The sequence below is a fragment of the Chenopodium quinoa genome, unplaced genomic scaffold (assembly GCF_001683475.1).
Source record: "Chenopodium quinoa cultivar QQ74 unplaced genomic scaffold, ASM168347v1, whole genome shotgun sequence".
NCBI lineage: Eukaryota > Viridiplantae > Streptophyta > Magnoliopsida > Caryophyllales > Amaranthaceae > Chenopodium > Chenopodium quinoa.
In genome coordinates this window covers 1,321,956-1,383,665 of record NW_018743285.1, presented here as the reverse complement: position 1 = coordinate 1,383,665, position 61,710 = coordinate 1,321,956, and the positions used below count along the sequence as shown (strand labels likewise).

The following is a 61,710-nucleotide window of genomic DNA, read 5'->3' as shown; positions in this document are numbered from 1 at the left end:
TAATGGTAGTTGAATGTGTTTGAAAAAGAACCCTATATTTGCAATAGAACATATTTGTTTGACAACGAACATGGCATTATAAAGAACATGATAATACATTAAAGAACATGTTATTTTTCATGGTTATTTAGATGGTTGAATTTAACATATATTTTTTTAATGTACATACATTAAAGAACATATTTTTTAATGTACATACATTAAAGAACATGTTGTATAATACTATAATGTAAAGAACATATAGTTCAAACTCAAAGAACATAATGATCAAACTCAAAGAACATATTTTTTATTATTTATTTTTTTGAAGGAAAATTCAAAGAACATATTATGCTTGCGCTCTTTATAAATGTCTATAATAATTTTTTTTTTCCGTCCATATTCTTTAAAATATGTCTAATATTAATTTTGGGTATACCAACCACGCATTAAGAACCTAATATCATCATAAGGATCTAAGTAATGCATCTTCACAATTGTTATTTAACAACACTTGTTTGTTTAAAAAAAAATAATTTAACAACACTTGTTAACTTGTCCCCCCCGAATTTCACAAGTTGTGAATCTTGTGATGGTGTCTTTACTTTTTCTTTCCTTTTTCATATTTTTCTTATATTAATTTATTTTAGTTTGTAATTTTATTATTAGTGGATAATGATATGATCTTTACCAAATTCATCAATTTTTCAAATGTTTAGCGGAATTTAAGCGGTACACCCGGAAGGAACGAACATTAGCCACGCCATGTTTATGGTTTTACTATTCTCTAGTTGAGCTAAAAACACTATTTGACCAATTGTGCATTTGAGAATCGGAGATGATATTATTTTATAGACATTAATAATACCTTTCTCTTAAAATAAAATTCAGATGACAAATGACGTGTTTAACAAAATATAGTTGTAAAGGTCCAACACTTCCCTATTTAACAAAACATATTGTTAACAAGGTATTTTAAAAATAAAATAAAATTATATTGTGATAATAGGAACATGATATGATCTTGAGATATATATTATATCCTAAAATTTTACGGGGCACTACGTATATTTTTATATTTTTCTAGCAGCACGTCTTGTGTGTGTCCGGTTGTAAAAGAACAAAGTAAGTCCTATAACACTGACCGAGTAATCCCTATAACACTGATAAAGTAACTCTTGTAACACTGACCAAGTAATCACAGATCGAAAAACCCTTGTATTACTGATCGAATAACCCCTGTTATGGTTGGCCACACCGTGGGACTAACCACACATAATTAAGAATTTGTGTTTTTCTAGAGCAATATTTTTTTTTTTTTTGGGGAGATCATTCTCTTCCTTGAAAATCTAATCTGTTGAATGAGATTATCCGCTAAATTTGAAAAACTATAATGTTTGTTGAGCTTAGAGGATCAACTGATCAAGTTACACGAACATGTAGCAGGAGGGAAGAAATCTCGGAAAGTAGGTGAATCAATTACGCTGCTGTTTGAAAACTTAAAACTCTTTCCCTCCCCATAAATAGTTTTTTTATATGACTAATATGAGGTTATGACTATGAGCCTCTGAACACCGAAAACTTTATCCTATACTCCGTAACTAGGATCATGATGCACATCGTATTTTGAAGAGTGAACATATAGTTCGAAAATATGAACATTTATTTGTATAATAATTACGAACATTGAGAATGAGGGATATCTCAAGTGGTTAGAGCTTCCCTCCCGATTCTAGGAGATCCCTTGATCGATTCTCACCCGCACCCATTATGGCTCTCTAAAACACCAAAAAAAAAATTAATAATTACGAACATTTCAGTCAGTCCTTTTTTCTTAATTACTTCATCAATGAAAATGAACACATATTTTTATTCAAAATAAAATAAAATAATACATGTTCGTAATTTGGAGCTATATACAAGTAAATAGTAATCATTTGGGACAACGGACAATGGTGTGCATCGTAGGCGTATGATCCTATATACTATAGGATTGTGTTAGAAAATACATTAAAAATACAATGACGATCTGTAGCATAATTTACACGATCCTCTAAAATTATTCAGTTTATATTAGGTCTCGTTCTTTTAGATTACAATAATATAACTAAATAAACTAAACATAAATATTGTTGTTGTTATTGTTAATTTCATTTTCTGAACTATAATCTTGAAAAACAATCCAAAGAGCAGGACTAAACAAACATTTATATTCAAATTTTGCAAAACAATAAAAGTTATAAAAAAAATCCATTTTCTTTTAGTGTCGAATCATACTATGTAGTTATTAAAATCCCGATCGATTAAATCTTAGAATTTTATGATTCAGGTATGTCCATACAATTTGATTTACTGTTCTATCCGATTTTACACATTCCTCTTACCTAGCGAAAACCTTACAAGTTTAAAACATGCATACAAGGCTATTTATAAATATATTTTGTCAATTATTGGTTGTTTAGTGGGTAAACAACTATTTTCTATTAATAATTAGGTAATTTTAACTTGTAATAATAAAATATTTAATTAAATTTAAATATGACATCTTGATTATGCATGTCCGTAGAATCTTATGATTCTACATTTCGATTATGAAATCCTCTTTCGATTCAAAGTACAATCTCGATTTTGAGTGAGACACAAAAAGCAATGATATAGACCTAATTGAATCACTTATTTTTTTTTTTTTTTTGATATAATAAGATTCAGTTATTGATATAAAAATCATAAGACATATAATAAGAGATTTAGTTTTATAACATACATATATAACAATTCAACTAAATAAAATAAATATTTTTCTTTCTACAAAGCTACAATCATACTTGCATACCAAACATTTTTTATACCCTCTTTCGAATTCATATCATGTTTTACAATCGTGTTCAAAGAGGGGGTTTTCTCAATCTATGTAATTGTGAAGATAAATTTCATATCATTCATATGATGCAATTAAAAGATTAACCTCTTTTATTTTTATTTATTTTTAATTTGCATAAATCTTTACCCAAAAACAATATGTACAAATTCCACGACAAGGGAACTCATTGCACTAAATAATCATCTTTTTCTTTTTCGTTATACTGCAAAATGTTTTTTTTTTTTTTTTTTTTTTTTTTTTTTTTTTTTTTTTTTTTTTTTTTTTTGCAAAAGCAAGAAAAAAAAATCCATTGTAACCTTCAAACATTGAAAAAAATCCATTGACTACCATAATGTTTTCATGATTATTTAGTTCATAATTGATAATTTTGTTTCAAGTAATCAATTATATCATTTTATTTTTGGTACGAAATAATATTATCAATATTTTTTTTATTATATCAAATTTTAGTTTTCTATAAGTAATTTTTATTCTTATTTTATAGTTTCTCGAAAATCATTTATGTTATGTTGGATTAAAATTTTCAAAAATTATATTTGCATTATTATAGATATTAGAAGAATAATTGTGTCCATTTTAAATGTGAAAAAACAAACCGATTACATTATTTATCATTCAAATAAAATGGTAGTCATTTTCATACAACCGCTGTAAAAACATCCTCAAAACATTTACATAACCTTATTTCTTTCTTTTTTTTTTTTAGAATTTATAGTTTGATTTCTTACATTATTAAGTTATCAATATATTTCGTGCATTATTTACATGGTTACATGTACTCCAATGATTGTATATACATAAGTCACTTAAAGTGGAAGTTACAATAAAGATTGAATAACGCTAAGCATTTATTAAAGCCCTAGTGGGTGTCTTCTCACCAAAAACATGAAAAAAAACCAAGTCGTGTGTCTACCATACGTCTAACGCAATAGTGTATAAAATTTACCTAATGCAAAGGATAATAGGATGAAATAACTCCTAAATCCTCGCGCAAGCTAACTAGCTAAGTCATCAATAATGTAGAATACAAACAAAATATATACTTAGTCAATATCAAAATTTCCAAGAACCACCCAATTTTTATTAGTAGAAAAAATTGATCTATTTACGTTAATGTTCATTTTCTTATATATATGGTCCCATGCAATGAACCATATCTCACAAGTCAAAAACAACTAACTAGAGTTATACAAGAGAAAAAAGAGATCATAAAAACAATGGACTCTTCAAAAATTGTCCCACTTTTTCTAGTATTGTCATCCTTAGTAGTAGGAATCTCAAAGGGTCAAAGTAGTGTACCAGTTGTGCCTGGACTTTCATACACATTTTACTCTTCTAGTTGTCCGAGTTTGGAGTCCATTATTAGAAATCATCTTTCGCAAGTTTTTCAAAGTGATATAACCCAAGCCGCCGGCTTGCTCCGCCTTCATTTTCATGATTGTTTCGTTCAGGTAAATATTAATTTATAAAATTGTAAAAACTATGCGTATATCTTGTTGACTTTTCTACCTTTTTGTAGTCGTAATAGCCTGATATGAGGTTTAGGGCAAAGGTAACTTATTAATTATTATTGTAGCATATCTTAGTTACGATAATCTTGTAATTTCTAGTGGTTTCAAAGTGGATTTTATTATTATTGCTAATCATGACTTTTCATTAATTCTTAACAATGTAATTATTTTGTAAGGGATGTGATGGTTCCGTATTGTTGGATGGATCAGCTAGTGGTCCAAGTGAGAAGGATGCTCCTCCAAACTTGACGCTTAGGTCTCAAGCATTTAAGATTATAAATGATCTTCGTGTGCTTGTGCATCAACAGTGTGGACGAGTTGTGTCTTGTGCGGATATCACTGCCCTTGCAGCTCGTGATTCTGTTAATCTGGTATAATTACTTCTACATTCCCTATGGTTTATTGAATTAGGTGATAAATATTTCTATCCTTTCAAATTATAAGACAATAAATTTTGAAACCTACATCTGACCTTAATTTCAATAATCAACTTTACCTATATTGTTATTAAAAGACTTTTACATTATCTACTAAAATAACTAACATACTTCTGTTACCATAGTACTATTATTATCCTTACCAAGTACAAAAGTTTTACTTTTGTTACCTTGTATATTATTTTTAAAGCTGTCGTACCTTTGTAATTTAGATACCAAATGAATACAATTTCAGATGCTTTATTATAGTACACGCTTTAAATAAATAAGTTAATTTATAATTTAATTCAAGTTTTTCCTTTTGAAAAAAGGTTCTAAAGACGTCCATTGAAATAAACAAATAAAGAGGACGCTCCATTTTTAGAGTCTAAGACGTGCTTGGTGAGTATGTCATGTGTATATAGTCGGATACTGAACATATCACCTACTGAACTATATGCTATAATATTTGCTTGTCTTGCTAAGCACGTTACCATCTCGTTACTTAGGACTAGTTAGGAGGGTGCCCAAGAGTCAACATTTAGATGAATAAGATAATCGCTTGTTTTAAAGTCAACTAGCGCAAATGGTGTCTAGCGTAGAGATGTCAGTAGGGCGGGTCAAATTGGAGACCCGCCCTATCCCCGCCCCAACGAGATGGGGATGGGTCTTGGTTTGGCGGGTGATGGGGCGGGGATGGGGATAAAAACCATACCCGTCATGGGTGATGGGGCGGGGGTGGATTTTAGGTTGTACCCGCCCCACCCCACCCGCCCCACTTCGTACCCGCCCCATCCCCATCCACCCTACTTTGTACCCACCCCATCCCCACATCCATGTATTTTTAAAAACAAAATTATATACTTTTATATTATTTTATAAAAAAAATTATGTATAATAAAATAGTATATTATAATACTTTGTAATACACTTATATTATAAACAAAAAAATGTATAATATTAACAATAATTTTTTTCTTTTTGCAAATTTTATTAATTGTGAAGGATTGTGCATTTGGGAGGCGGGGATTAGGCGGGTCTTAGGTGGGGATTAGGTGGGGGTGGATATCCAAGTGGGGGTTGGGGCGGGGATGGTTTTGGAATTGTACCCGCCGGGGCGGGGATTGGGATGAATTTTAGACCCGCCGCGGGGATGGGGATGGGGATGGGTATGAAAATTTTAGATGGGGATGGGGATGGGAAGGCCAAAATCCGCCCCGCCCCGCCCCATTGACATCCCTAGTCTAGCGTGAAAACAATTGGCTTATCCAAAAGAGTAGAGGACTCACCATTAAAATATACTTTTTAAACTGTAGAACTACAATAACGGATAAATATGACATTATTTTAATTTCTAATCTTTGATTTGTACGATTTTAATCATACAAACCAATGAAATACGCAGTACAAGTATTAGATACGTCTTTATTTTATTTTAATTAATTTTATTAATTTTTTTTGCCGTCCTATTGTAGTTAACTTTATTACTTGTTTTTTTAAAAAAAAGTTAACTTTTTTGCTAGTATATTTTTTTTTGGTGCACAACTTTATTACTAGTATATGCATCCACATATCCTAATTTTGTCACATCAATTGCTAAATTTATAGGCAGGTGGACCATTCTATGGCATACCCTTAGGAAGAAGGGACGGACTAAACTTTGCTACAACAGATGCAACACTAGCCAATCTACCACCTCCCTCTTTTAACACTACACAACTCCTCAATTCCTTTGCTACCAAAAACCTAAATGCCACGGACCTCGTCGCCTTATCTGGTGGCCACACCATCGGTATCAGCCATTGCACCTCTTTTACAAGTAGACTCTACCCTACTCAAGACCCTACCATGGCCCAAACTTTCGCTAACAACCTTAAGCTCACGTGTCCTACTACTAACACTGATAACACTACAAACTTGGACATTCGTACTCCTAACATTTTCGACAACAAGTATTATGTTGATCTTATGAACCGCCAAGGCTTGTTCACTTCCGATCAAGATTTGTTTACTGATTCAAGGACGAAGGGAATAGTCACAAGTTTTGCGGTTAACCAAACCTTGTTCTTTCAAAAGTTCATAGACGCGATGGTTAAAATGAGCCAACTTAATGTATTGACGGGGTCACAAGGGGAAATTCGCTCGAATTGCTCCGCAAGAAATGCTAATAGTAGCGTGGATCTCAAGACTATGGTGGATGTGGATCAAGAACAAGGAAGATTGTCACAATATTGAGTAACATTTGTACTTCAAGTAGAGTATTATTTGGAGTTTAACTATTTATTTATATATGTATGTTTGGTAAACTTTTTACGTGTAAGGTGTGACGATGTCTAGATGTGTGCCTTTGGTGTGTTATCTATATACAATATGCATGAATAAATGAGATTTAATCTCAACGAATTCCATGCTCAAGTATTGTATTTTTAATATGTTTCTCGTATCATTGGGTAACTTGCTAAGTTTCTTTGCTCCCATTTTTAGTATTAATTTACTTGCATGCAATGTTCTGACTTTGTACACTTGTGTAATTATTCCATATACGCTACCTTAACTACGAAGAATATTTGTTGGTTTTAACTTAAGAGGAAAAAAAGTCATCACATGGATCCGCGTCTTACTTGTTACCTTGATGATTCAATATTGCCCCATTTTATCACTTCTCAATCCATTTTTTTTTTTCTTAATTATATGTCGATGTACCCGTAGTGAGTGTGAATCGTGTGATCATTGCTTTATCTAATGATAAATTAAACCATTATCAATTAATTCTGTACCCTAATGGTAAAGTTAAGAGAAAATAAAGTAATCACACAATTATATAAAAAGATTCGCTACACAATCTACAATTCTATAGTCATTTGTTGTTCTAATCATCAATGACAATCCTCCTTTTCACTACAAATAGTTAAGAAATTTGTGTTGGGCCATGATCGCTTCACCTGGCCTTATTATCATAGTATTCAACAAAATAATTTAAGTTCATCAGCAATAATAAGTCCAGTTCAGTATATATAAATTTAATTAGTAAAATCCATTAGGTTTAAAGAACAAATATAATAGAGAATCAATTAAAATAAGTTTAATTTGTAAAAATAATTTTTTTTTCAGAAAACGAATAATACCTGGTTATGTTATCTTTAACTATATAATATACAAGAGTGAATTATAATCCTACATATATATGCTGGACATGGTAATATATTCAACTTGTTCCCAATACATAATTGACTTTGATGGTCAATTTACATCAACGTTGACAATTGATTTCTTTTTAATTTAATTTTTTAAATCAATATACTAAATATGTATCACATGATCTTATTACCTGACGATTTGACTAAAATATAACCTTATATGTACACTAAACCGATTATAAGGAAAATTATATCAAATGAAGTCTTATTAGATTTTTAAAAATGTGAATTTTCCAAATAGTAATTTACATAATTTTTATAATTATGAAATAAAGATATATTTAGCAATACGTACAAATCTGCATATAAAGCAATAAGATTTGTTTTGAACTTATTTTTTCTGATATGATTTAATAAAGCAAATAATAAAGTAATGAAATAAGGTGAACTAAAAATAAAATAGCCTAAGCATATGTGAGGGTTCGGTTGCTGATTATACTCACTCTGTTACCTTTTTCACCTTTTTCTTGCACCTGCATACCTTTATATAATCTTTCTAACTGATAGAATATATAAACCAATCTCGGGTTTCAACCATAAACAAGTGGAATATTTCACGCATGGTTTGCGGAGGCTCCATGTATCCACATTTCAAGCTCAAAGGGCTCTCATGTAAGGGATCGTGATAGAGTTTAAAAACATATTTGTGGATCTCAACCATAAGTTTAAACTTTTGATTAAGTTGGTCATCTAACAGATTAACACTAACTTTGTCCATTATTGTTTTCTTACACTCGCTCACCACATCAACAAATTCTGTTTCCGTAATTGTCATATATTGTATGTATGTAAACAGTATATTTTTTCCTCGAAAAAGTAATTAAAACAATCGAGAGGGGATGGAGGAGGGAAATTGAAGAGAATAACCTAATATAAGTATATGCGACGATGCGTTACCTCTAGATCGGGAGGTGGAGGTTATTAAATATATGAAAAAATTACATTCCAAAATACCTATAATGGAAATACCCTTATCTTAGTGAATCCTTTCCAACTCCAAAGTTTCATAACAAGATCGTTTTTGAGTAAAACTAACACTAGAGGAGTTGTGTGTATGTCTTGCTTTAATCCTGCAAATCGGCTTCATTCTTTTGACAAAAGAAAGTTAGTTCAACTTGTCAAATTTTATCCCGATGAATTTTCAAGCTCTTAGTTATTATTTTTTGAACATTCACTTGAAAATTTCATTGTTGATGTTCGAAATGATGAGAGATTTTGGAATTTGAAAAGTCTAAGTGAACTTTCTACGAAACTTGTTGAGACGGGAAAGTTTGAAACTCATGATCGAGTCTACTTACTTTTGAAGTTAGTGTTGATTCTTCCTGTTACAACGACAAGTGTAGAAAGAGTATTTTCCGGAATGACGCAAGTGAAAGATAAATTGCATAATAGCATGGGAGATCAAATGTTGAACGATTGTTTGATTACTTATATAGAAAGAGATTTGTTTTACAATGTTACCATGGATGATATTGTAAATCGTTATCAAAATACGAAAACTCATCGAGAGCAATTGTAATAAAATTAGTAATTTTTTAGTTGTAATACGAATTTGCATTACTTTATGAAATGAACTTTTTTATGTATTTTTTTTGTTCATTATACAAGTTTTGACTATTTTTTTTATACTTTATGCGGTCGATGGACGATGATGGGACAACTTATTAATCAAATCCTGGATCCGCCACTGCTAGAGGGGTAAATTACAAAAATACAGAAGTTTGTTAGACTTCGTCATTATTGCTAAGACTACTGTTATCTTATAGATAAAATAGAAACTAACAGAAAGAGACTTAAACATACAAAAAATGTTAATTCTAAATTAAATATATGATGATTCTTATGATCATGTAGCCAAACCAATGACAAATAATGCTATGCACTAAATCGAGACCATAATTTTTTTATTTTTTTTTTTTGAAAGAGGGACAATGACTTTGTAATTATGTTACCTACGAAATACATAGAAGAATTGGCAATTTAGAATTTTTTTGTACTACCCCTGCTTCATATTATATACAATAGTTAAAATTTTAATATCTCACAAAAAATATCCAATTTTTACACTTACACATAATGTGAAATGAAAGTAATTGATGAAAATTTATAGAAGATGGCTTTCAATAAATAAATTATCTATTCCTTTTCTCTTAAAAAATTGATAACAAAATTATCAAGCGTGTGTCTGCCATACGTAAGACTTTTGACCAAATGCCAAGGCAGATAAAAAAAAAATGCCTCAAGCCTGTGTCATTCATGCATGTGGAATATATAATCAAGACAAAAAAATAATAATTTTAGTCAATTTTCCTATTTCAACTAACCAATTACAACTAATACACCAAACTATCAAGACTATTACTCTTTTGTTTTTTTTATTATTTGTCCCACCCAGAATCTTAAATTTGAAGATAAAGAAAATATTAATGTTAACTATATTGGATAAATATAAGTAAAAATATATAAATATTAACGTGTGAGCTTGTGTGAGCTTGTTAGATTCATCACTACTATTTTTATCTCTATTAAAAAAATTTGATGAAAAATATATATTGAAAATCGTGTACATAACATATGGAGCAAAGCAAAAGAAAGGATGAAATCTTATATATAAACTCGGGTGTAAGGTGTACCTAAGGTACATTCTACTCATTTGGTATTTTTCTTTTCTCATTTTAAAATCTTGAAATGAGGAAAAAATACCCTTGGGTGCACCTACCTCTATATGCACCTCGAGTAAGGAGTACAATCTAATGAGTAGCTTATTATTATAATATTATTATATTACCCATAATATATTTTCTCCCATTCTCTACCTCTTTTATTTCTTATATATTGGCTTCTGCAATGGACAATGTTTCCAAGTCTATCTAAAACAACTTTATAGATGGCAGCCTTAAAGTTTTTGCCTCTATTCCTAGTTGTATCATCTTTAATAATAGGAGTCTCTAAGGGTCAGAGTACAATACCAGTTGTGCCTGGTCTTTCATACACATTTTATTCATCTAGTTGTCCTGGTTTGGATTTCATTATTAGAGATCATCTTTGGAAGGTTTTTCAAAGTGATATAACCCAAGCTGCTGGTTTGCTCCGCCTTCACTTCCATGATTGCTTCGTTCAGGTATATATCTACGTATGTCTGAATTTAATTGTTGCGTAGCACTAGTTGATGATACAATCAACGTGACATTTAATTATGAGGAGTATGCCAATTCAGTGTAACTCGTAAGCTTGATGGTCAATTATAGAATTAAATTTTATTTTATGTTCTGATCGAGTAGAGGGGTCAATTATTATTACTACGTACTACTGTAGTATATGACAAGTAAATGTTAGAATAGCGTTATAAGCTTGATGGTCAAGCTAGCTTAGCTAACTGATAAGGTCTATTCTACAGTATATGGATGAATTTCATTATGCATATTTTTACTCACGATGTTATGCCTTTGTATTATAGGGATGTGATGGTTCAGTGTTGTTGGATGGATCAGCTAGTGGTCCAAGTGAGAAGGATGCACCTCCAAACTTGACGCTTAGGGCTCAGGCATTTAAAATTATAAACGATCTTCGTGCCCTTGTGCATCAACAATGTGGACGGGTTGTCTCTTGTGCTGATATCACCGCCCTTGCTGCTCGTGAATCCGTATTTCAGGTATTGTTATTATCTTCTATTAAATTATGAAACTATAACCTTAGCCATTCGATAATACGTACTCTCTCTGTCCCTATTGTTTTATTGCTCCATTTGACTTTTTACGGTTTTCAAGATGTGTCTTAAAACGTCTTCATATAATTCCATTTCCATACACACAAAAAAAGTATTATAAAACCTGATATTAATAAAATATACAATGAGATGAATGTAGCAAGATTCCACGTGATTATATTATCACTTATAGATTAATATGAATTTATAGTAAAAGTTTTTGAAATTTGACCCAATTGGAGAAAAAATATTGACAGAGGGAGTTGTTAGCTAATAAAGTAATTTTAAAATGGTAGGGTTCAATTAGCTGAGGGATCGGAGTATGCAATGTATGGCTGGTTTCCCAAGAGACAAGATATGATAATTTTTTCTATGAAATTACATAAATTATTTGAATGGATTTTGTATTTGTTAGGGGTTGTCCCCAAGACCGAATATGTTGATTTGAAAATTATTAATTTTGTGTGACACAAGATTTGAATAAATGTGTTTTAGTACTGGCGGCTAAACTAGAACTTGGAAAAAATACAAAGATCCAATAAACAAATAAGGACTTTATTATTTCAAATCTAACCTCTTTTTTCTTGATTTTATTTTTGAATGATTTGAAAAATAATTTACAAGAATATTTTATTAATATTTATTAATTTGCGAACACACCTACTTGACATAAATTATGAGAAAGAGGTTAAATAATGTTAACAGACAAATTAATCAACATAACCACGTAATACCTAACACAGTAACACTATTTCCTACTCTAATCGCCTCCTAAAATTACATAAAAAATCACCTTTTGAAAAATCGTGTCTTAAAACTATATTTGTATTTTGTATGATTAATTATCCATCGTATGTAGAATTATGATCTCACACTATCATATTTTGCTTTGTGATTTTTCAGTCAGGTGGACCATTCTACTGGATTCCCTTAGGAAGAAGGGATGGCCTAAAATTTGCTACACTAAACGAAACACTAGCCAATCTACCACCCCCCTCTTTCAACACTGACCAACTCCTCAACTCCCTATCCAACAAAAACTTGAACGCCACGGACCTCGTGGCCCTCTCCGGAGGCCACACCATCGGGCGCAGCCATTGCTCCTCCTTCACCGATAGACTCTACCCTCAAGACCCTACCATGGACCAAACCTTCGCTAAAAACCTTAAACTCACGTGTCCAACAAAGACGACTGATAACACTACGAATTTGGACATTCGTACTCCTAATGTCTTTGACAATAAGTATTATGTCGACCTAATGAATCGTCAAGGCTTGTTCACTTCCGATCAAGATTTATATGCTAATTCAAAAACGAGAGATATTGTTACAAGTTTTGCCATCAACCAAAACTTGTTCTTTCAAAAGTTTATAGATGCAATGGTTAAAATGGGACAACTTCATGTATTGACGGGATCACAAGGGGAAATTCGTGCTAATTGTTCAGCAAGAAATGCTAATAAGTATGATGAGGACATCAAATCTGTGGTGGAAGTTGATCAAGAACAAGGAAAATTGTCACAATTTTAAGGAACAAACATTGTACTAAAACTTCAAGTAGATATGTATGTTTGACTAGCCTCCTACACGTAAGTGTCGATGTTTTGATGTGTGTGTTTAGTATGTTATCTTATAATAAGGTGAGGTGTGATGTCAATGAACTTGTTTGGAGCGTTTTTCTTGACTTCTTGTATCATTGGGTACAAATTGAATGGTTTCTGCCTACGTTTTCTTTTGAAAAAAATACTCCTGTTTTTAAATGATCGCATCTAAATATTGGATTAGTAGAAAAGTTGCGATATGGACAGAAGTTGTTAATATGTAAAATTGTAAAAAGTTAATCTTGTTCCATATTTAGGTAGTAATCAAATTCTTAGAAAAAAAAAGGAGATTTTTCTGTGTGGCTGGCCATACCGTGTGGCTTGGATTACTCGAGTTACTCGGTCAGGGGTTACTAGTAACCCCTCAAGTAACCCCTAACCGAGTAACCACTTGAGTAACTCATGACCGAGTAACCCCTTAAGTAACCACTGACCGAGTAACCCCTTAAGTAACCCCACAAATAACCCCAGACCGAACCCCTCAAGTAACCCCTGATGATCAAGTAACCCCTCAAGTAACTTCTGACCAAGTAACTCGAGCAAGTCCGACCACAAGGTATGGCCAGTCACATTTAAAAATTTGTAAAAAAAAAAGGCAGTACTTTAGGTAGTGATTTCCAATATGACGCCAAAACTTCATTCTAGTTAATCTTGTTCAATATTTGACTAGCTATATTTCCTACACTTGTAAAGATAGGTTTCGGGTGAAAACAATGGGTCCTTTGTCCAGACCTTTCCTGTAGGCTGAACACTGGGCTCGCCCCAAGTGATGACTGGGACGAGGATTTCCTGCACAGCAAACACACGTAAACTGGCCTCGGGGGTTGTGCTGAGAAAGGCCCCTTCGATGCTGAAGTCAGTACAGTGTTTTCTAGAGAGAGAAAACTGTGCAAGAGAATTAATTGCTTGAGGCTTAATGTGAATGAATTGAGAGTAAGAGAAGTGAAGGCATTTATACATTATTCAAATAGATTAAATAGGCCTTGAAGCCAAGTGAGTTTGCCACATTGATTGGGCCTGCTTTGACTGACTTGACATGCTTAGAAAAGTTGAACCTGCTTTGAGCTTGTAATTGGATCATTTGTGGACAGGTCCAATTGAAATAAATTGGACCCAAACAGATAGTATACACAACTTGCATGACTGATGAAGATTATCCTATGATTTCTATCGGTTATTTTGGTTGTGCTAATATATACATGATCATTGGCCGGTACAAGCTGGAAATGGTAAAAAAGGCCCATTTTGGACCCATTTTGGCCAAAGTTTCGGCCAAAAAAATTGCGCCCAAATTAAACCTGCTTTTTTCTTAAAAACAAAAATTAATTAATTTATTTATTTATAAAAAAAACGTCCAAACTCGCTGTTTCAAGTCAAAAAATAGCTTTAAGGCAAGAGAAACGGGACCAAGTGCATGAAGAAGACACGATTGTTAGGATTACTAGACAGAAGCTGGAGATATTATTTGGCTGATAGAACAATGTCTACTACAAGTGGGGGGTGAATTGTAGACTTTAAAAAATTTTGCGGAATTAAACTAACTATTAAGAGAGAAGACACTCGAAATAGGCAATGAATTATTTTACTATGTAAAGATGAATTACAAACTTAAATATTCTGCCTAGACCCAGTTCCGTGAGGAATTCAAGTTTCCCAACTACGATCCCTCAATCGCAGTTTCACTATCTCTGTGATTCGACTTGAATCACTTGTACAATGTGAAGAACTCTCTCAAGCCTCACACTTACAACTCTCACAAACCCCAATCCCAATTACAAAGTAACTACAGGATTTTCCTAATGCACTTAAGAGACTCAAGGATGGAAAGAACTCAGCTTTTAAAATACTTAGAAACTTTAACGCTCAGAAAGCTTCAATTATTTTTCCACGCTTCAAAACAGCATTGTTGATTGCTTTTTATAGAGAGAATTGTTAAGTCTCAACCATGTTCCCACTTCCCCCTCAATCCCACGTTTATCATAACTAGGAAGTTAAGATTTACGTTGAGGGAGTGGAGAATCATGGTTTCACTGACTTCTCTCCCAAGTTCAACGTGACTCCTTAAAACAAGCAAACAAGTTTACTGGGTCAAAAACAGTTAAAAGAATATTTATTAATTGATAAATATTTATTTAAGAAATAATAATCAAAAAGATATTTAAAAAGATAAAACATTTAAATAATTATTTTATTTAAAATTAATAAACTTATCTTTTAAATTAAAGAATTATTTAACTTTTATTTATTTCTAAAACGTATCTTTTCAAACTGATTTTTACCCTTTCCTTATTTCAAGGATTTCAAAACTGTTTTAAATCTTTAGTAAATTCTTTTCTGAGTCAAACGTTAAGTTCCTTCAGGAACTCCAGGTTTTATTTATTTCTGGAACTTCAAGTTTCTTATGCGTTCCTTCCAACACTTTGATTCCCAAGTGCGTACAGAAAATATTCTAAGTATTGCAGCTTGTAAGTTTTTCTTGAAAGCTTGCTTATCACGTCAAGACTTCCAAACTCTTTTGTTCCTGCTCCGGAACATTTAGCTTATACCTGAATCTTCTATTTAACCAGGACTCAACACACATTATTAGTAAGAGTTTGTTTTGTTAAGTCAATCATCAAAATATTAAGGTAGTCAATTCAACATTGCCTTTTGTGAGATCACATGCATAATGAAAACAAAGGATTCTACTTTAAAATTGAAATAAAGTGGAGAATTACAAGTTAATAATACACATGCATAATGTAAAACCATAACAAATCAACAATTACAACAACTAATGAACAAAAATTATGCAATTTAAACCAAAAGTAATTTAAAAACTAACCTCAAAAACCAATGAGAATCCAAAATTCAATTCGTCAACTGAAGAAAATCAACAAAACAAAGGAATGATGAAGAGAAATATGAACAGAGGAGAGAGAAATTGCAGAGCAGTAACAGAGAAATAAATTGAAGAATAGTGTAGAAGAGTAGACGCGCTAAAATGAAAAAAAAAAAACGGAAACAAAAAATAACCGCTGGACTGGCATGTGTGAGACCAGTCCAGAAGAGAGAAGTGGATCGGTTTTACACTAAGTTAATGTAAGCCGGCCTTTTTCAAGAATTTGTGTTTTAATTAATGCATTCGTATGACTTAAATTTCATGTCAGAAATACATTTATGCCAAAATCTTGTATGGCAGTACATCTCACTAACGGAACATAATTAATCATTTTTAATGAGAATATATTATGTGAATCTAGATTCCTAATAAAATGAAAATAAGTTACACAAAGTAAATTATTAGACGTACATTTTGTAAACCTTTTGAAAATCTCGACTTTTGAAATTTGAATATACGCTTTTGAGCATTTTAGGTAAGTCATTGAAATTAAAAATTCCATATAATTTGTTAGACATATTTATCAATTTTTGGGTGGTTGAATTACGGTGAAACGAACTCATCTAATATTTTGTTATGGAGATACAATATATGGTTACTAAACGTGTTTAATACAATCTAATTTTCAAAAATTCATCTTTGCAAATAGGCAATATGAATTGAAGTCACTAAACGTGTTACACAAAATCCAATCATTGCATATATACAACAGTAGAAGAAGTACCTTACGTAGTTACGTAAGTTATACTTCGTATGAGTTTAATTATGACAAAATGAAGGGGGAAGATAAACCCTAGCTAAGCACGGAAGCACCAACACTATGCATGTGGATAAATATGATTCACAAATCAATCCTGAAATATCAATCAAGTTAATAAAAACAAAACTAACAAAATTTATTAACGTCTTATCTCTATTTTGCCTCCTATAAATAGGGCTGTGAAATGCATGGGCAATATCTTCAAGATAAAAATAATAATTAGAGTTTTAAAGTGAGAAAAATACAAGAGAAAATAATAATAATATGGTACTCTTTAAAAATTTCTCTTTTTTCGTAGTTGTTATATCTTTGGTGGTAGGAAAATCAAAGTGTCGTCATAGCTCAGTTCCAGTTGTGCCTGGTTTATCATACTCACATTATCAAAATAGTTGCCCTGATTTGGAATACATTATTAGGGATCATCTTTGGGAGGTTTTTAATCGTGATATAACGCAAGCAGCTGCTTTACTCCGTCTTCATTTCCATGATTGCTTTGTTCAGGTATTATTATGATATTACGAGTAATTATAAACTATGAATAGGTGAAAAAGTCAATGTATGTAAGTATATGGAACGAAGAGAGTATAATAAAAAATGTTAAGTCTAATTATACAGAGATATTATTAAAATGTTTTATTATCATTATTTTGAAACAACAATGTTAAACCACCTTCATTTCATATGCATTTCCTCATCACAAACCAATTAAGAAATTAGATTATCAAAACTTTAAAGAAAGAACACATTTGTTGCATATAATATAAATCATTCGATTTTGATAAATATTGCAAATATTATTCTATTGGTGGTTTAGTTTTCAATTATATTTACCGGAGTTTATTCAGAATATCATATTGATATGCTATAGTGTGCATATATACAAAGTATATAGTCAATAAACTTTATTTAATATCAAATTATATATAGATTCTAATAATGATTTCTCAACTTTTAATAATTTCTCCTGCCCAAAAATTCAAAATATTAATACAACTCCACATTTATTTGTTAGGGATGTGATAGTTCAGTACTTCTTGATGGTTCACCTAGTAGTCAAGGTGAAAAGGATGCACCTCCAAATTTGACGCTAAGGCTTGAGGCATTTAGAATTATAAATGATCTTCGTGCTCATGTGCATTACTATTGTGGCCGAGTGGTATCTTGTGCTGATATCCTTACCCTTGCAGCTCGTGAGTCTGTTTATCAGGTATTAATTTATAGTCCTTTTAAACTAACCATGTTAATTAACAAATTAGTTGATAAATATTTAAAAATTTAGGTTCTTTTTTTAATCGTTTTACTTTTACTTTCAATTGCCAATTCTTAATTAGATCACTTATTTTTATCAATTTTGTATTTATATATTGGTAAATAATACTAGTCCTATTTACGTATATCAATGCAAATTTTTGGTCTCAAATATCTTTAATTTCACACTCATAAAAATTATAAAAAATAAATAATAATAAAGTTATTGAGACGAATAAAATTAGATCTCATATTATTATGTTTGTTTTTATATATAAAGAAAAATTTAGAAGACTGCTTCTAATTTTTAATAGTCAAATGATTCTAAATGGGACTAACATTATGAAACGCAGGGAGTAAAAATACGTATTTAAAATATATATTGACACAAATCCTTTGACATTTTATAGTACAACATTTTGTGTGTGTATATATATTTGTTAAAAAAAAATCATATTCTAAGCTACTTAGGTATGTGAATAATAAAATAGTCAAAGTGGAATAACTAATTTTTGTAAAAAGTAATAAATAGATTAATTAATATTTTAATAGATAAAAAAAGCTACTTATACGAGGTTTTTTTTAGATAGAAAGCTAGTTATCCGAATTAATTTTATTTTTTTTTGGAGGAAAAAAACAATTAAGTTAATGAAATTTATACATAAAAATTGTGACCAAAGTTAATTTGTGAATAATACTAAGAGATGAAGGAAATATAATACTACTCCATATATAACTGTGATTTTTTTTTTAACAGATAAGATAAAAACTTTATAACGCCCTCCTTGTGAGGGGTACCCATACTACTTATGTGGCCTATGATAATATTGTAAATTCAATACTCCGTACAAAAAAAAATAAAAATAAAAAAAATAATGTTGTTTATTTATTTATTTTTGTCAACTACATTATATAATTTTAAAAGTCATAACAACTGTTGTATCCAATGACTCAAGAATAAACAATATTACGTACAACTCTATCGTTAATTTTAAAATGGTAGTCATATTAATACTACCTTAGTTTATTTTATTCTGTTAAATTTAATTTTTTAATTATTTATTTATGTATTTATTTTTGTTAAGTTGAATTCGCCTGAGGATTAACGTTTTTGCCTTTATTTTCCTTATTTTATCAAATCCCTTCACAATTTAAATTTATTACTTTGTAATCTAATTTTCTAGGCAGGTGGACCTTTCTACAATGTTCCCTTAGGAAGAAAGGATGGCCTAAGCTTTGCTTCAAGAAACGAAACACTAGCCAATCTACCACCACCCGTTTTCAACACTACACAACTTATCAACGCCTTCGCCGCCAAAAGCTTGAACACCACGTGTTTGGGTCCAATTTAGTCAAAATTGGGCCTGAGCACTAAATGATCCAATTAAAAGCCCAAGGTCAAGGTTCAACTCTCCAATTGCTCAAAAGTCAAAAGTCAGCCCACAAAGTAAGCCAATTGGGCTAAAGCCCAACCTCTCCAAATATGATGAGGTATAAAAGCCCTCATATTAACACATTCAAGGAGAGAGTCATATTCTTACATAAGACATCTCATAACATCATATACACTATCAGACACAACAACACATGCATCATCACATACATTATCTCATACACGGATTATTCCAACTCATATGCTCATTCTTGCATTGAGAAATACTCCACAAAAGCCTCAAGCTACAAACTCTCTTGCATAGTGTCTTCCTTTTTACACATTGTACTGACTTTAGCATCGGAGGGGCCTTCCTCGGAAACACCCCCGAGGCTAGTTTACGTGTGTTCACTGTGCAGGAAACCTTCGGCCCAACACAGCTTGGATCGAATCCAGTCTTCTCCATTTTAGTGGACCTTCGGCAAGGTCCCATTGTTTTCAACCGAAACAATTTGGCGCCGTCTGTGGGGAAGACTTTCAAAAATCTTTAAGCCAAATTCCTAACCAAGATCATCTTGCAATTATCTTAGCAGCCATGGCTAAGAACCGCAAGAGCAAAAGCCTCCGTCAAGGAGCGGGCGAAAAGCCTAAAACCCCTACACCATCGCCCTCGCCGGACCGGAACTCTCCCAAGGGTGCCGGCTCGGGGGGAGGATCACACAAGGAGGATTCCCTATCTCCTATAATGCATGACTCTCAATATAGGCCGGACCACTCTCGGTCTAGCAGGGGTCAGTCTGATCATAGGACATATTCAGTGTCCCAAAGCCAACCATCGGCTGCACGGCCTCATTACCACACTCGGCCGGGGACCCCTTTGACGGGGCCCAGTTCGGAGGAGGTGGCAAGAGCGCTGGCAGTACTCATGGAGGCAATGAGGGCACAGAATATGCCACCGCCTCGTGATCGAACTCCTCCGCATACCCGGCATCAGCGGAGGAAGTTAGACCATGACGGTGGGAAGCTTCCTTCCTTCCGGGAACTGGAAGAGTGGGAGGAGGATTCTTGGAAAAATGAAAAAACAGAGGAAGAAGAACTCTCAATTATTTAAAGGATCCTCATCCTCAAGACCAGCAGCGCATAAGAGCAGCAGCTCAGCTTCTCGGCCAGAATCTGCTCGCCGGGAACCTGAGACTGCTCGCAGAAGCGTCCTTGACCGACTCGGCGGCCAGGAACCGAGCGTGCGTAGTCGCCTCACGTTCCCTGCAGCCGAGGCCCAGACTTCCCAGCCAGGGACGAAAACCACTCCTACCTCTCTGAGAGGGCGGAGCGCGGTCCCTTCGGCCAGGAACAAGGGCAAGGCCATTATGCTTCCCGCTAGTTCACCATTCGAGCAATGGATACTAGAAGAGCGCGTACCCACGGTTAAAATACCGTCGCATATCACATATGACGGGACCACGGATCCGAAGGACCACGTGGCCTCGTATGAGGCTCATATGCATCTTTGCCCCAGATCCGAGGCAACTTGGTGCAAATATTTCCCAACCACTCTCAAGGGGGTCGCGCAAGCGTGGATCTCCAAGGGAGTAAGGCAAGGCTCCATAACAGGTTGGGATGATCTGTCCTCCAAGTTCAGGAGCAAGTTTTCCACGGCAAACCGCCGAGAAAAGACTACCGCAGAGCTCATGGGTCTGCAACAGGGGGAAACCGAAAGCCTCCGAGACTACCTGACCCGTTTCAGTAACGAGTCATCAAGCGTCTCTCAGCTGGACCAGGGGCTAGCTGTTTTTGCAATGCAGAATGGCCTTCAGCCAGGAAAATTCCTAGACTTCATGGTCATGCATACCCCGCAGACCTTGGAGGAAGCTCTTAGTGCTTCGGATAAGTTCATCCGAGCCGAAGAATGGAATAAAGCAAAAACCCAACCTCAATCCGGGGGAGGGAAACAGAGGCAAATACCCTTGTCTGAAGGCCAAGGCCATAAGGCAAAGGGAAAATCAAAGGCCTCGGAGCCATCTTCGGCCAGCGACCTAAAGAAGGACAGGTTTGCCTCATACACAGGCAGATACGAGTCCTACACTCCGCTCTCTCTTCCACGCGCCAAAATTTACAGTGTGACGAAGGAGGAGCAGAGTTACCGAAAGCCGAGACCACTCCCAGAGTGGTATCAGCGAAAAAATAAAAATCAGTGGTGTGAGTTCCACGAGTCTTCGGGCCACAACACTGAAGAGTGTATCCAGCTGAAGGACCAGATAGAAGACATGGTCCGGAAGGGATACTTGAAAAAATACATCGCGGATCACCGCGAGAAAAAAGAATCCGAAAGGTTAGCAAAGGACCCTCGGCAGGACCTTGATTTCCCCCGGAAAAACAGTAAAAAACCGGAGGGGAAATTCCCTCCGATCAATGTTATCTCGGGAGGAATATACTCTCGGAGGGAGCACAAGCGTCACCTTAGAGCTTTGACTCACCAGGTGAACAACGCTGACATTCAATCTCCCCAGTCGCCGGTGCCGAACATGACGTTCACAGCCGCCGACTGCCGGGGGATTACGTTCCCTCACGAGGATCCGTTGGTGATCATCGCCACGGTGGCCAACCACGACGTCAGTAAGGTCCTTGTTGACGGTGGCAGCGGAGCAAACATTCTGTTCCGAAAGGCCTACAACCAAATTAAGCTGAAGCCCAAGCACCTTACGCCGGTACCCTATCCGGTATCCGGGTTCAATGGGGCTTCAACTTATCCAGATGGGAAGGTGACACTTCCTGTCACCATCGGTTGCGATGAGGCAGCCCGGAACGTCATGATTGAGTTTTTGGTCATCGACGCTCCTTCAGTGTACAACGTGATTTTGGGGAGACCCATAATTCACGAGATCCAAGGGGTCGTCTCAACTTATCATCAGCTGATGATTTATGTCTCAGACGCCGGCTTCCCCGAAAGGATACAGGGCAACCAGAAGGACGCCCGAAGGTGCAACTACCTCAAGCCATCCAGTAGTCGCCCAGATAACGACAAGGATGAGGAGGAGAAAGAAAAAGAAAGAGAGCCAAGCACAAAAAAGCCGAAAGGCCTAAGTGCTTCGGCCCAAGGATCAGTGCCCAGAGAAAAAGGTCCCGAAAGGGAAAAGGTTGACTCTTCATCTGAGCCGAAAGACTCAGAGAGCCAGCCGAAGAACACAAAGACTGGGACACCTGCTGACATTGGCAGCAGACCAGATTCTGAAGAGTCCAGTCCATCAGCAATGGACATGGACCAACAGACTGAAACAGCAGAGTTGGCCGAAGGAGATGCTGAGAAATGTGTAACAATCGGGATGGACCTTGATCCTAACACCCGTTGTGAACTTATTCAGCTCCTGCGGGATAACAGAGATGTGTTTGCTTTCTCGGCAGCTGATATGCCCGGGATAAGTTCAGACCTCATCTCCCATAACTGAAGGGTCCATGCAAGGCCTCTCAAAATTGGGGATCTTGTCCTTCGGAATGCTGCTGCAGTTCAGAAAGGCCGAATCCATGGGAAGCTCTCAGCTACATGGGAGGGACCTTATGAAATTTATGATGAGCTTCAGCCAGGGACATACCGACTTCGGCAGTTGGATGGAACTGAGTTGAAGAATCACTGGAATGCTGATGTACTGAAAAAATACCATGTGTAAACCCTTCGGGGCAGAACAATCTTTGTAAGTACATTTTGAACTAATGACAGGCCTTGGAGCCGCCATTTATATAAAATTTACAACTGTTTATCCTTTCAAAATTTTCTTTGTTCTATCTACTCTTTGAGGGTTTTTTATTCAGCCTCGTCTGAAGCCTTCGCCTTCGGGTAACTGGGTTTCAGATTGCTGACAAAACCTGTCTTTTTAAAGAACACTGGTCTTTCAGCTGAAGTCAAACTTCAGAAAGACTTGTTCTCCAAAGACATGAGTCCATGGACAATTCTGGGATATTGCCTTAACTGAGCCTTGTATCCCAGAGAGCCATTATCCGAAACATTGCCTTAAGTTGGCCCTGTGTTTCGGGTATCCATTTTTCAAAGATAGCCAGAAAATCAAGGATAACAGCAACAGTTGAAAATTTTTAAATCAGCCTCGTCTGAAACCTTCGCCTTCGGGTAACTGGGTTTCAGATGGCTTACAAAACTCAGTCTTTTTAAAGAACACTGGTCTTTCAGCTGAAGTCAAACTTCAGTAAGACTTGTTCTCCAAAGACATGAGTCCATGGACAATTCTGGGATATTGCCTTAACTGAGCCTTGTATCCCAGAGAGCCATTATCCGAAACATTGCCTTAAGTTGGCCCTGTGTTTCGGGTATCCATTTTTCAAAGATAGACAGAAAATCAAGGATAACAGCCTTTTTAAATCAGCCTCGTCTGAAACCTTCGCCTTCGGGTAACTGGGTTTCAGATGGCTTACAAAACTCAGTCTTTTTAAAGAACACTGGTCTTTCAGCTGAAATCAAACATCAGTAAGACCTGTTCTCCAAAGACACGAGTCCATGGACAATCCTGGGATATTGCCTTAACTGAGCCTTGTATCCCAGAGAGCCATTATCCGAAACATTGCCTTAAGTTGGCCCTGTGTTTCGGATATACGTCTTCTTTAAGAACGCTGGTCTTTCAGCTGAAGTCAAATTTCAGTAAGACTTGTTCTAAAGAGGTTAGTCCCAGAAAGCTAATATCCCAAGCATTGCCTTCAGTTGGCCCTGTGTTTCGGATATCCAACTTTCAGACAATCTTCAGTAAGACTTGTATCCCAGAAGCATTGCCTTCAGTTGGCCCTGTGTTTCGGATATCCAACTTTCAGACAGTCAATCTTCAGTAAGACTTGTATCCCAGAAGCATTGCCTTAAGTTGGCCCTGTGTTTCGGATATCTATTTTGAAGAAGTTCAGAAATTGCTTATTCAACTAAAGTCATACTTCAATTTCTGTGGGGGCAAGAAGCACGCAGTGCAGCTATGTTCGGCAGAGTTGAAGAAAAGAAACAGTAAAGCATTCAAAAATAAAGCAACTGAAGAAAAAATTTTTGAGCTACAAGTTCAATAATTCAGTATCGGCAGCCGCCCACAAGCGGAAAATAACAGCTGCCGAAATACGTACATAAGCAAAAAAATAAAACTGCTGTACGACAAGGCAAGCTGAAGCAAAAAACAAGGCAAAAAACTCAGAAAGCGGCAAGTCTAAAGTTAAGCACATGATGAACCGCAAGATTCTGAAGACGACTGCCCGAGTTCCTATGCTTCAGCCGGGGGATCAGACTGATCAGCGTTGAGTCCCATGGTGGCCTCAGCCCCAGCAGCCGAAGAGGCGGGCTTTGCATTTTGCCGAGCCTCCCTTTCCCTCTGCTCAGCTTCCAACTCCAGTCTTTCAGCTTCCTCTTCGGCTTCCTCAGCCTTAAGAATTTCAGCTTCAGCTGGAGTTGCATACTTCATGTGAGGGTCTTCGGGATTCTGGACCCACTCAGCACATTTAGACCAGTCCAGCTTCGGCTCAGCATGAAGGCAGAGTCTTCGGCATACTCGGAATCCGTTTCTGAAACCCATCTCATATTCCTCTTGGGTGTAAACACGGACTTTGAGTAAAGCCTCAGCATCAGCCAGCTTCTTCTGGGTCTCCTCCAAGTCTTCCTTGGATTTCTTCAGCTGTTCAGCGACTTTGGAGGAGGAACCCTTCAGCTCATTCAGCTCTTGCTGAATTTGGAAAGCCTTTGTCTGAGCTTGGGCCACTTCAACTTTCTGGATCAGCAGTTGATCCTCAGCCTCTTGGAATTTAGCTCTTTGAGCTTCAGCAGCAGCAGCAGCCTCTGAGAGTTGGACGTCTTTGGCCAAGAGCAACTCTTCAGCAGCCATTCGGCTGGCTTCAAGAGCCTCTAGACGCTGCTGCACTTCAGCTTGTGCAGCAGTTCCTTCTTGAATTCGGCTCTCAATAGCAGCCTTGAATTTGGAGACGTCCACTCCCATATGCTCCTGGAGGAATTTTTCCCCTTCCATCAGTGGGGGAAAAACCTCCATCTCCATAGCATCGCAGAAGGTTTTCAGAGCTTCGGCAGCTTTTTTACCGTACTCCTCAACCTCCTGCTGCTTCTCTTCAGCTGCTGCTTGCTTCAGCTTAGCAAGCTTAACTTCCTCTTCAGCCACCTTCCTTTCGTGCACAGCAGCGTCTACCCTATCTTGTAGGGTATCAATCAGCTCTACAGTGAGAGTCTGATTGTGCACGAACTGAAAACAGGAAGACAAAAAAAAATAAGTAATAAGAAAAAAAAAATAGAGCTGAATTTCGGAGGGAATGAAGGAAAATTACCTGCATCATCAGCAGTTGGTTAGACCTGGCTGGGTCAGGAACTGATCTACTGGATTCGCCCATCCCAGCAGTGGCCTTCAGCGACCAGATCCTTGCCCTGTCTACTTCGGACATGCCAGCAAAACTGCCGAAGTAGGCTTCAGCTCCTTCTCGGTTTTGACCCCATATGAGGTCCCAGATGTGATCTGGGATTGGAATTCGGGGGGCCGAGAAACCCATTTCTCCAGAATGCAGAGTCTGGAAAGAAGGGAAGGACGACGATGGAGCTTGATTAGCTTTGGTTGTCTCAGCATCGTCCTTCTCAGAGGAGTCAAGTACTATGACCTCCTCTTCTTCAGGGGTGAGGACGAAAGCCTCAACCTCTCTTGCGATATCTGCCGTGAAGCCTTCAGCACTTGACATCACGGCATCTTTATTTTCGTGCTCAGCAGCACTCTCCTTGATTTCTTCTTGGACCCCTCCCTTAGGTTCGGGAGTTCTCTGATCCACCTCCATCTCAGGAGGTGGCGGAGGGGTCTTTTGAGGAGATTGGGGTGTTGGCTGGGGAACCCTCGGCGATCCATTGCCTTCCTCAGGTTCCCTTATTGCGACGCCGATGGTCATCGGCCTCTGCTGAAAATCATGAGGGCCGATGATGGCCATCCTTCGGCGCCTTTTCAGAAGAGGCTGCTCGTCCATATCTGAGTCTGAAGACTCTTGTATTTGATCTTCGGGACGAACAGGAGCTTTGCCTTCTCTGTGTCTGTTACTCTCTTCAGACTGTAACAGACAGGGGGAAGAAGAGTGTGAGTAAAAAAAAAAAAAAAAAAAAAAAAAAAAAAAAAAAAAAAAAAAAAAAAAAAAAAGAAGAAAAGAAAAAAGTTGTCTGAAAGCTCACCGAGGTCTTCAGCAAAGCCTCGTCTTCTTCAGCTGCTCTAGCTGCAGCTTCGGCTTCAGCAGCTCTGGAGGACCCTTCTCCTCCTTCACAAGCCTCAAGTACCCGTGCAACCTCTTCGGCTGTGCGGGCAGCTTCAGCTTCTTCGTTCAGCAGCTGAAACCAAGGGTCTCTCTTCTTCCACCAAGGCTTCTGCCTCTGATACAGAGCAACAGCCTCAATTTGGAAGTGGGAAGAGTCCAGATGAACTTCCCTATGCCTCGGCTCAGTGATAGACGGGGCCCGTTCAGTTACAACTCGCTCTCGGTTAACACCAAGACGAGCGTAGTTAATACCAACGTTGGTCTCGTCCCGCTCTGAAAAAAGGAAAGGGAAAAAGTTTAGCTCAGATATGTTGGCACAGCATAAAAAAGCAAAGCGAGAGAAGAAAAAGAGGTAGTTAAAAGCCTCGGCCCCAGCCGAAGAAGCTTACCATCCTTAAACTTTCGGCTGAGGCCAACAGCTGCTAGCATATTCTCTTGGAAAACGTAATGCGTATCGGGGAGCCAAGTCTCCGGGATATGCTGCATTCGACCACTCCCCCCCGGGTTCGGCAGCTTGCCGAAGATATGTTGCTGATCCAGGTTCGGATCCGCCCCGTTATCTGCGGGGGGACCTAGACTTCCCATTTCGGGATCAGGCTCAGCTAAGTACCGGGGAGCGCTGAAGACGCAAGGGTGGCCCGGATCTATGGGTGCCCTAACCCAAATCCATTGACCTCTCCAGTCCTTGTCTGAAGAGTCATTTGGCCACATGGTCAAGTATTGGGGCCGGGACTCAATCCGATACCACCCAGAACCATGGCTTCCGTGCCCACTCTGAATATTTGGCACTAGCCGATGGAGCTTTCTGAAGCAGTGCAGGTTCGGCACGTATCTGAAGAACTTGCAGACCCATAAGTATGTCATCACCCTTCGGATGCTGGTGGGGGTTAGCTGACATAGGGAAATGTTGTAATGGATCAGCAAGTCTCGGACGAAAACGTCCAAAGGGAACCTCAGCCCATACTGAAGCTGTCTCGTGTACACCCCCACATACCCCGGGGGTGGACGATGGATTCTATCGGATGCTGAGGGCATTCGGCACCAATATCCATCAGCTTCAAAAATGCCGTAGTGCAACTCAATTTGCTCGGCAAATCGATATTGATCGGCGTTCTCTACCCACCATGAGTAGGGGCGGTTCTTTATCATGGCCGAAGCGACTTCGGCATTCTCCCACTCTGAAAACCCAGGGAGGATATCCCAAAGGACAGCGGGAATTTCATCGTCCCGTCCAGAAGCACTCGGCTCATCCGTTCTTTGAGGAGGAGCCGAGGAAAGGGGAGTCGCCCTAATCCCATCAGCAGGGTCAGACTCCGGCCTTCGACCATTCCAGGTCCCAATCCTATTCCTAGGATCGGGAATCGGCCTTGCTCTTCTTGGAGCACGGGCTCTACCTCTAACTCCTCTTGCCATGGACTATTTCGAAGAGAAAAGTCGAAAGAAGAGGGGAAGGAGTTCGAATTCGAAGAAAAATAAACTGAAATCAAAGGAATTTACCTAATCTGAAGCGAAAGTTGCCGATTTACGAGTTCGTAGTGGCAAGTCTCAGCTTCTAAGCTCAATGCTCGGGGGAATTTGCGAAGTTTTGATACGGATTCTTGGATTCTCTCTCGAAGAATTCTGGGTTTGTGTTGGTGAATCAGTGAGGAGAATGACGCGCCTCTGTTTATATCTCCAGGTACGGGATACGAAGAGTCTGTGCTTTAATTTCTCTTAAGTACCCACTAAGTAACCATTAAACACATGTCTTGTGATTAAACCGCCCATTATCCGTCCAACTTCCGCAAATCATTAACCGTTGTTATCTCATTAATTACGGTTTAAATTCAAATTTTTGGATCAATTAAATCATTTACTTCCCTCCTTTTCTGAGTTAAATCAAACCCGACCCGTCATTCTTCCGAATCGGGTCTGGGGGGCAAGTTGTTTGGGTCCAATTTAGTCAAAATTGGGCCTGAGCACTAAATGATCCAATTAAAAGCCCAAGGTCAAGGTTCAACTCTCCAATTGCTCAAAAGTCAAAAGTCAGCCCACAAAGTAAGCCAATTGGGCTAAAGCCCAACCTCTCCAAATATGATGAGGTATAAAAGCCCTCATATTAACACATTCAAGGAGAGAGTCATATTCTTACATAAGACATCTCATAACATCATATACACTATCAGACACAACAACACATGCATCATCACATACATTATCTCATACACGGATTATTCCAACTCATATGCTCATTCTTGCATTGAGAAATACTCCACAAAAGCCTCAAGCTACAAACTCTCTTGCATAGTGTCTTCCTTTTTACACATTGTACTGACTTTAGCATCGGAGGGGCCTTCCTCGGAAACACCCCCGAGGCTAGTTTACGTGTGTTCACTGTGCAGGAAACCTTCGGCCCAACACAGCTTGGATCGAATCCAGTCTTCTCCATTTTAGTGGACCTTCGGCAAGGTCCCATTGTTTTCAACCGAAACACCACGGATCTCGTGGCCCTCTCGGGAGCCCACACGATCGGACTCGCCCATTGCAACTCCTTCACCAATAGACTCTACCCTACTCAAGACCCTACCATGGACCAAACATTTGCTAACAACCTTAAACTCGTTTGCCCTACAAATACCACTAATCGGACTACAAATTTGGACATTCGTACTCCTAATGAATTCGATAACAAGTATTATGTCAACCTTATGAACCGTCAAGGCTTATTCACCTCCGATCAAGATTTACATACCGATTCAAGGACAAGGGGCATTGTCACGAGTTTTGCTACGAACCAAGACTTGTTCCATGAAAAATTCATCGACGCAATGGTGAAAATGGGCCAAATTAGTGTATTGACCGGGACACAAGGCGAAATTCGTGCAAATTGTTCAGCAAGGAATACTCGTACTAATTTTGATCTCGAGTCTATGGTGGAAGAGGATCAAGAACAAAAACAATTGGCACAATATTAAGGATTATGTTCGTAAAACATCTTCTAAGTCGGGTTAGATTGTAACGATATTAGTATGTTTGGCCAGCTTGTTACTTCAAGTTTAAAGATCGATGTCTTGTCGTATGTGTTTTAGTACGTATGATGTTATGTAATGAATTAAATGGAATATTGTCTTAAGGATTTCCAGGCTCTAAATAAAGGATTGTATTCATGTTATACCTATCTATAAACTGTTAAATAGATTTGGTTCACACTAATTTAATTTATTGTATACCACTAATATTAAGGTCACTTTGTTTAAATATTGATATTTTAAAATATAGCCATTATACCAATAAAATGGTCACTATGTCAAAATAAAGTTTAATATGTTAAAAATAAAAGTCATTGTGTTATAATAAAGGTCATGTATAAGAGATAATTAATATGTTTTATAATGAGAGTTTAATACATGGGTCAGTATGAATATAAAGGTCACTATAGTAAAATTAAGGCCAGTACGTTAAAATTAGGGTCACTATGTTCAACGTAATGTCATTTGGCACGTGTAGATATCAATATATGTTCAACATTACGTTAGCTGGCACATCAAGTCCACAATAATATTATTGTGAACCAGGTTTACACAAGGATTTTCCATACCTATCTATATTCGCGCGCTTCATGAAGTTCTTTTTTACTTGTCTCGTTTGTCTTTTTGCACAGTCTCAATATAATGTGTACTTTGTATATTTGATCATCAGTATTTTCAACAACGCATTATTAAAATAATGTATCTGGTTAAAATTTTGAAACTACAAATTGATATTAATCTAACAAGATTTTACATGAATTACTATTTTATTTTATTTTATTATTTTTTTATTTTTTTATGTTATAATTATTGAAGATTTTTCACAGACAAAATTTCTCTCTTTTGATGAAAGATCTCAAATAGGATAAACAAAAATGAATAAAGAAAGTAGTATACTAGGATCATTACTTGTGTATTAGTCTTGTTCTTTAGCTTAATATGAATCATCAAGGCTCACTACTATTAACCAAATTACTATAACTATTTGTCCATGAAACTAACTATAACATGCATATTTTTAAAAATCACCTATCTTATCGGCAACTTAGGCATTATATTTACTTTAATGATTAAAATTTTACTAATACTAGTATTCTACCTTCATTTAGTAATGAACCATAATTCATCTTTTAAAGGCATAGGTTGAATAATAATAGGTCAGGTGTATTTGTATTTTTTCAAGTTAAATAAACCATTGAATTTGGATATAAATTCGTGTATCATTCAATCAATCAAATCCTTAATTCCATAAGTGGGGTCAGCTAAATGAACCAAATTTGATTATTCCGTGTAGTCATCCACTAAAATCTTCCTCCTCCATCCCTTACGATCCAGGCCAATGCTTCATCCGATCCTTATGCAGATCCATATATTTCATATCCTTCCTAACTCCTTTCAACCAAGTCATTTTCGGTCTCCCTCTCCCTCGTTTAACCCCTCCATGGTCCCACTCTTCCACTCTTCGAACCGGTGCACCCTCAGGTCTCCGTCTTACATGTCCAAACCAACACAGATGATTTTCCCTTAGTTTGTCTGCAATGCTTGCTTGTCACACCTACTTTCTTATGTCATTGTGTTTTATTATTCATAGGTTGTACTCCGTATGAAATTAAAATTAATAAGAATTGCGGAAAAACAAATTTTGCTAAATCAAAAAATTGTTTTCTTTGGACAAACATAAAAGGCCGAAAATTGAACCAGATTTAAATAGTTAAGTTCGAACCATTTTGGACTGATCTATTGGGCCACCCAATTGGATAGTTCCTTTTGTTTGACGACGCAACTAGTTTTGGATTATGATGTGTTCTACTTATTTGATTTTCACATAATTGTATTTATCTGAACTTACTGAAAGTTAACTAAAACTATTAGACAATATTAGAATTTATATATTCGTATTAGATTGAAATAAAGTAATTGATATTAGCTCTGCTCAAAACTTATTATTTCCAAAACAAATGAAGACGCGATAAGCATAACATGTCCTTATTCTAGTCTTGGAGATGTGGACAACCTTTGGCATATTGATGACTTTTCTATAAAGCTCAAGTTGGCATGAAGCTGCAATATTTGTTATAAAAACTTAAAATAGCTAAGGTATAATTAGTGTCGTTAAATTTTTCTCAAAAAAAAAAAAAAAAAAAAAAAAAATTAGTGTCGTTAAATTATGCCCCAATGAGTATTAAAAACAAGATACTGTATGTGTTTGAGTAATTAAATATAGATTTGTTTAGTCAAGGTCTTCAGTTGACAACGAAAACTAGTTCACACATTAGATCTATTACAATAAGCACTAAGTAATAATTTCATAAGTTTAAATTAAGGATTAGAGTTAAAGATATAGCAATGTAAAATTTTTTTTTTAGTAGGTGATTATGTGATTTACTTGTTCCCGCTTAGATATTAGAAACCTTACTGGTGATAAAATTGACATGCATGTGGTCACCTAAAACATTGTTTAATTAGCTCACCAAATTTGATTTAAATTATTCAGACTATTGATCTGATCTAATCTTATATGATTTTCCGAGTTGATTAAGTTTTGACATTATTAGTTACATTCAATCCGTGCTAAGTTCACGTGAACTTTCTAGATATGAAATTTTCATAAGTAAAAAAATCATAAAACATGTAAACACGAAAATATGGGGTAGTTTGTCTTGATTTGATCTAATGATCTTTTAAATAAAACGTGTTAGAATATATGTATCAATATAATCTAACAATATGTTATCTGAATAGAACATATATTCTAATATAATGATATCCATACTCAAAAGACCTTAAGAGATAATATACATAACTTAATATCAAACCTCGTCCACATTATTAGTGCGCTCTATACATCGCCCTAAAATTAAAATAAAAAAAGTTACAAACACTAATGTTAGTTATCATCTAAGATAAGCTTGATCTATTTAAATTATGTGTAAGAAATGTGGGTATAGTTAAAATGCATGTGCTTTCACCTGGCCATACGTGGTCATTGACCAAACTGAGGAAGATAAAATTAACATCGGAACTCCTCTATATTCTAACGTATACTGACAAGATCAAAGATTATTCAATCTCAACTAATCATTAAAATAACCCATCAAATGATCCACGCTTTCACACCAAACTGGCAATACCTTATTGTTTTTTTCCTAGAAATTGTCAAACACAATGCTCCAACATTCATAACAACCAAAGTTTTTCGTTGAAAAACATATCACAAAAACAATGGGCTCTTCTAAATTTATTTCACTTTCTTTAGTTTTGTTTTCTTTGGTTGTAGGAATATGTAAGGGTCAAAGCACAATACCAGTTGTGCCTGGACTTTCATACTCGTTTTATTCATCTAGTTGCCCGGATTTGGAGTTCATTGTTAGAAGTCATCTTTGGGAAGTTTTTAACAATGATATTACACAAGCCGCGGGTTTGCTCCGTCTTCACTTCCATGATTGTTTTGTTCAGGTATTATATATCGTCAACTATTGTTTTCTTTTACTTACCCGTTTGGCTAAATGTAAAAGCGAAATGCCAAGACTTTTTGCGAGCAATAGGTAGATAATAGATATTCACATGAGTGATAGAGCAGGTTTGAATTTAGATTTATGCCCACTTATGTTGGTTTGTATGTTGAATATAATTTCTAATAGCTTTAGTCATAGTTGGTATTAAAATTGTATTTATTAGATTGTATCATCTTTAAACCAACAAAGAATTTTATTCATACCAACAAAACTTTAATCTAATTTTTCATTATTGGTACCAATAAGTAAGTATTTTGGTATTATAGTGCTGATATCATCTAAGCACAATTTAATACCATCGAGTACTATTAGAGTTATCATTAATTCAAACTATTAAATGCTGAGGATTTCTAGTTGAATATGTACCTACTAGGCCATTACTATGAGTATTGTGTAGATTGTGAAGTATTATATATTTATATGTGCCTCAAATCCTCCAATTCATGCCCCCTTTTACCTTATACGAAGTACGGAGTATCTTATTACTTAACTTTCTATCTTGGAATTTTGTTTTGCCATAACTCTCACGTGTTTAGATTCTCCTCGATCTTCTCTGGCCTAAGTAGCAAAATTGATAATTCTAAGGAAGCCTAATTCATCATGAAGAATAAGTATTAGCGTATAGCACCTATGTGCTTAGAAAGTGTATAGGATGACACTGGTTTTCTAGTGGTATAATTCAAACTACAAAACGTACGTACCACTTTGATTAAATGGAGTGAGCCCCAGTTTCTCTTCATGAGAAACACTTTTATTTCTCATAATGACATTTTGGAAAATAATGTGATGTTTTTCACTGGTGGGGACCGTCTGTCAATTTTGGGTGGACCTCTCATATCTTGACACATACTCTATGTGAAACAAACTTGTTAATCAATAGGAGAAACAAGGAATTACCCGATTAAATGTACCAATGTGATTTCAGTGGTACATTTTCGGAGTATTAAATGTACCACTAGCACAGTTAAGTGGAATATTCAAGTTTTCTAATACCTGGTAAATTACGTTTCTGCCCTCCTATACACTTCGTTTGTCAATAGGTGCTATGCGCTGATATGCACTCCATCATGAATATTCATATTGCCATCAAAAATTTATGTTTTAGGGATGTGATGGATCGGTGTTGCTGGTTGGATCGGCCAGTGGTCCAGATGAGCAAGATGCACCTCCAAACTTGACGTTGCGAGCTGAGGCATTTAAAATCATAGAAGATCTTCGTGCTCTTGTGCATAATGCTTGTGGCCCAATTGTCTCTTGTTCTGATATTGTAGCCCTTGCTGCTCGTGAATCTGTATTTTTGGTACGTTTATCTCTTTTTATGTTAATAGAATAATTACAAGTAATTTGAGTTACATATATTATCTCTACATAGAATTTGCTATAAATAAAAAAACTAAAGTGCATCAAAACCCCTTCACATATTCTACAATAAAAAGTTAAATATGGCTCGAGTATTGTCTAATTAATAACTTATGAGTTAATAATACAAGTTACTTGGTATCGTCCTTATTATCTTCATGCTTTCTCCTAGTCAATTTTTTTATGTACCCATTTGTCATAACTGGTCATGTAAATTTTTGCAGCCAGCTGGACCATACTACGAAATTCCCTTAGGAAGAAGGGACAGTCTAAACTTTGCAACAACACCTGAAACACTAGCAAACCTACCACCACCTACATTCAACACTACAAGCCTCCTCAACGCCTTCACAGACAAAAACTTGACTACAACCGATCTTGTCGCCCTCTCGGGTGGCCACACCATTGGTCGCGGTCACTGCACCTCCTTTGCCAACAGACTTTACCCTACTCAAGACCCTACCATGGACCAAACCTTCGCTAATAACCTTAAGCTCACATGTCCAACAAACACTACCGTTAACACCACGAATTTGGACATTCGTACTCCTAACTTGTTTGACAACAAGTACTTTGTCGACCTCATGAACCGCCAAGGCTTGTTCACGTCCGATCTAGATTTGTACACTGACTCTAGGACAAGGAGCATTGTGAAAAATTTTGCTGTCAACCAAACCCTATTTTTCGAAAAATTCGTGGAAGGGATGATAAAAATGGGGCAACTCGAAGTATTGACGGGTTCACAAGGGGAGATTCGCACGAATTGCTCCGTTAGAAATGGTGATAATATAGGCTTGGCGTCTGTGGTTAAGGAGCAACAAGAACAAGGAATGTTGTCGCAATATTGAGGAATTATACATTGATTGAAGTGAAATAAATGAAGTTTGTGCCAATTACATTATGCATTGTACGTGTGATGATATTTTGTACGTAACTTTTGTATGATTGAGGAGGTATTTTATCATCTTTCATGTATTCTAGTGTTACTACTTTTGTTTTCATTGGAAGAATGAAAGGTGTATTTGTATGTTTGAAAAAAAGCCCCACTTGGTTGCATTAATTAGCTGCTGCAAAACGATGTAAACACTCTACAAGGATAAAGAGCTTCTGCTCCTATTGCCACATGGTTTTGGGAAAATGAAACCTTCATTGAAGTTTGGACTTGTGAAGTAGAAAGATTGTGGGTGTGGCCTAGACCCATATTTGACAAATTTTCAATTTAAGGTCTTAATCTGCCAGTTTGTTTTTATAAAAGGACATTTCTCACAATAGATCTCCATAAATAATCTATTTTGACAAATTTCCCTAAAATTGATAAATTTGAAATCACGCTTTAAAATGAATAATATAACAAGATTTGATCACTTGATTTTTATTTTTATACATTAATGTATAAATAAAGTCAAAAGTCAGGCAAACCACACTTCTTTCGTTCCAAATTAGATGATATAGTTTAAGTTTATTCACTATTCACATAACTTGCTTTGACTTCGTTTTTTGAAATTGTGTTGAGAAAAAGCATATTCACGCGAGTTCTTGTTAAATTTATCTCAACATCTATTTTTAAAATATCACATTTTATAATTTTTGCTAATAATAATCAAGAACATTTGCATTAGAAAATATGTATTTTTGACAAACATGTCTAAATGAAATGTGTCATTTAAAAATATACATTGACAAATGTACCTAAATAAAATTTGGATCAAAGGCTGGTTCCCATTGTATTGTGTCACGTAGCGGTAATATGAGATGAAGGAAGTATTTAACATGACCAGACTTTAGAAAATTCAAACATAATACTAACTGTAGTTTATGGGAAGAGAACAAAGCCACCATCGGAAGAGGTCACTACGACACTCACTAAATCACCAACTCAAGACAATCAACCAAATATCCAAACCAATCAACCCAAAATATCACACAACAAGAATATGAAATATGAACAGCAATAATTCACTCACAAAGCATCAATAATAAGCGGAATAAAATGCAAACAACACACACGAATTATACGTGGAAAACCCCTTCAATGTGAAGGATAAAAACCACGGGACCTCTTGAGGAGTCCACCCTTAATATTCTCTTATTGATAATAAAATTGAGGGTAAAATGAACCCAATATAGTTCACAACAATTCATAACCTGTTAGATATTTAGAGTGTTGATGGTTGCGCGCTCGCGCACCATGAAGAGCGCCCACGTAAGTTAAGCGCGGCCGCGCAGAGAGCGCGCCTAAACCGCGTACATCTCTGGAATTTGGCAAAATGGAAGGAAGAGAAGGCGTGGCCGCGCGATAGTTGGCGCGCCCGCGCGTCCTGAGTGGCGCGCCCGCGCGTCCTGAGTGGCGCGCCCGCGCCACTGGTCGCGCTTAAACCGCGCCCCCTTCTGCCTTCATGTGGAAATTTCGCATTTTTGATGAGGAGCGCCCGCTACTTAAATAGGAGCACCCGCTCCACCTAGTGGAGCGCCCGCGCCTCCCTTTTTTGCGGTTTTTCCTAACGGTTGAGTCTTCTATTATTAGACTTGGGTTTTTCGAACAAGAAGAGATATAGAACATTATTCTCTGAAATTTCTCTCGAAGAATTCTCCATAATTTCTCTCAATTTTCTTGCAAACTATTGTGAGAAATACTCTTGATTTTTAGTCTTCTTTGTGAATCATTCATCTTTATTTCGATTCTTTGTGCTAAGAACGAAAGGGCTGTCAATTGTATCTCAAAGAGAATTTCCGGAATAACCCAAGCACCGTGTGGGGGAAATTAATCTCTTTAGGAAAGTGTTCACACGTCTTTGACAGTGTATCAAGTTCGTAGTCTCAAGAGACATCGCAATTCTCATGTTCATGCGTGGTTGTTTCGGCTTGGAGTTAAGGCAAGTTTGATAATCTTCACATTAGTGTAATCTTAGTGATTTTCTGTAATTACTTAGATATATTAATACTTGATTCTAATACTTGTGAAGTATTTGTTTAATTACATTACTTTGTTTTGTAATCATACATTTTAGGTTTTGTTTCCCACACGAATTTAAGTGTTTTCTAGTTTAATTTCACTGTAAAACCTAACAATCTAAAGAGATTAAGCTTTAGAATTTATCAAGTATGTCTAGTGTGAAGGAATTAACAACTAATTTTGTTAAACTCAAGAAGTTTGACGGTGTTGAATTTAGGAGGTGGAAGAAGAAAATGTATTTTCTTCTTACATCTCTTAATGTTGCCTATGTTATAAGTACTCCAAGGCCGGGTGAACATGAGATGAAACCTTGGAGAAGGTTCGGGAGAGATCGAAATGGGACAATGATGATTTCATTTGTCGTGGTCATATCTTGAATGGTATGGAGGATGACTTGTTTGATGTCTATCAAAACATCGAGTCGGCCAAGGAGCTTTGGGAGTCTTTGGAGAGCAAGTACATGGCGGAGGACGCTTCAAGTAAGAAATTTTTAGTTAGCAATTTCAATAACTTTAAATTTGTTGATGGTCGGTCCACAATGGACCAATTTCATGAATTGCAACGTATTTATGGTAGCTTGGAAAAACATGAAATATCCATGAATGAGTTGTTTGTTGTTTCTAGCATTATTGACAAATTACCCTCTAGTTGGAAAAGTGTTAAGCATGACTTGAAACACAAGAAAGAGGACATGACATTGTCCGGTTTGGCCACCCATCTTCAAATTGAAGAAGGGATACGTGCCATGGAAGGAGCTAAGGATGGAAATCCTAGCACATCTATCGTTAATATGGTAGATGAAAGAAGAGCTAGTGCATCTACTAGTAGAAAGAGGAAGAATAATAATTCTTCCAAAGGAAAGTCCAAAAAGCAAGCAAACAATAACAAGTTTGCTTGTTGGGAATGCGGTAAGGTTGGTCACCGCAAGAAGGACTGCTTTTCTTTTAAGAAAAGGATGGAGAAAGCCAAGGAGGGCCGTGCTAATGAAAGCAAGGACCCACCCACCAAAGGTAATCCAATTCATGAGGTTGAATTTAATTCCGGTTTGGATTTAAATGCAACGGATCCTAACATTTTTATGGTGCAGGATGATGACTCATGGTGGATTGATTCGGGGGCTTCAAGGCATGTGTGCTAGAGTAAACACTGGATCAAAACCTTTCAAAAGGTTTTTGATGGAGAAGACCTCTACATGGGGAACAACTCTACCGTCAAGGTTCTTGGAAGAGGACAAGTTGAGCTTGTGTTTAGTTCGGGGACTGCAATAATTCTTAGGAATGTTTTGTATGCTCCGGAAATTAGTAGGAATCTTGTATCCAGGCCTACTCTGAATAGTCTTGGCTATAAGCTTGTATTTGAAGCTAATAGATGCATTATTACTTGGGGTGTAACATTTATAGGTCGTTTCTATTTGGAAAATGGTTTTTTTTAAACTCTCTTTGAGAGATAAGTATGTATTGGATGATATTTGTTTGAATGTTGATGTCAATGATAATCATGTTGATTTGAGTTTGTTTGACTTATGGCATTCTAGATTAGGACATGTGAATTACAATAAAATGCTTTTCATGTCCAAACAAGAATTGATACCTTCTTGTGATATTTCTCCTAATAAATGTTCAACTTGCATGTTGAACAAGATCACTAGAACTACTTTTAAGAGAGTTGAGAGAAGTTCTATCATTTTAGAACTAATCCATAGCGACTTGTGTGATTTTCATAGTACTCCTTCTTTGGGGAACAAAAGATACATGATTACATTTATAGATGATTATTCTAGGTTTTGTTATGTGTATCTTTTGCATTCCAAAGATGAAGCTTTAACAAAGTTTGATGTTTATAAAAGAGAAGTAGAACTGTAAGTAGAATCATTTATTAAGAGAATTAGAACTGATAAGGGAGGGGAATATTATGATCCTGTTTATTTCCAATCTTTGGGTATAATTCATGAGACTACGACGGGTTATGCACCACAATCAAATGGTGTAGCTGAAAGGAAAAACAGAACTCTTGAGAAATGGTTAATTCCATGTTATCTTACTCTGGTTTGAGTGAAGGGTTCTGGGGTGAAGCAATGTTGACAGCATGTCACATTCTTAACCGGGTTCCCACTAAGGGAAAACAATCTACTCCTTATGAACTTTGGTACAAAAGAAAACCAAACTTGAAGTATCTCGAGGTTTGGGGTTGTAGGGAAATCGTAAGAGTGCCTGGCAACAAGAAAAGAAAGCTCGATGAAAGGGGCTTGGATTGCATATTTATAGGTTATGCTGAGCATAGCAAAACCTATAGGTTATATGTAATAGAACAAAATGACTATATATCGATTCATTCGGTTATTGAGTCAAGAGATGCAATATTTGATAAAAATCGATTTTCATCAACGAGTGGACCGAAAGATCTACAAATCAGTGCCAATGATAGGAAGATAGTAGATTTGAATGATCAACTTGAAACTCATGAAAGTACATTCGATAATAAGAATGGTAAAACTCCTCAAGTGAGGAGAAGTACTAGAGAAAGGAAAATTAGGAATCCTCTAGATGACTTCATAATTTATTTGGTTGAAGGATTTAGGGATGCCCTTAGTTCCATTACTCCATATTGTTTCAATGTGGATAGTGACCCAAAGACTTATAGCGAGGCAATATCTAGTCAAGATAGTGCATTTTAGAAAGAAGCTATAAATGATGAGATGGATTCCATCATGGGAAATAATACTTGGGTCATAGAGGATTTACCTCCTGGTTGCAAACCTCTTGGTTGCAAGTGGATTTTCACTAGGAAAGGAGACCGAATGGCTCCATAGTGAAATTTAAAGCCAGATTGGTTATCCAAGGCTTTAGGCAAAAGCATGGTGTTGATTATTTCGACACCTATGCACCGGTTGCAAGAATTACCTCTATTAGGTTATTGATCGCAATGGCTTCGGTATATAATCTAGTGATTCATCAAATAGATGTCAAAACGACATTCCTTTATGGAGATCTAGAGGAAGAAGTGTACATGAAACAACCCGAAGGGTTTTGTTTTGGAAGGACAATAAGATAAGGTGTGCAAATTGGTTAAGTCATTGTATGGACTTAAACAAGCACCAAAGCAGTGGCATCGAAAATTTGATGACACAATTCTATCCTTTGGATTCAAAGTGAATCAAGCTGATAAGTGTATATATAGAAAATTTGATGACAAAGGTCATGGTGTCATCATTTGTCTATATGTTGATGATATGCTTATCTTTGGTACAAGTCTACAACAAGTAGAATTGACCAAGGAATTCTTATCCTCATCTTTTCAGATGAAGGATTTGGGGGAGGCGGATGTCATTTTGGGCATCAAGATTGTTAGGGACAATGGAAGACTTATCTTAAGTCAATCTCATTATATTGATAAGATGATCAAACGGTTTAATATGTTTGATAAGTGTCCCGTGAACATCCCCATGGAACCTAATGTTAAATTGGTTAAGAATTCGGGAAAACGGTTTCCCAATTGGAATATTCAAGGATAATTGGATCCTTGATGTATGCCATGACTAGTACCAGGTCGGATATTGCATTGGCTGTGGGGAAACTAAGTAGATTTACTAGTAACCCGGGAGCACAACATTGGTTTGCAATAAGAAGGGTCTTGAGGTACATTAAGGGTACGTTAGACTATGGTCTAACTTATAGTGGATTTCCTTCGGTTTTGGAAGGATTTTCGGATGCTAGTTGGATCACTTACAAAGAGGATAATTCTTCTGTAACTGGTTGGGTATTCATGTTTGGGGGAGGTGCCATTTCATGGTCTTCCAAGAAACAAACTTGCATTGCGGATTCCACTATGGCAGCAGAGTTTATAGCTCTTGCTTCATCTAGTGAGGAAGTTGAGTGGTTGAGGAATTTCATGATAGAGTTGCCTTTATTGCCAAAGCCCCGGTGGCAATCCATTGTGATTCCAATTCGGCGTTGATAAAGGCTTATAGTCAAGTGTACAATGGTAAGTCTCGGCATATTTCACTAAGGCATAGCCTAGTGAAAGAGCTTATCAATGATGGGGTCATAAGTCTTGACTATGTTCCAACGAAGTTAAATTTGGCAGATTGCTTTACAAAGGCTATGGAAAAGCATTCCATCATATTTGCTATGAATGGAATGGGTTTATGTCCAAAAACACGAATTTGTGAAACTCAATCTAACGCTTGAAGAAACATCAAGTCTTAGATTCAATGTGGTTGAATTGCATTTTTGTTGTTTGATAGCAATATTTGATGACCCATATTGCTATGTCACTTGTGATGTGTTAGGTAGCGTCTAGTTAAAGTTCTCAAAGATTTAGATTTGAGAAGCTCTAAATGAAAGTGTCTTGTCACAAGGGCACATTTACGTATATGAGAACCTACCTATATGAGTTCGAAGTTTAGCCGCTTCAAGAAGTCTAGATGGACATATAGACTTTGATGAACTTATGAAAGATACGGGCATATGGTTGTATATAGGTGTCAAGTGATGATTAATTCGATTTGTCTTGTGTGTACTTCACCTTCGAATGGTTGGATATATCCGTGTGATTCAATCCATATGGAAATCATGGGATATGATCATCGTTAAGTGTGTTGTACTAGGTGTCAATTCAATCCGAAGGGACATTGACATTGATGCATGAGATGTGGCTAAATTGATAGAATTGGAGAATGTTTTAAAGGAACACTCTAAATGGGGGAGGATTGTTAGATATTTAGAGTGTTGATGGTTGCGCGCTCGCGCACCATGAAGAGCGCCCGCACAAGTTAAGCGCGGCCGCGCAGAGAGCGCGCCTAAACCGCGTACCTCTCTGGAATTTGGCAAAATGGAAGGAAGAGATGGCACGGCCGCGCGACAGTTAGCGCCCGCGCCACTGGTCGCGCCTTAACCGTGCCCCTTTTGGCCTTCCGGTGGAAATTTCTCATTTCTGATGAGGAGCGCCCGCGCCTCCCTGTTTTGCGGTTTTTCCTGACGGTTGAGTCTTCTATTATTATTAGACTTGGGTTTTTTCGAACAAAAAGAGATATAGAACATTATTCTCTGAAATTTCTCTCGAAGAATTCTCCATTATTTCTCTCAATTTTTTTGTAAACTATTGTGAGAAATACTCTTGATTTTTAGCCTTCTTTGTGAATCATTCATCTTTATTTCGATTCTTTGTGTTAAGAACGAAAGGGCTGTCAATTGTATCTCAAAGAGAATTTCCGGAATAACCCAAGCACCGTGTGGGGGAAATTAATCTCTTTAGGAAAGTGTTCACACGCCTTTGACGGTGTATCAAGGTCGTAGTCTCAAGGGACATCGCAATTCTCATGTTCATGCGTGGTTGTTTCGGCTTGGAGTTAAGGCAAGTTTGATAATCTTCACATTAGTGTAATCTTAATGATTTTCTGTAATTACTTAGATATATTAATACTTGATTGTAATACTTGTGAAGTATTTGTTTAATTACATTACTTTGTTTTGTAATCATACATTTTAGGTTTTGTTTCCCACACGAATTTAAGTGTTTTCTAGTTTGATTTCACTGTAGAGGAGTGGACCACATTGATCATATGCTTACACTTCTCTAATTAAAGCTCAATTATATGTTTAATCGAGGGACCACATAATTTTCAAAAATAAAAATTTATAACATATCTAATGCAAGTGGATTAATTTAATAATTGTGATGCGTATTCTAATAAAGGAGTGAACCGGAACGAATCATACGACAATATACAAAAGCTACCTTTTCTTTTGGCTACGAAAGAATTTTAGTTGGATTAATAGTACCTTGTTAATCATATCCCTCGGATTTTCGGACAAACTTTTGATTATTTGCTACTTGCTACCTAACTTTATCTTAATACATGATGAATGTTGATTATTTGCTACTTGCTAGCTATAAATAAAGGGGCATAATTCAACTTGGGGAATAAAAGAAAAACACATTTCAAAAAGCATGTGCCCACCATACGCACCATTGCACCGTCGTCGTCTCTGACCTTGATCTAGAAAAATAATAGTAGTAGGGGATGCTTTTAACAAGCCGCCGGTGACCTATGCTCCCTTTTGGTATTATTATCTCCGATTCGATTTACTTGTCCTAAAATCGTTTACTTGCAATATTATACAGATGAATTAATATTTAATGTTTAAATCTAAGAATTGATCGATTTATAAAGTATTTAAGTATGGAATAAGTAAGTTATGTTCGGGGATATTTGCGAAATTTATTAAAAGAATAAATTTACTGATCTGAGAAGTTTGTGCTGTATCAGTCATCACTTGCAATATTTGCATCATGTAAAAGATCTATATGATGTTAACCGTGTTAACTAGCTTTTAACCAAAGTTAAGCTTGGAATATACTTTTTAATATGAGGACTTTGTGTAAATTTTTAATATTAATATTAAAAATTACAAACCCCAACACCCCCCCCCCCCCAACCCTCCTCACTTATGATTTTCTTATGTATTAGTTTACTTCCCAATGGTAAGAATAACTTTTTTTAGGATAGAAAAAATGCAGATACATTCTATTCAATCATGACATACAATTTTACTTTTTTCACCTAATCCCTCACTAACCATTACATCCCTCACTAACCATTACATTTGTATTAAAATACTACTCTGATTAATAAAATATAAGTCCATCATCATTTTAATTTCATACAGAAAAAAAAAGGACTATCCACTTTAATTTTGATTATATATTGGCCTCAGAAGTTGGCAATATATTCTACCAAGTGATTAAAAATTAATAACTATTATAAACATTATTCAGAGAAATAATGGCTTCTCACTTAACCTCATTCGCCATAGTTGTATTTTCATCCTTGGTAGTAGGAAGTTTAAGTATTGTACCAGTTGCACCTGGACTGTCACTCTCATTTTACTCTTCCAATTGCCCGAAACTCGAATCCATTGTTAGAGATCATCTAAGCAAGTTTTCAAGAAGGATATCACTCAAGCGGCTGGTTTGCTTCGCCTTCATTTCCATGACTGCTTTGTTCAGGTACCATCTTACAACATTTTATTACATATATTTTATTTGTGCATGTCGAATATTTTGTATTATTGTAGTTTTAATTATTGGTATCATGTATAATAGTGTTTTTCAATCGGGTATTCAAACTAGGTTCGAGCTTGGATCGGATCAGTTTAGATGAACTAAGACAAACTTATAGAAAAGATAAAAAAATTGAACATATCATTAGATACTAGGGTTTTTGTTCCACACTTCAAAAGGAAAAGGAAATAAACATTCAAATTTTATGCATTTGTTTCAAATTAGTGTATCTAACTATATATGTACCTTTCTAATGGTTGATTTTTTTTTTATGGAACATAAATTAGGGATGCGATGGATCTGTATTGTTGGATGGGTCAGCAAGTGGTCCAAGTGAACAAAACGCACAACCAAATTTGTCACTGAGGAAAGAAGCATTTAATATTATAAATGACCTTCGTGCCCTTGTCCAAAAAGCATGTGGCCAGGTTGTTTCTTGCGCTGATCTCAGTGCCCTTGTAGCTCGTGATTCCGTTGTTTTGGTATAATCCTTATCCTATAAGATTTGTTTACATTCTTTATGTACCAATTTCAATTAATAAATGCCTTAACAAATGTTTCATTTGGTTTTGTAGTCAGGTGGACCAAACTATAATATCCCACTTGGAAGAAGGGATAGCCTAAACTTTGCCACACAAAATGTCTAGCCAATTTACCTAGTCCTTCTAGCAACACCACAACCATTCTCAACTCCCTCTCCACCAAAAGGTTTGATGCCACTGATGTCGTAGCCCTCTCCGGGGCACACACCATTGGTCGCAGCCATTGCTCCTCTTTCTCCAATAGACTCTACCCAAAACAAGATGGGACCATGGACCCATCTTTTGCAAAGAACCTTAAAGTCACTTGTCCAACTTCAAACGCGGATAATACCACAAATTTAGACATTCGTACTCCTAATGTATTTGACAATAAATACTACATCGACCTTGTTAATAGACAAGGTTTATTTACTTCCGATCAAGATTTGTTCATGGATACAAGAACGAAAGGCATTGTCAATAGTTTTGCAAACAATCAAAGTTTGTTTTACGAAAAGTTTGTAAACGCGATGTTAAAAATGGGACAACTTGGTGTGTTGACGGGTAAACAAGGGGAGATTCGTGCAAATTGCTCCGCGAGGAATGCTAAAAGTGTGGACTTGTGGTCTGTGGTGGAAGAGGGAGAACAAGGAAGATTATCACAATATTAAGATATTTTTCTACTAAGTTTTAAAATGGAATTGTAATAAATTGTGCTATTTAGTTTTGTGTTTAGTCTCGGTTATAAGGCATCATGTCATCTTTGTGATGTTTGTTTGATACTCCAAAATTATCAATATGGTGTGTTTAGCTTAGCAATTTACATTTGGAGTTACTATTGTGTTTGAGAATTGATTTGTGGGGAATTTTATGATTAATGTAAACTATGGTCCCTATGGACCGGAATGTATTGCTAGAAAAGTATAAATATAAAAAAATTATGCTAGTGTTTTGGGCCTAAAACAATCACCTAAATGATTAATTGTTTCATTTAATTAGTTATGGATTGTGAGTAGTCTCTTATAGGTCTTGGGGTCGTGTACCCCTTGTCATCTCGTGGTCTGGCATGAAAATTCCTTCTCCCCTTTATTTATTTGTCATTTTCTTGGTGCTTTCATACTTTTCTAGGATTTATGGTTATCTCTTTGTTGATAATTGATTATGTTGGAATAAGACTCCAGAATTAATCGAGGATGGGCTTATAAGCTAATGAATTGAATGTGTCAAGGGCATATCTCTCAAACTATTTTGAATTAGAGTGTATCCGTGCTAACGCACATTACATACGTAGCATGTATATTTAGAAAGAAAAACAATAGGAGATGTGAAAGTTAAAAAAATAAAATAAAAATAAAAATTGGAGAACTAGAAGTTTTTTTTTTTTTTTTTTTTTTTTTGAGATAATATGGAAAATTGGGTCTGCCCTACGGCCTAACACAGATGCTCTTGGGTCACAAGCTTGCGTTGCCAAGCTCAGCGGAGAACTAGAAGTTATTTAGTTGGAGGTTATAGCAAAAAATGAATAAATAAAATAAAATGCATGAGATTTAAGAATTGGGCTTTTGAAGGGTTTAAATGACTCTGCAATTATATAAAAGATTTTGAGATAATTCAAGTTGGAGGTGAATCTTGTTTAATTTCAAGAGTTTTCCAATAATAGTTCATAAGCTTAATTTCGATAAGAAACAAGAAAGTTATAGTTGTTTTATTAGGAGTTGTATGTGCTAACCTGAATAGGCCGAATAGCACGTCCATGCTGCTAGAGTTCATGATGATCAGTAGCTATTGGATCAATTAATCTACGCTGTCACGTCCGTGCTAACCTGATACTCTAACCCGATAAGTCGATGGTATAAATACCCATTTGAGGTTATGTTATTATTTATCCACAAATTGAGAGAAACACATAGAGATAGAGCTCTTGTTTTTGTAACTCTTATTTTTTAGCGTAAAAATTAGTGAGATATTACTCTTATAAACACGAATTGATGAAATCAATACAACTGAAAGGTTATGTGTGATCATTTAGCTTAGGCCTTTACGCCGTTAAGCCATTAGAAGACTCCATGTACTACGAATATTTTTCAGCTCTTGCTTTCTCTAATATAGTGAAGAAATACCTTTTGATTAATTTCCCACTTGTGGAGTAGGGGTCTAATCGACCAAACCTTAAAAATCCTTGTGTACTGCACTTTTACTACTATTTTTTTTTATATATAATTAAGTTCTCAACGTTTACTTACTCATTGACTATTCTTCCACACAAATCAAATACAATACCGTCTATTTTTAATTTGTAATGTGTTATTTACTAGTTCAATAAATTTGGGATTCTAATATTAGAAGTTGTTTAGTTGGACTTTTTAAAATGGGTTAAAATGGATTTAGATTCCGTTCTAGTCATTTTAATGATTGGTTAGATTTTTTAATTATGTAACTATAGCCCATCTAACATATAAAGTAATTTATATACCATGAATTAAACAAAGCATTTAATTAAATTAATTAAACTTACATATAGATTAATCAATTAAAATAATATATAAATAAAATTTAAAGCAACTTAACATGTAAATTTATCAAACTAACCAAAAACAAACACAAAATTAAACTAAGACACAAACAAACTTAACATCAATCAAATTTTACATACATGCATATACACGAATAAGGGAGAGTGAGGCACTGGTTAGAGCTCCCCTCCCAATTTTAATAAGAGATTCAGAATTGATTCTCATCACCCGCCTTTATGGCTCTCTAAACACACACACACACAAAAAAAAAAAAAAAAAAAAAAAAAAAAAAAAAAAAAAAAAACCAATAAGGGCAATAAACTATACATGAGCATAGCTGAAAAGATTAAAGCCACTTACCTCTGAAATTGAACTCCTTTTTAAGAAAATACAAAGTAAATCTACAATTCCTATAATTAAATTAAGAATTAATGTTAGTGAAGTTACGGTGTGGGAAAAAATTTGGGAAATTCTACATGGTGGCCTCATGAATTTAACTTTTCTACGTGGAAGACGAACTTTTTTCCAACTCTCTTCAGTGGCACCAAGGTTTAGAAAAAATGACCATAGTGACCTTTTTCAGGTTTATGGCTAACTTTTTTAGTTAAAATGGTTAACCTTTGATTTTTTTTATTAAAAAATTATTTAAATTATATTCTAAAATAATTAAATTTAAAAAAAAAAACAAAAAAAACCCAAAAATTCCCAGCCACCCCGCAAACCCTAACCTTGCCGGAATCAAGCCACCCCCGACCACCGAAAACACCTTCCAGCCCAACCCTTGACCACCGAAACCACAAAAACTAGTCGGCTGGTCTTCCACAACCCCACCTGACCTAGCCCCGACCCCCAAAACCGCCACCCCGATCCCCAAAACAACTACGAAGTCTAACGAAACCACTGCCACCCCCACCGCGAAGCCCTAAATTCGACGAAAATTGGTCGGGCACACCCTTTGACCACCAAAACTCGTCCGCCGGCCTTTTAAAAGGTCAACTAACCTAGCTAGCCCCGACCCCTGTAACCGTCTACCCAGCCACCCAATCCCAAAAACCACCAACAAGTCCGACGAGTGCGCGCGGTGACTTTAGGTGGTTTTGGTGGTCAAGGTTGGCTAGGTTGGTGGTTTTGGAGGTCGGGGATGGGTTAAAGGTGGTGTACAGATCCATCCGTTCGATTTCGATGGGTAAGAGGGGTGGTTGGCCGGTTTTCGGCGAGGCTAAGGGTGGGGTTAGGGTTTGACTGTGGGGATAGGTGGCTGGGAATTTTTTTGTTTTTTTTTTTAAAAAATTTTACTATTTTAAAATATAATTTAAATAATTTTTTAATAAAAAAAAAAATCAAAGGTTAACCATTTTAACTAAAAAGGTTAGCCATAAACCTAAAAAAGGTCAATATGGTTAATTTTTCTAAACCTTGGTGCCACTGAAGAGAGTTGGAAAAACTTCGTCTTCCACGTAGAAAAGTTAAATTCATGAGGCTACCATGTAGAATTTCCCATAATTTAATTTGAAGAGTAATTGAAAGCCTATTATTCATTTGTCACTTACCTAGAAACAAGGTGGGGGAGAGATTCACCTTGTGGTGGCACTGGTGTTGGTTGTCGATAGGCCGATGAAAAGCACTACAGAAGCTTCGTTCAGTGACTTTCAAATTTACAAAATAAAATGACAAAATTTATGTAACTAACCTACGCTCTTCACGCCACCCTGTTGAGCCGTCAATCTTTGAAGGTGGCTGTTGGAGTTGCGATGTCTGAGACTTCAAGCGTCGCAATTCTCCTTCCCTCAACTCTTTCTCTTTTTTCCGTATGTTTTTTTTTTGTGTTTAGAAAGCCACAAGGGCGGGTGATGAGAATCGATCCCAAGATCTCTTGAAATCAGGATGGGAGCTCTAACTACTTGAGCTATCCCTCATCACTCTCTCCTGTGCGTATGTTTTGATAGGAAAAAGAGGGAATGTCGTATTCTTGTGTTTTTTTTTAATTTTTTTTTATTACAATATATTTTTAATCAAACTGTGTGGAATCCAATAGCTACAAGCCATCGGTAATTGTTTTTCTTAAAAGAATTTAAATATTTTTACAGTGTTATGAAATATTTTTGGATGTCTATATACTCCTATACTCTCTGGAACATTCTACATTATTATGCTCAAAGCAAACCCTAATAACATTGTATCTGTATATATATCCCCTATTCTTTGGAATAAACACATATAGATTAATTCTCTCTCATTTATCTTATGTTTCCCCTTATTTCATAACACGTTATCACCACCAGCTCTAACCGAATGAGAAGACAAAATCAGCCATAATTGAATAAGGAGACGAACAAAGAAGTCAACTAGTAACTTCATGAGTATTTCTAAACATACTCCTCCCCTCCATCGAATTATCCTTATCATACATTCCTTCAAGTATCCCTATAATTTTTTCCCCTTATTTTTATTGATATCGTCATATTGTTATTGTCCTACTTGAGGTAAATTAATTATAAGGTGTTAGATTTATTTTATTTGATCAATTAACATGTTCAGTGATATTTTGGTATTGTAGTGAAGTATGAAGTCTAATGAATATGGGATATGGGCTATTCGATTTATTTCGGCTAATTTGTCTTATTTGAATATTTATACTTTTGGGGAATGAAATCAGTTTGGTGGTTTCATTATCAATCTCCGTTTCAGTATGAAGATAATCATAGTATATTTATTTTGAACTAAATATTCAATAATGTTAATTATAATTGTAAACGCTGACCTAGCCCTTTTTGGAATTTTTAAATTCTTGGTCATGATGATCAAATATATACATATTGCTTTTAATTGTCTATAATTTACCGTCATAATTGAGTGTTCAATTGTATGTATTACGTGAGATTTTTTAGCCGTATATTTCTTTTTTTGGATTAAGCTAAATTCCTACAATATACATAAGAAGTTAATCTAATCCTTCTTGAATTAAGAACTAGAGCTTTATTGTTAGATATGTATAACAGGATTTAATATGATGACGCAGATACATTAATATAATCATAAAGCTGAGTTTTTTTTTTCCCCGTGTCATTGATTTCGTGCCTACAAAGTTCATATCGAATTAAAGATATGTGCCTTGTTCCCTTTTATGTTGACTGGGTGTAGGAAAGTTCCTTCCCAAATTTTGTTGTTGTTAATAATTTTGAAAGTGCCTTTTATTATGCATGTATATTATGAAGTGTTGCCTAGCAATGTGGGTGACTTGATTTAATACTAACTAGTAAATTAGCTTAACTCACCTTGGTAAGTGTATTGGGGAAAGAAAACTCCATGAGAGTTTATATATCTATGACAAACTTAGCAAGTTACGGGTACGTTACTTTCTGCTTATGTCTTTTGTGTTCATTGTTAAATCAGGTTTGATTATAAATTTATTATTTATCATATCGTTTTGATTACGGAAGGTTTGTTTGGTTTTGAATGTTTCAATGTGTCAAATATTTTCCTTGATCTAGTGGCCTAAGCAACAGTTTGGTTGAGTATGGAGAATGTGCTAAGTTTAGGTTGTGAGTATTCCTATTAGCTTGAGTCTAAAAGGAAGAATCAGTATTTGTATTAATTCTTGTTAACTTAACATTTTTATTGAACTTATAATGTGTACATTTGCTAAATAAGTATATCATTAGTTTTCATTGACATATGACATGTTAATCTTGTGTGCTCATGTGGCTTCTTTTGTTTCCTAAGCTTTGTTTTCGCCAGAGTAGTTGAGTATATCAATTAAGGTATGATTTGATTACAACTTAAACTAATTAAGTCATGTCTTGTTATTACCTTTTAATTCTGAAATGTGTAGATTGATGATTAATTTATTTGAATTAAGTTACTTTAATTTATTTAAAGTGAAGGTTTCATATTTGTAAATATTTGTTTAGTAAGGGATAATTGTTTAGTAGACATAGTAATACATGAAGATGAATTATAGGAATGATGTGTAAATTGAACATAGAACTCTCGGACATATGGACCTAAAATTTCTTAAATTTATAATGGGTTAGAAACTTTCTAGAACAATCTAGAAATGTCTAATAGTTTCTAAAGTGTGTTGACTAGATTATTCTCCTCTTACAAAACTAATGTGTTTCTATATATATATGTCATGTGAGAAATATATACAAACATTTTGAATGGATATTTTTAATACCAAACACTGGGTAAGAAGTGGTGATTTATAGCTAATTAGACTTACTAGGTTATTCTCGAAAATGAATGAGACATCTCATGATTATTGAAGAAATAACAAGTATATTTGTTTGATGTTTTCTTAATTATATATAATTTATGAAAAGTTCATAAAAACATCTATTTGAGCAAGAAATAGTGTAATAAGTTGAAGAAATTAAACTTGCTATTTTGAGCAATGTACTTGAAAAATGTATTTATCATGCCCATATTTCACAAAATTGTCAACATAACGATTAATATAGTTGGGCTAGAGGAACAAGTAAGAGATTAGTATAAGAATAATTTTACTTTGCTTGATACATATTGCCAAAAGTATTTATGACTTAAAAGGTGCAAGGAATTTTAAAGGTTGTTGGATTAATTCCATAACCCCATATGCAAGGATTAGGAGGAGATAGTAATTATATCATTATTTTATGTAATTCTTGCACTTGAATAATAAGATACATTGATGGTCAGTTTGGTACATATATTAGTTTTAGTATCAGTGATTTATTTAATAAAGGTGACCACAAAATTATTTAATATTTAGAATAACACTATCTAGATCGAAGATGGATATAAATAGATGTCATTAGCTATATACCAACTGTGAATGCTCTAATTAAAATTGATGTCCCAAAAGGACAACATTAGTTGCTAATGAACCTAAAGCACGCCTGAAGCGTGGTAGCCGTAGCCGAGCCCAATAGATTCCAAAGATAAGAATCTTCAAACAGGAAAAGAGCAATTATTGACAATAGCAAATTTGAGGAAGTGATACATTTTGATAGATCTTTATAAGAGATTATATTTAGTAAAATGGATATGTACCATGATTATATAGAGTACTCTAGAAGAGTATAGAATGTCCAACAAGCTTAGCATGTATCAATATTATAGTCAAAGCTCCTGCAGAGTATAAAATCTTGGATCAAGTATTAGTTGATTGTCTTGCCAATTATATAAAGAAACACATGTTGGTGTTCTAATATCACATCATATTCATGGCCATGTATAAATTATGTCTCATAAAGTGATCACCAGTGTTGGAAAACTAACCATAATTTAAATTTAGGTAAACAATTGGATGTGATAATTAAATTAGGCCATCCGGGTTTAATAATTACCCATTATGGAAACTTGAAGTTTCATTTGATAATGTGCTACCGCTCTCTCAATGTTACATATATGAAATGAGTTAAATGGCAAGACATAACATTGAGATTGAGCTGTTATTGAATAGTGATTTACAATAATTTGTATTGATGAAAATGTCAAGAGTTGATAGGTTTTGATTTTTTTTTTTTCACGAAAAAGTAATGGGTGACCAGAAGTTCACCAGATTAACAAATATGTTATTGTCAACTATTAGGTGACCAGAATCTCACCAAATACACTATTTAAATCTTTAAAGATCTCGAAGATCACTACCTAGTAGAATTCCAAGCAAGTGATTTATGCTTGTATAATTTGATTGAGGCTATTATATGTCAGCACATAAGAAATTGGAAAAGAAGAAAAAACGTACAACTGCACAAGACATGTCTCCCCATTGACATTGATTTCTAGAAGAGAACATATTATGGAAAGTGTAACAATAAATACACACGCAATGTAAAGTTAATGAAGAAATGATTTTTCATTGAAATTGTTCTCTAGAAGAGATAAAACTTGTTTAATACAAATCTTCTAAGAGAATTATTTTGATTGTGATCCTCCCAATGAAAAGAATTTTAATGCAAGTTTGTATACTAAGTTGGTATAGAATTAGACGCCCCTATAAATGAGATATTTTACCAAATTAGGGGGAAAGATTTAGCAAAAGTTGGAAAAATCGAAAAATATATAATTGATCCCTATAAAGGTTGTTTGAAAAGTTATATGCCAACTTTTGTCTATATATTATCAAAATATGTTGCACATTTATGATTTGATTTGTATTTAGTTATGACTTGTTGCATAGCGTTGAAGATACATTTTGGTCATATTATGTGTATACATTGAGATAAATCCTTGCCAATTATACTTGAATCACTACACCTGAAGTGTAGGTTGTATGATCGGTTCCAAAATAAAGATATGTCTAATAGATATGATATATGACAAGATAGTGCATTTACCACTAATAGTGTAATAGTATATAAATACCATAGTGTATGAAATACCCTAAAAGTGGTATAGATATCTGAATTATTACAATACATGGCCTATGATGTAAGAAAGTTATGATGGTACCAATTAGAAATGTGTTCAGATATCATAGTAAAATAGCATGCGAAATATACGTTAAAGGAATTTTATGATACCGGTACACAATGGAACCGATGAATAATATGCATATGCATAATAGAGTGGACTAGTGAATAAGAAATCTGAAATATATATATATATATATGTCCATTTTGATGTCGACATAATGATAATGATCATAAGTTTATCATAGACCAGAAGTCCAATGAAATATGGATTTTTAAATCCACACTGTACATTGTCTTGCATTATTTAGAGTCTTATGTATGTTCATATTCATGTGTGAGTCATAGGTTAATGGATTATTCATTGCATATGTCGGAAGTTGTTAGATGCATTACTCATTGTAATTTTTGTTTAATATATTATCATGTTTTCTATATCTCAAATTGCATGCATTAGTTTCTATATAATATTAGTAGTATATGTAAATGTTCATTATATATATAGTAAAACATATTTACAACTTTGATGGAAAATTAAAAAGACATATTTATATTCCAATGGGCTAATAATTATGATGAAATTATATGACGTTGATCTAATATTATTTATGGATCATGTAAGAAAAGTTCCCAAAGAACTTATTTGCAACAAATTTATAGCCCTACAAATTTTATATTTTGAATATTGTAATTATTATCAAATTTTTAGTCCATGTGACTACATCATTGACATCTCAACCTAAAGATTGAGCATATGAAAGTTAGTGAGAAAGCATTAATATTTGTATTTGCAAGAGAACTATCATGTCAATTACGAATATTCTAAAGAATATCAATGCGATACTTATGCGTGAGACTGTTTTATTATGGTCTAGAAGAACCATGATCAATGTATATAATTACATATGTTACATTAATTCATACGAGATTGAATAGCAACATTAATAATATCATGTGTTATATTTTTATTTTTTATTTTGTTTTTAGTTCCTTTCCGTCTTCATTACCTAGCTTTTCATTTCTTTTTCTTTATCAATCAAGAATATATATTATTTTTCTAAAAAAATTTCTTAATTAATCAAGATTCAAGAGTATAAAATTTCTGTATATTATGTTTTGAAAACACAAATCTATAAATAAAACCTATATACGTATAACATATTGGCTAAATATTTGAATTTTCATCCAACTTGAAAGAAATAAAATTTAATCCATATTCTAGTATGTGCTTCTATTCATTTTTTCATTTGGTAAATTACTATCAGAGGATAATTAATTTTCTTTCTTCTATTTTCAATTACAGTTGCACCCAATATACTCCGTTTTTGCCTATTTGGTATAAATGTATAATACTACCTTCGTTTCTGAAAGTTCGACTCACTTACTATTCATGTGGTCAAAATAAAACAACTTTGACTACATTCTACAATTAATACAATGGAAATATGTTAGCATGTGAGATCTTATTATACTCTCCTTATTATAAATTTTACAAATATCATGTTTTTATAATTTTCACTTATACATAGCCAAAAATATTCATGATCAAAGAAGTTCATGGGAGACCGCGCAAATGCAAAGTGAGTCGAATTTTCAGGAATGGAGGGAGTAGTAAAATTGCAAAGGTTATAAATTTTCAATAAGTTAATAATATATCAATATATCTAATTCATCAATGTATATGCATAGAGTTGTCAATGTCTACAAGATTTTATGAATTTCGTATATTAATGAATTATATAATACAAAATATTATTTTTATTTACTCCGTATTTATAGTTGGATATATTAATTTTCTTTCTATGTGGTTAAATTAAATTAGATGGTTTGTTCAAAATACTTGTAATAAAAATAATTTCCTCTTTATTCATTAAAAATAGTTATATTTTTATGGGAAGTAGGGCTCCAATACATAAGTTTGCCGTGGACCTTCGAAATCTCAGAAACGGCCCTGTGTAGTTCATCCAAAATAGGTTACAATTTTAAGAGATGACTAAAAATAATTTAGTATAAAGAGATTGTGTAAGACTAAAAATAATGTATAAAGAAATTTTATGCTTGTATACCATATAGGATTCTTAAGTATTGACGCATAGCTGCTATTTAGATGGCAAGTAAATAGCAGCTATAAAACAAAAGAGTGGTGAATTTTTTTTTTTTAGTGGTACAAATATTGTACCACCGTTACCTATGATGGTTATAAATAGTACTACTAAACAATTTATGTACTAATAGTATAAAATACATGTATAATAGTACATTAAAAATACCATTATAGTAATAAAAAATCACAAAAATTAAGTAAATTTACCAGTTAACCCTCTTATATTCATCCCAAATAAATAACAGCTATGCGTCTAGTTGCACTCGCTGTAGTCTTATGCATAAGCTCATCATTTAGTTCAAGGCTCGTCACATTTATGCCAGCAAACTAAAAGTATATGCTATAATATTGATTGGCATCACCAAAGTGTTTTGAAAATGGTGAAGGGCTAATTAATTAGCTATGTGCACATGCGCCTTAATACCTTGTATCCGACACATGTACTCTACTTAGGGGTGGGACTTTTCAAACCGAACCGTGAAACTGCCCGTTACCGAACCGAACCATCACGGATCGATCCGTTTATAAATCGAAAACCGAACTGAACCGTTCAATATCAAATCGAAACCGAATTGAACCGCTCAATGTCAACCCGTTACGGACCGTAAACCGATAACAAACCAAACTGCGCAAATCCGAACCGAACCGAAACCGAACCGAATGGTTTATAAACCCGTTAATGACCCGAACCGTTTATAAACTGAAACCGTTTAAACCGAAAAAAAAACCGTTTAAACCGAACCATTTGTAACCCGCTAACTGTTTAAACCGACCCGTTTATGAACCGAAACCGTTTAAACCGCACGTATAAACCGAACCGTTATAATCCGCTAACCGTCTAAACTGAACTGCCATAACCCGTTAAACCGTTATAATCGAACTGTTTTCGAATCGCAACCTGTTTAAACTGATCCGATTACAAATTGCTTAACTCAAATTGAATTATTTACAACCTAAATGGCTAAATAGTAAATACAATTAATGTTAATAAATGTAGATCTAATCAAACGGCTTAGGTTTATACAAAGGTTTATATCACCTAGATCTAGGCCAACGGCATTATTAATATCGTTTTAGATTACTTATTTATTTTAATTACAAGATATATCATTTGGATCATTTTCATTCCAGTAATAATGCTAGTCCACCCAAATTATCTTCATTGTTCCTTGATATTCATGATCATCCAATAACACTCAAAGCCTCAAAGGTAACATAAGATTGGAGATGTATGAGATTGCGTTACACAAGTGGCATAAGCATTAGAATATTACAATACTAGTCAATAAGGCGTACAATCATTCACATTATCACTTTATAAAACTTTCTTATACAAGTATTTTGTAAAGGGGAGGACTAAAATGTTTATAAAACACATTTTTTTAGCTTTTCTTATATTAAACCAGATATTAAGTAAAAGAATTTTAATAAATACGGAGACATCCCAAATCTGTAGCCACAATTATTTCATAACATTACCACAAATCCAGCAGATAAATAGCATTGAAATTAGAGTAATATCAACAACCAATTAAAAAAAGTCACCATTTTCATTGATTAAAATTCACAATACATATACCAATACATAATGAAACTACTATCACTAGTACCCAGATTAGATTTCAGATTTATCAACTGAAACATCATCAAGTTTAGGGTTGCAAAAAATGATACATTATAAGATGAAGGGAGGAGTGAGAATGTGAGTGATTTGGGAGCAGAATCTTGAAGCAGAATCTTGAAGCAGCAGCACAACACCCAAGAGCAGAGGAAATAGCAGCAACAAGCAGGAACCAGCACACGGAATAACATATCAGCAACTTATCAGAAGCAAGGAATAATATAAGCAGAAGGGACTCAGCAGGAACTTATTTTTGTTTTTCAAAATTGCTCTCAGATTTACGTTTATCGTATCATCACTGAGCAATGGCTGTTTTAACTTAAAACTTGAAAAATGCTGCCAGCAAGTACATATACATTGAAGTCTCAACATAAATGACAAGGGCAACGATGATTCAAGAAAAATTAAAACAACAAGCATAAGAAACAGCAGCAACAAAACTTATCATAAATTCATAACACAAAAGGCAGCAACACAGCACCTCAAGCTAGCAGGAGGCAGGAACCAGCTCATGCAGGCAACAATATAGGCAATAACAACTCAGCAGAGACAACAACCAAAAGGCAAAAGCACTACCAGTAGGCAGCAGCTCATAACAAGTTCAAGCAACTTCAAAATTATAGCTTTTGTTTTTTTTAAAATTGCTCTCAGATTTACATCACTGAGCAATGGTTGTTTTAACAAAAACTTAAGAAATGCTGCCAGCAAGTACCAAAATAAATTTAACTATTTAAGTCTCAACATAAATGACAAGGGCAACGATTTTAAAAGTCTTGAAAAATGCTGCCGGCAAGTCTGAAAATAAATGACAAGGGCAACGATTTTAAAAGTCTTGAAAAATGCTGCCAGCAAGTCTGAAAATAAATGACAAGGGAAACGATTTTTCAAGATAAAATAAACCACAATGAGACACAAATACCAGTTATGCAGATGAAGCACTTTCGGCTTCAATCTCTTTACCAATAAGGAGGACGTCTTCCTCAACATCCGCTTGATAACCACGACACCAATTTTGGGTGGTAACCAATGCCTCAACATTCTTTGGCAAAAGTTTACCCCTATATCCTCAAAAAGAAAAAAGCATACATAAGAAAAGCTTAAACTTTTTCAAAAGTTTCCAATGAAATTATGAACCTATAAATAAACATGAGATGTTTATTTTACTAGCCCTAAACTAGCATTTATTTTATGCACATAACTGCAGAAAGTGACACAATTTGGTCTTTTGATAGGTAAAAAAGCCAATAACCACATAATCTGAACAACCCATCATCATTATTTTTAAATCGAGCATAATAAACAACAAAACAACACAAATCTACCATTTTCCCTTAAAAAACAAAAATACAATCAACAACAGATTTTAGGCATATTTCGACTATATTCAAGAAAAAACAACAACAATAATCAAATACAAAAACAGAAAAACTGTATTAAAAAAAAGCGAAAAGGAAAAAGTAATTACCTTTGACGGCTTGAAGGAGATTTGAAGATGGAGAACTGCCTGAACAGGAGATCAAAAGAAAAAATCAAGAATGTAGATTATCAGAACTTGAAATAAAAAAAAAACCGAAACGAAAACGAAAAAAAATCGAAAAAATTAACAAAAAAATTACCTTGAGGTTTGACGCTTGAAGGAGAGGAAGATTTGAAAAAAAAAACGAGAATGGAAAAGTTAGAAATCAGAACTTTGGATCCAAAACAAAAATGAAACGAAAACAAAAACCTTAAATAATAAAAGTAAAAAACCGAAACGAAAACGAAAAAAAATCAAAACGAAAACAACACAAATTAACAAATAATTACCTTGAGGTTTGACGGCTTGAAGGAGAGGAAGATTTGGAAAAAAAACGAGAATGGAAAAGTCAGAAATCAGAACTTAGATCCAAAACAAAAATGAAACGAAAACAAAAACCCTAAATAAACAAACCGAAACAAAAACGAAAAAAATCAAAACGAAAACAACAAAAATTAACAAAAAATTACCTTGAGTTTTGAACTTTTGACGGCTTGAAGCCTTCAAATTGAAGGAGAGGAAGATTTGAAAAAACAAAAAAAAGAGAATGTAAAGCGAGAAATCAGAAATGTAGATCCAAAACACAAATGAAACGAAAACAAAAACCCTAATTAGGATTTTTAAAAGTTGAGAAGTTGAGCTTGAGATTCTTAAGAATTTCAGAACGAAAGAGTGAGAAACTGAGAAGTTAGAGAGAGAAACTATGAGTGAGTAAAACGGCTGAATGGCTGATAGAGTGGGTTTTTTTTTCTAGGTTTAGGTTTTTTCTAGGTTTTGTTTTTTTTCTAGATTTAGGTTTTTTTTATAGATTCCAGAATATTCATCTAGATCTAACGGTCTAGATTTTTCTTTGTGATTTTCTAGGTCTTTTTGACCGTTTTTTTAATTATTTATTATTATTATTATTATTTTGAGGGATTATTATTATTATTATTATTATTATTATTATTGTTAGTATAATTATTTGTTAATATTATTATTATTACTATTTTACTACTACTATTATTATAATATTATTATAATAATTATTATTATTACTATTATTATTATTTATTATTATTATTATTATTATTATTATTACTATTACTATTATTATTAGTTTATTACTTATAAGTTATAAATTGTAAGAAACGCAAATGTTTCAAAATTGAAATTGATTCAATACGACATAGTTAATGACTTAATGAGTTAATGCACATCAATATCTGACATCTCTATATGTATATTATATATATCTGTGAGTCTGTGACTGTATATCAGTATATATATATAATAAACTAATAATAACTTAATAAGTAATACTAATAACTAATAAAGTAATGAAAATCTAACCATTGTTTTTCATGGGCATTATATCTAACCGTTGTATATTTGACTATTCGTACATTAGTATTGCATAATGATTTCATCACCACTTTAATTAGTGATTTCGTTATTTCGTCCATTTAACTTATTAAGTTGTTTGAGTTAGTAATCTAAATAAAGTAACAAACTAAATAACGAATCCATTTAATCTCGTGTAAGTTATAATTTATAAGAAATGCAATGTTTGGAAATGGAAATTGATTCAATACGATATTGTTAATGTATATGTAATTATAGATTAATTATTATGTATATCATATCGTACGAATGTACGGTTGGTATCATTATCATACTATCATAAGTATCATTTCCTCATTGAATTATTGGTATGTACTACAATCGATAAACATATTTACATATCTGATCATTAAAACTTAAAAGTTTAAAACACTTGTTGACCAATCTAATTGAATACTTGTACATTCTTAATTATCGATTTATCGTATTATAAGTATCAACTCATTAAATCATGGTCATGACGCGATCTTTAAAACAATCATGAATTCATGACCCAAACCGCTTATAAACCGAACCGACATGATCCAAACCGTTCATAAACCGAACCAATTGAACTGTGTAAACCCTCCACTAAACCGGCCCATTTCAAACTGAACCGACATGATTCGCACCGTTTATAAACCGAAACGATATTAACCCGGGTAAACCCGCCCCTAAACCGACCCATTTCAAACCAAATCGGCTTGATCCAAACCGTTTGTAAACCGAACTGACATTGACCCGGGTAAACCCGCCCCCTTAACCGACCCGTATCAAACCGAACCGACATAATCCGAATCATTTATAAACCGACCCGCTTATGACCCAAACCGAATTTAAACCGCAAAGAAATAAACCGAAACCAAACCGAGCCGTGACTAACCCAAATCGAACCAAACCGACCCGCCAGCTAAACTAAACCGTTTCAATCCGAACCGCTTCAAACCGAAACCGACTCAAACCGAG

At 34.9% G+C, this 61,710-nt stretch overlaps 4 protein-coding genes and 1 pseudogene across 4 annotated transcripts; all 5 read left to right on the top strand.

Annotated features, from left to right (window-relative positions):
• The first annotated feature begins 4,004 nt into the window (after nt 1-4,004).
• On the top strand, nt 4,005-7,219 carry LOC110735672 (peroxidase 12-like). Its single transcript, XM_021915859.1, has 3 exons — nt 4,005-4,311; nt 4,548-4,742; nt 6,396-7,219. The coding sequence occupies exons 1-3, from the start codon at nt 4,078-4,080 to the stop codon at nt 7,020-7,022; spliced, it is 1,056 nt and encodes a 351-aa protein (XP_021771551.1). The 5' UTR covers nt 4,005-4,077; the 3' UTR covers nt 7,023-7,219.
• Nucleotides 7,220-10,819: 3,600 nt separating this feature from the next.
• Nucleotides 10,820-13,434, top strand: LOC110735671 (peroxidase 12-like). The gene is made up of 3 exons (XM_021915858.1): nt 10,820-11,105; nt 11,442-11,636; nt 12,594-13,434. Exons 1-3 carry the CDS (start codon nt 10,872-10,874, stop codon nt 13,218-13,220), a joined length of 1,056 nt encoding a protein of 351 aa, XP_021771550.1. The 5' UTR covers nt 10,820-10,871; the 3' UTR covers nt 13,221-13,434.
• A 3,718-nt stretch (nt 13,435-17,152) lies between these two features.
• LOC110735554 (peroxidase 12-like) lies at nt 17,153-29,963 on the top strand. The gene is made up of 4 exons (XM_021915746.1): nt 17,153-17,433; nt 17,945-18,139; nt 19,365-19,504; nt 29,280-29,963. Exons 1-4 carry the CDS (start codon nt 17,197-17,199, stop codon nt 29,764-29,766), a joined length of 1,059 nt encoding a protein of 352 aa, XP_021771438.1. The 5' UTR covers nt 17,153-17,196; the 3' UTR covers nt 29,767-29,963.
• A 2,991-nt stretch (nt 29,964-32,954) lies between these two features.
• Nucleotides 32,955-35,848, top strand: LOC110735670 (peroxidase 12-like). Its single transcript, XM_021915857.1, has 3 exons — nt 32,955-33,276; nt 34,441-34,635; nt 34,919-35,848. The coding sequence occupies exons 1-3, from the start codon at nt 33,043-33,045 to the stop codon at nt 35,540-35,542; spliced, it is 1,053 nt and encodes a 350-aa protein (XP_021771549.1). The 5' UTR covers nt 32,955-33,042; the 3' UTR covers nt 35,543-35,848.
• An 8,485-nt stretch (nt 35,849-44,333) lies between these two features.
• On the top strand, nt 44,334-46,053 carry LOC110735669 (annotated as a pseudogene).
• The last annotated feature ends 15,657 nt before the right edge of the window (nt 46,054-61,710 follow it).

What these genes read in the sequence shown, in the direction of transcription:
- LOC110735671 (XM_021915858.1), top strand. Translation starts at nt 10,872, where the DNA reads ATGGCAGCCTTAAAGTTTTTGCCTCTATTCCTAGTTGTATCATCTTTA. An exon ending in TCCATGATTGCTTCGTTCAG is followed by an intron (nt 11,106 to 11,441) that starts GTATATATCTAC and finishes TTTGTATTATAG; the next exon opens with GGATGTGATGGTTCAGTGTT. An exon ending in CTCGTGAATCCGTATTTCAG is followed by an intron (nt 11,637 to 12,593) that starts GTATTGTTATTA and finishes GTGATTTTTCAG; the next exon opens with TCAGGTGGACCATTCTACTG.
- LOC110735554 (XM_021915746.1), top strand. Translation starts at nt 17,197, where the DNA reads ATGGTACTCTTTAAAAATTTCTCTTTTTTCGTAGTTGTTATATCTTTG. An exon ending in TCCATGATTGCTTTGTTCAG is followed by an intron (nt 17,434 to 17,944) that starts GTATTATTATGA and finishes TTTATTTGTTAG; the next exon opens with GGATGTGATAGTTCAGTACT. An exon ending in CTCGTGAGTCTGTTTATCAG is followed by an intron (nt 18,140 to 19,364) that starts GTATTAATTTAT and finishes CTAATTTTCTAG; the next exon opens with GCAGGTGGACCTTTCTACAA.
- LOC110735670 (XM_021915857.1), top strand. Translation starts at nt 33,043, where the DNA reads ATGGGCTCTTCTAAATTTATTTCACTTTCTTTAGTTTTGTTTTCTTTG. An exon ending in TCCATGATTGTTTTGTTCAG is followed by an intron (nt 33,277 to 34,440) that starts GTATTATATATC and finishes TTTATGTTTTAG; the next exon opens with GGATGTGATGGATCGGTGTT. An exon ending in CTCGTGAATCTGTATTTTTG is followed by an intron (nt 34,636 to 34,918) that starts GTACGTTTATCT and finishes AAATTTTTGCAG; the next exon opens with CCAGCTGGACCATACTACGA.
- LOC110735672 (XM_021915859.1), top strand. Translation starts at nt 4,078, where the DNA reads ATGGACTCTTCAAAAATTGTCCCACTTTTTCTAGTATTGTCATCCTTA. An exon ending in TTCATGATTGTTTCGTTCAG is followed by an intron (nt 4,312 to 4,547) that starts GTAAATATTAAT and finishes TTATTTTGTAAG; the next exon opens with GGATGTGATGGTTCCGTATT. An exon ending in CTCGTGATTCTGTTAATCTG is followed by an intron (nt 4,743 to 6,395) that starts GTATAATTACTT and finishes CTAAATTTATAG; the next exon opens with GCAGGTGGACCATTCTATGG.